The sequence below is a fragment of the Passer domesticus genome, chromosome Z, assembly GCF_036417665.1.
Source record: "Passer domesticus isolate bPasDom1 chromosome Z, bPasDom1.hap1, whole genome shotgun sequence".
Lineage (NCBI taxonomy): Eukaryota > Metazoa > Chordata > Aves > Passeriformes > Passeridae > Passer > Passer domesticus.
Window position 1 is genome coordinate 49,309,985 of NC_087512.1, and position 70,805 is coordinate 49,380,789.

At 46.0% G+C, this 70,805-nt stretch overlaps 1 protein-coding gene and 3 long non-coding RNA genes across 15 annotated transcripts in view; 3 read left to right on the forward strand and 1 right to left on the reverse strand.

Moving 5' to 3' along the window:
• The first annotated feature begins 9,043 nt into the window (after positions 1-9,043).
• Positions 9,044-14,627, forward strand: LOC135291223 (uncharacterized). Its single transcript, XM_064405253.1, has 4 exons — positions 9,044-9,797; positions 10,427-10,774; positions 11,613-11,779; positions 12,768-14,627. The coding sequence occupies exons 1-4, from the start codon at positions 9,044-9,046 to the stop codon at positions 13,077-13,079; spliced, it is 1,581 nt and encodes a 526-aa protein (XP_064261323.1). The 3' UTR covers positions 13,080-14,627.
• A 267-nt stretch (positions 14,628-14,894) lies between these two features.
• On the forward strand, positions 14,895-16,575 carry LOC135290702 (uncharacterized). The gene is made up of 2 exons (XR_010353486.1): positions 14,895-15,090; positions 15,443-16,575. It is a non-coding gene; the product is annotated as an uncharacterized LOC135290702 (long non-coding RNA).
• Positions 16,576-37,117: 20,542 nt separating this feature from the next.
• On the forward strand, positions 37,118-40,219 carry LOC135289966 (uncharacterized). Of its 3 annotated transcripts, none has more exons than XR_010352704.1 (5): positions 37,118-37,241; positions 37,496-37,680; positions 37,811-37,931; positions 38,510-39,552; positions 39,905-40,219. It is a non-coding gene; the product is annotated as an uncharacterized LOC135289966 (long non-coding RNA). The 3 variants fall into 3 exon arrangements; XR_010352703.1 differs by having other exon boundaries at positions 37,203-37,680; positions 38,510-39,090; positions 39,438-39,552; XR_010352702.1 differs by having other exon boundaries at positions 37,181-37,680.
• A 16,076-nt stretch (positions 40,220-56,295) lies between these two features.
• The window catches only part of LOC135290852 (uncharacterized), a 16,768-nt gene continuing 2,258 nt past the window's right edge, over positions 56,296-70,805 (reverse strand). The window contains exons 2-7 of one of the 10 annotated variants that reach the window (XR_010353663.1): positions 70,670-70,736; positions 69,119-69,366; positions 66,668-67,264; positions 64,132-64,183; positions 62,462-62,633; positions 56,296-56,341 (exon numbers count right to left, since the gene is read on the reverse strand). This is a non-coding gene — a long non-coding RNA (uncharacterized LOC135290852). Of the gene's footprint in view, positions 56,342-58,979; positions 59,283-60,424; positions 62,634-64,131; positions 66,297-66,667; positions 67,265-69,118; positions 69,367-70,669; positions 70,737-70,805 lie in introns of those variants that run through there. The other 9 variants (XR_010353662.1, XR_010353665.1, XR_010353661.1 and 6 more) reach the window with 9 other exon arrangements.

A 70,805-nucleotide genomic window follows, 5' to 3' on the forward strand; every position in this document is an offset into this window, starting at 1 on the left:
TCTGATAAAATGGGTTCTTCATCCTTCTGAGACCAGTGAATACCAGGGTTCATTTCCACAAATTCCCTGCTTTATCTGCGTTATACCTGCCAGCTACATGAGCCGTAATATCCTGCTGCTCAGCTTCCTCCAGAGACATGGTTGCTGCTTTGTGTGAGGAGCTGCGAATCTTGACTCCATGTTTCAGAAGGTTGATTTACTATGTTATGATACATATTACATTAAAATGATATACTAAAACTATACGAAAAGAATAGAGAGAAAAGGATTCATCAGAAGGCTAGAACGGACAGCAATGGAATGAATAACAAAAGCTCACGACTCTCAGAGAGTACGAGCCAGCTGCACCTGTGACTGGCCATTAATTAGAAACAACCAACATGCACCAATCACAGATGCACCTGTTGGTAAACAATGTCCAGACCACATTCCACAGACATCAGATAGTTAATTGTTTACATTTCTTTTCTGAGGCTTCTCAGCTAGAATAGGAGAAAAATCCTAGCAAAGGGTTTTTCATAAAATATCATGGCTACAGAGAGAAGCTCTCATTTCTTTGGAGAAGGGCTCTTCACTAACAGTTTGACTCACAAGTGGCTCACTGATGTCTCTCTAACTCCCAAGTCGTTTCACACCTACAGTTGCCTTTCGGGGATATACCCTGATGCTCCTTTGATTTCTGTGGGATCCTCTTTGCCTACCACTTTCAGGAATGACTTAGAAGAGGCACATAAAAGATTCAAGGTAAGGACTTCTGTTTTCTACTTCGTCCTGGGTCATTTCATTTGAAAAGTTTTCGACTTGGATTTTCAACAGTGAATTGCCATTGGCCCAGGCTTCAGGATCTCTCAGCACACTCCTGTTTTCAACATGAAAGTTTTTACACTCCAAAATAGTATCTTTCACTGAATTTTAATAAAAAATTGAATGGCCGAAGAACCCTCCACTTCATGGTTTGGCTTCATGAAAATTCCATATTGATCCAGAATAAAGTGGATTTATTTGGATACCCCTGAAAACTCCATGCCTTCCTTCTCCCCTTCCTTTGCTCAATGCAAGGAATATCACATTTCTTATGTCATGATTTTGCTGCCAAGGTGTTTGTTTGAAGATCATGCATTTAGTAATGTTATGTTAAAATCATCTGCTCTGGAATCCCTGCCCAACTTCAAAAACCACACACTCCATTTTTAACTCCAGCTGCACCAGACCTAGACAGCTCTTTCACCTGCTTTCTCGGTTCTAATTGACCGGTCCTTTCTCTCTTTGATCACCGATTTGGTCCAACAAGACTAAAATGCAATCATCCTTTGAAACATGGTGCCCTAGTCGGCATATTTCATGTTTTCCCATTTATTAGGTATCAAGACTTAATTCTGACATGGAATAAATACAGACCTTCAGCTTGAAGAGGCAGAGAACATGAATTCCATTCAAATTGGCTCATTAATATTTATTTCATCTTCAGAGTGACTCATTAACTGTTTGGAGTTTGGATAAGCAATTAATGTGTCAGTGACTCTGACAGACAAGGAAGAGATGGTTGTGAGCAAGCAAATAATGGCTTGCTTAGCCATGCAGCATTCTCTGCAGTTTTAAAGAGAATTTCATTACATTTTGTGAGCTTTAAAGAAGCAAACGGAGGACAAAAGTCTTTAGATGTTTGGAAGTATCATGTAATTTTGCAAGCATTAATGTGAGAATCTACAGAGGATCCAGCTTAATGATACATGTAGTTGTGGATTTTTTTTATTTGTTCACAGGTATGTTTGTGTAAATAACCACATGTAAAGGAATGTTTCTAAGGCTTTACAGGAATATTTAAATCTGATGTATATTCATGCTCTAAGTTCTACATGCTGTGGAAAGAACACAAATGCCTATACAGCATGATTTCCTTCTACACAACTCTTTTCCCCTACTCATTTCCAACTTGTTCCCTGCTCTTCTTGGGTCAGTCATGGTCTCGATACCTGTGCATTATTTGCTGCCATTCTACAGAACCCAGTGGAGATGCGTGGGCTGCGCAACCATGGGTGGATTTCTCTATTTCCACACCTACATATTGTCATGGATTTAATGCTGCTTCTGCTCCTCAAGTCTCTCTATGTCCATTTATCTACTGCTATTGCTCAGGGCGCAGCGTACCTGGATCTTTTCAGCTGCAACAGAATTGTCTTAGCAAACATCAGTGTGAATGCTGGTGCAGATACCCTGTAGTAGGGGTTTAAGAGAGCTGCATCACACAAAACAAGAACAGTGTGCATTTTTAGGAGAATCTGGAGAAGAGGGGATGTAGTTCTTGCACACTGGACAGCAGCTCAAAGCGCCTATTGTTACAGAGCACTCTGTAGATCGTCCTGTGCTCCTTTGTGCTCGGCCTGAGGTGCCACGTGCTGGTCTCTGGGCTTGTACGTAGCCGAGGAGATTCCCATGGAGGGCACTCTACAGCTTCATGAATGCACAAGAACTTTGGGACACAGTTCAGCCTCACACACTTGCAAAACCCCCAAACTAAAGTAAAACACCACAACAAACCAAAAAGCCCCACGCAAAACAAGAACCCATGGAAATGTGTTTACAAGTTATAATCAATTGTCTCGTGAAACCTCCGTTCTGTAAGCTAAACCACTGCCAACGTTCAGACAGAAGGACAAAGGGAGGTTTTAGCAGGCCTGACGAAGTTTTGGTATGGATGGAGCCTACTGTCCCCCCATGAGAGCCTGCTGGCCCTGCCTTTCTGTGTGGATGGACGGCACACCCCGGCCGTGCGGAGCAGCCTCCTGTGCACCTGCAGTGGGCTCAGCAGCAGCTCAAGCCACCCTCCCCCTGCACTGCCCAAGGGCTGCTCTGGCAGCGTCCTCAGCTCTCTCTCGGCCCCTTTCCCTCCGTGCTGCCCTGGCAGCTGAAAGCCCAGCTGGCCGAGGGGGTGCCTGAGCTGCCAGCCTCAGCTGGGTTCTGCTGCTTGAAGACTGGAGCTGCCACGCTGGGGAACCCACAGCTGAGAGCTTCACTGGAGTGCAACAAACAGAGGGCCTGACAGGAGGGAAGGGGCCCTGAGGTCAGGCAAGAGATGAAGGAAAAAGGGAATGGAAAAGAGAGAAGACAAAATTCACAGGGCTTGATACTTAAATCTACCCTGCAAACTTTGCACACAAGTATTGTCCTGGATTCCCAAAAGATCAATGGTGTCTGAGTTTATTATTAAACAAAAGAGATGAAAAAGAATATTGATTAGTTGTTCATTGGCTGTTCTGGGCACTGACCATGTTGGGATCTGAAGGAAAACGGAGTCTGTGACCATGATCCTAAAAAAAGATACATATGCATATAAAAATGTGGGAATCAGAAACACCACATAAAAAAGCAAAAGATCAAACAAATTCTGGCATTTCCTCATGTTGAAAGTAATGAATCTGTGCTACAAGTTTGCTAAAGTTCCTGTAGGTGCATGAGTATGCAATGCAAGCATGAAAAACGTCAGAATGGCATTTTCAAAAACACTACACCTTCACCGTGTGCTAACAGTTTTCCAAACAGTTGGAGACAACAAAAACATCAAAATATCCAAAAATTCTGGAAGCTCTCAGATCCTTTCATCTCAGTCTAATCCTGAAAGAAAATGAGACTTTTTTTTTTTTTTTTGCCTAACACTGGAAAGAAAGCAAGCTCTTTCTTGTGGCATAGAATGGTAGCAGAAAGAGGAATTTAGGGTATTAAGACTGTATTAAGAGCTTCATTTTTCTTACTTTTTGCTGGAATTGCCTAACTCGAAACAGCCAGAATTGCTCTAATACACTGAATGTCCTCAAAGAGAGTAAGAAGGACAGGAAAGTACAGGTCAGTCAGCCTTGCCTCCATCCCCTGGAAAGGTGAAGGAGTAACTAATCCTGGAAACTGTTCCATACAAATGGAGAAGTTGATTGGGAGTAATGGTTAACCTACCTGATGCCCATGCTAGGACAGGCAGATTGATGGAAATGGGTGGAGCAATGGATGATGCCCACCGCAGCTTTACCCAAGCCTTTGAGACACTCAAAGCCTACAGCATCCTTAAACACAAACTGCCAAAATGCCCAGACAGGAAGGCTGAAAAACGGATGAGGACTGTCATCAGTGGCACAAAGCAGAGCTGGAGGCAAGTCGCATGTGCTCTGACGCCCAGGGGCTGCTCCTGGGGCAGATACTCTTTGATGTCTTCATTCACGGCCGGCCTGGAGGAGCAGTTTACCCTCAGCAAGCCTGCAAACAAAACAGAGCCGGCAGGAGCAGAGGATAGCCCAAATGCTTGTGACATTCAGAGGGACCTCGGCAGGCTGAAGAATTGGCCTGAGGGGAATCTGATGGAGTTCATGGAAGAGAAACGAGAAGTCTTGGAGCTGAGCAGGGATAACCGCAGGCATCAAGAGCTGCAGGAGGCTGACTGCCTGGGAAGCAGCTTCCTTATCTTCCTTGCCTTGCTGGTTGGGGGCGTGCTGCAAAGCAAAGGCAGGAGGACGATGGCAGCCAGAGGCAGAGGGGGTTTGCAGCTGGCCGTGCCGTGCGGAGCCCGGCCAGCGCCGGGAGCCGCCCCGCCCGCGCTGTGCCCGCGGCCCCGGCTCTGCCGCGCTCGTCCCCGCCAAGTCCGGCCCGCGCCGGGGCAGCTGAGAGATTCAGCTTCGAGTTGTATTAGAGTGGAATCCATTCACTGAAGGTTTCTGGTGCAAAGATTGAGGAAAAAAGGAGAAAAGTTTAATTTCTGAAAGCCATTTAGAGTCCTGGAAGCCTTGTCTAGAGATCTATAAAGCTAAAGCCTCAGAAAACCTGAACCTACACCATCCCCAAATGGATTGATAAGGTATGGTGGGCACACCTCTGCTGTTTTCAGAGTCAATGAAACTGACAATGAATGTCTGGGAATTAGGAATGCCAACCCAGATTTTATCTCCATTACTCTAAGAACACCTTAATGAGGCACTTCAGGAACTGAGCACTAACATTTTCACTCTGCTCTATTTACTTTGCATTTGAATACAGGCTGGTAGGAGAAGAGATCTGACTTTAATTTCTCCCCAAGTTACCTGTTGCACTTTCAGGTTAGGAGTACATGTAAAATGCAGCTAATCACTCCATCTATCCATGAATGTTCCACTGCTGAACTGACACACAGAAACATCCTTTTTCCTCTTTGTACCTTCCCAAGTGGTGTCTTAACTAGCAGGAGATTTGTGTAAATCACACAGAAAATCACCAAAACTTTTGAAATTAACACTCAATTCCATGATAAAAGCTTCTGAGAAAACGCTTGACAGGATCACTGAACAAACTGAAACTCGGAAGAGAAACATGCATTTTAGCACTGATCAAAGGGAAAGAAAAAGAAATGCTGTAAAATTTCCAAGTGGAAGATAAGGAGAAAGACAGGAAGCACAGGAAGAACAAGGCCCTGTCAGATGAGCTGTGGAAGGTAACTTTGTGCCCCAGCTCTGTCAGAGGACGTTCCCTGTCATTGGTGCAAGCAGCTGGAGACAGAAATACTGCTTGATTTGGGGGCCACAGTCTTGGGAAGTGCAGAGGTGGTTCAATAACGTGACATGAGGGAGTTCCCCCAGAGCAACTGGGATGCCTGAAAGAAGTGAACAGCTCACCACAGCCCGGCCCCTCGGCTGCTTTTCCTTCTGACCCTCCTGGGGAGGCTCTGACATTTCTTCTTCCCTGATGGAAGTGCAGCTGCTGCCAAGGGAAACGTCCCCATACTGACTCAGTGTTCCCTTTGCTTCCCAATGTCCCATCTGCTGTCCCTGTCCAGGAGAGCTGCTCTGCACGGGAGGAAGAGACCGAGGGAGAGCCTGGGAACATGGGGGGCTGCAATCCCTCCCGATCTAGTTCTGTTTGTGGATGGGTACAATTAGACTTGGATAGTTACAAGTGTAGGGATATTTACATACATTGACTGATATTTGTATAGACATCTGTCTATGTATATTGTTATATTGATGCATGTAAGTTGATCTGTTTACATCTGTAGTTATATTTACATACTTGTACAGTTGTGTAGCTGTGTAGTTTTATTGCTGGGGTTGTATGGATTTTTTTATTGGTCCACTGATATTTGTATATTTATAGATAGGTTTGATATGTGTATATTATATATGTCATATATGTAATGAAATATGTAATACATATCTGCATCTATATATTCTTATGGATATATATGTATTTACTTCTACTTAAATATATATGGAGTTGCATAGTTCTAAAATTGTATTTATTTAGTTCTGGATCTGAAATTCTTTAGAGAGGGATATTGATGTTTCTGTATTTGTATATGGGTTGTACAATTGTAGTAATAGGTAAAAAATTTAATTGTTATACTTCAATTCATATTTGTGTACAGTGAGTTGTACAGAGTTGCAATAAAATATTTTTTTTTAACTGAAGTTGGTATTTGTATATATTTACAAAGCACAATTCTCGCAAAAAATTACATTTTAAACTTAAATTGATATTTGCATGTTTATACATTGGCAGCACAAGTGTAGCAATTTAAAACAAATTTCATTTTTAAACTTAAGGTTTTTTGCATATTTGTGCATTACTACTGCAGGTGTAACTATTTGCAAGAAATGCAGTGTTTCTATTGAAAGAAGTGTAGATTTGTGCTGCCCAAAGCCATGAGCAGATGGAAATGCTGCAGGATTGGGCCATGGCCAGCACATGCCCCACCTGCACTCAGGCTGGGCACGGGCAGCGCAGGTTTGGGATGGCAGCAGAGCCACACGTTGGCTCAGCACTGGCTGCCAAGGCCTGCTGAGAAAACTCCGGGACTCCACTGAGAGAAGAACTCCAAGCAGGAGCCACCTGGAGAGGACAAATCCAGCCCCCATCCCACGGGCAGCTCTTTAGGAAGAGCTCCAAGTGTCCCCCTGAAGCTCATCCCAGAGCCCAGAAGCCAACAGGGATCCTGAGCCAGCTCCGCTGCCTTTGGCAGCACTTGGGCAAATGAGCTGCAGCAAGGGGGAGGCAGCAGTGACTGTGACTGCTGCAGGCTGGGGATGAGGGAAGGGCCATGGACACAAGTGCTGAGATGCTCCAAAATCCAGAAGGAGGCTGGAGAACTGGGAAGGAACAAGTTCTGAAGGCACTGAAACGATGGAAACCCCTTGTGTGAAGTTCCCTGAAGGAACTCCCAAGGACACGGATGCTATAATAAGTAGTACCAGAAGACACAAATGCAGTAACACCAGGAGATGGTCTGTATGACCCACAGGCAATGGCTTAGAAAAAGACCAAGTCTATATTTTATATCTTCTGTTTATTATAGTATCTATATTAAAATATATAATATGTAGTATATAGATGATGAATTACATTTATCATAAATTCATATGTGTTGTGTGATACATTTTGATATGTTTTGATAAATATTTTTATTTCATATAGTTTTGATATATTCCTCCAGCCTGGAGAGTGAAGATGTACAGCAGTCCAAAACCTTCTGCCCACACAGCAGTCAGCCCCGGCTGTGTGCATGCACACCCACCCACTGTCCTTGCTCTCCTCAGCACTTCAGGGCTGCTGTTTGCACAGAACTGGGATGAATTTAACTCGACAGAGCCACAAGTGGGCTGTCCAGCTTGTCATGAACACTCATGTGGCAAGGAACAACACAGAGCTCTTAAATCACATTATCACATGTCCTTTCATTCCTGCTGGGCACTGAGGAACTCTCAAAAGCACCAAAGACACAGAGAAGAGGTGAAAAAACTGGTATCATGCTACTGCTGGTATCCTCATGGAGGAAAATCTGTTGGGTTTCTTAAGGTTGTAGTTTTCCAAAAACTAGGAAAAAATCCTACTGCTCAGCACCAGTAGCTCAATTGTGAATGATTTTCTTGACTTGGCAAAGCTAGGATGTCAACAGTGGACTCCGTCCTTGGTTCAAATCACCTGCCCTCACCTGCAGACAAAAGCACCACCACCAGCAGAAGCTACATCACTCAATTTTCTCAAAAAGCTGGGTAACATTTTTGAGAAGAAAGAAAAACATGTCAGACTCTGTGGATTCATGACAGGACTCTGTGAAACAGTTGCAAAGCAAAGGGCAGCAGCTTCTCTCTGGGACACTCCTTGTGCTCCAGGGCAGCCGGGCTGTCCCAGCTGCCCAGGACCCGGCGCTGAGTGAGCTCTGCAGAGCTGCACAGCGGGGAGGCAGCTTCGGGCACCTCAGCCCCTGGCCAGGAGTGGCTTCTTGCTCTGGAGGGCTCCCTGGGGGCAAATGCAGGCTGCTGGCCTTCTGCTCTTGGCCCTAGCCTGGCCTTGCAGGGCTAATCCTGTTCCCTGTGTCACAGAAGTTCCCAGACTGAAATTTGTGCTCCAACATGACAGCCCCAAAGTCTGTGGCGTGTCAGGAAGCTCAGGAATGAACCTGCAGGGCTTGGAAAAGCTGTGCGTCCCCCAGAGCACAAGCAGTTCTCCAACAAGACTTCAAGGCTGAGGGACAAAGCTTCCCCCTTCAGCTCTCCACAGCAGCTCTAGGGAGTCTCTCTCCATTGTGAAATCTCCTTTGTCAGTCTACAGTGACAAGAGCTGGCTGCAGGAGGCATTTGCATTGGAACTCTCCCCAGATGGGGGGAAGAAGAGGGGATTCCTGAGGAAAGAAAAAGGCAACACTGTTTGGGAAAACACCAGCATGAGTTCACTACAACTCCAGGCCAGAAATCCCTTGAATAAAGCAGCATCCATCCATGGGGCAGCACTTTAGCTTTGAAATCAATCTGACAAACCTGCTGCCCCTTCCTGCTGCTGTAGCTGACTCTAAAGCACGAGAAATGTGCCAACTCTGCCAAAGACAGGCAGACATGGTGAGATAAAAAGAGCCAGTCTGCTGAAAAGGAGACCAAATGAATGTTTTCTAATGCCCCCTTCTCATCCTTTCCCCAGCCAAGCCAGAGCAATGTCCTTCCTCTCTGTCACCGATGGTGACCCAGGCACGGGATGCACAGTGGGGACAGAGCCCGCAACTGCTCCCAGTGCCTTCGCCACGGGCTTCCATTGCCCTGAAATGCCGTGCCGGGCGCTGCCCTTCCGTGCCGTGCCGTGCCGTGCGGAGCCCGGCCAGCGCCGGGAGCCGCCCCGCCCGCGCTGTGCCCGCGGCCCCGGCTCTGCCGCGCTCGTCCCCGCCAAGTCCGGCCCGCGCCGGGGCCGCGCTGGGCGCGAGCGCAGCGCCCCCCTCCGGCCGCGCGCCGCCGGCGCAGCCGCGGCCGTTGCGCCGCGGGCGTTGCGGCCACAGGCGGCGATCGGAGCCATGGCGGAGCTGCCGCTGCCCGCCGGGCTCAGCGCCAGCGCCTTCCCCGCCAAGCTGTGGCGCCTGGTGACCAGCCCCCGCGTCCGCTCCGTGCGCTGGGACAGCCGCGCCCAGGGGCTGCTCGTCGACCGCTCCCTCTTCGAGCGGGAGCTGCTCAGCCCGGGCGACGCCCACGGGGGCGGCCAGGGGGTGGGGCCGACGCCGGACTCCTTCCAAGCCACGCACTTCGGTAGTTTCGTGCGGCAGCTCAACCTCTACGGCTTCCACAAGGTGCCGAGCCGGGTTGGCTCATCTGAGCCCGGCGATGCCGGGGGCTGGCTCCACTTCAGGAACCCCAACTTTCGCCGCGACCGCCCCGACCTCCTGCTCCATATCAAGCGCCTGACCAGGGCCAACAGGCAGCGGCTGGCAGCGGGGCTGGAGGTGCGCAGCCGCCAGCCCAGCCGCTTCCAGCAGCTCCGCACGGAGCGGCCGCTGGCGTCCTTCCCTGCCGGGCAGCCGCCCAGAGCCGGTGAGAAAGAGTGGGAGCTGTGGGCGCGGAGGCTGGCGTGGGCTGTGGCCGTGGGCCCTGCCCGTGCTGGGGCTGCTCAGCGCAGCTGCCCCGGCTGGCACAGGGGCTGTCCTTGGGCAAGGCAGCTGTGCCGGCAGGGCCCGGGCGCTGTGCCGGCTCTGCCGGGCTGCCGGGGCTGCGGGACGGTCCCGCCGCGGCTGCGCTCACCACAGCCCGGCCCGCTCGGCTGCAGCTGGCCCAGCCGTGCGCCGTGGCTGGCGCTGCTCCTTGCCTGGCCCAGAGCCCTGTCCCGGTCAAGCGCAGCTGGAGGGAGCCTCCTGTCCCTGTAGAGCAGAGGAGAAAGCACCGGGCAGTTGGGTTTCTGGCAGTTGCCTTCTGCCAAGGAGCAGCAGTGGGACAGTTTTCCCAGACAGTTGAACGAATAGGGCAGAGCTAATTAGACAAGGAATTGTTAGTTGAATAGCCCCAGAACATGTGGGGATTTTTTTCTTTCTCACCCTGTTTGGGAGGATGGGAGCTTTTGTCTTTCCTGATAGAAGTACAGTTGCTGCCAAAGGAAACACACCCAAAGACCAATAGTGACGCGGCCTTCTCTTTGCTTCCTTTCTTCTTCCCTCACTGCTACACAGTGCTCTCATACCAGGACCTCACTGCTGCCTCACCTGAGGGTTTACAGCTGCCTCCAGGCCCTTCCAGGCTAAGCGCAGGTGCTCAGGAGTCTGACCTTTTCCTGACATCTCCCAAGAAAGTCTTTGCCTCATCTGGATTTCTTGGGGTTTCATCAGAGGAACCAGGCACCAGCAAATTTCATCTCAAGCGTGAGCTCATCATTCCGCTGGTTCCCATAGACTGCAGATGCCGCCCTGAGCTCACGGTTTCTCTGCGTCCCATAGACCATCACAGCCCTTCCATGGCCTCTCCAGAGGGAAGCAGCTGCACATCTTCAGAGCAGTATTTGCCAGCCTGCAGTTCATCAGGTAGGGAAAGAGTTTCTACCCTTGCTTTCCAAGCAGGTCCTGGTTAGTGACCCTTTAAAGAGTTTTCCTGCAGTGCTCTATCATGGGTAGATCTCAAGCGAGAATCGGGTAGAAAGTGTCAAGTCGCCTAGGAAGAGGGATCTTGAAAACAGAAGGATTTTCTGCCAGCTTTTCCTGTCCTTGGTGCAGATTTGGAGGGTGTTCTGGGCATTTTCCAGACAGCCCTTCTGTAGGGGTACAAGGGCAAGGCAAAAGATATTGCCTAACAAGTCATCAGTGTTAGGTGCACTCCCCTCTTTCTTTGAATGAAGCCAGACTAGGATGGTGAGAGGATATTGCAGAGGTTTAAGACTGTCTGCCCTGAAAATCAAGCCAAACCACTGAAATGAGCTCTGCCTGCCCTAGAAGAGTTGGAGCTGCAGAATACAGCCTCACCCACAAGGCTGGTTTTAGAAAAAACTCACAGTTTAATTTCAGCATGTGTGTCTGAAGATCTGGGCCCTTCCTGGGTGAATCCACTTTCTGTGGTCTTTTGTGATGAGAAACCAAATGTAGCCAAATCCCAAAGCTGCTGGGAAGATGCAAAAGGCTGTGATTATAAAATGTGTGTGTGTCTATATCCCTTTTACAATCCATGCTTTAATCTGTGTACATGTGAATTAGGATAAATATTTTTTAAGAGGAGAACTCACTCCCCCACTCCCCTGGCAAGTCTGAATACATTTCTGGAACTGAGGTTGCTCTGTGCTTCCTGTGATGTTTGATCCAAGGCAGCACTAGAGCTCTGTGTCCCAAAGCCACATTGTGGAGCCTGACCAATGTGTTTGGATTCTTGCAGCCACCCCAGGCACTTCAGGCCCCAGCGCTCCAGCTGGCAGTGCTGGTTTTGCACCATGGACAGCCCCCAGCTGGCTGTGGAATACTCCTGGGGAAGAGGAATTGCCACCACCAGATCTGGACATGGTGCTTGAGACGCTGGAGGAGATGTTTTCTCCCTCTGCTCAGGTAACTGCATTGGACAGGGAAGAAAAGGGCTGGGAGCTGAGAGCTTGTGAATGTTGTTGCATGGCTGAGAAGCAAAGGCTTCTTGAGTTCAGCTCAGTGAATGGACAGGAAAAGATTTGCTTGGTGAAACAAGACTTCCTAAAGAAGAGGGAATGAAAAAGTCTCCCCCTGAATAAGGATGAAGAGGTGTGAGCCTGTGTTGGCCAGGTTTGGGTGCCTGTTTTCCTGGGAAGAATCCCTCGTGCAGGGGTGTTTGTGGTGAGGAAGTGGAAGCTTTGTAGGTTCTAAGAGGCTTTGTTTGGTGGGAAAGAAGAGAAGAGTGATTGGAGAATTGCCAAGTGTCCCGTGCAGGGAGGGACATGCCAGAGGTGCCTGTTCCAGCAGCAGATGTGGGCTGTGCCTCTTTTGGGTGGGAAGGCCAAGGCAAAGCAGGGCTGGGCTGCAGCTGCTGCTGCTGTGTGAGCCCTGCCGGGCGTGTGGGCGCTCCCAGAGCCGTGTGTGGGGCTGGGCTGGAGCTGCAGCTTTCTTGTCCTCTGGGTAACCTGGTGCCTGCAGCCCAGTCTCCATCTGGGAAATCCTCAGCTGGGCAAACTGGCCAGTCTTGCTGTCCATGTTGCAGAGCTCAGTCACCTTGCTCTTGGGCAGCTCTGTGGGAAGAGATGTGTGTTCCCACGCAGTCCCTGCCAAGCTGCAGCCTGTATGAGACTGCTTTGCTCAGGGTTGTGGAGGAGGAGCAAATCTCTGTGCCAGGACTCCTTCCTTAGCAGCCATTCCATGTGTTCAGTGTCACCCCCACGTTCAACACTGTCAGCTTTGACAGCTCTTGGACTGTGTTTGAGAAGTGAAATTGTTTTGACTCTTGAAGGGCTTTGGGGCCCAGAGTTCTTGTTAGGAACAAGGGATTAAGAGTGTGAGGCATGGAGTTGTTGGACCAGGTGTTTGGTGTAACTGGTGAGAAGGGTTTCTTCCTTTCTGTTTCTCTTTCAAGGGGAATATTAATGTTGCCCCAGAGTCTTCAGGAGGGCAGCCTGTGGACAGAGCTGAAGCAGAAGGAGCTTTGCCTGGCACCAGGAGGTGCGGGAACAATTCCCAGGAGCCCGAAGAGCTTGGTAAGGACAGAGTCCCCCTTGGTTTAGAGAGGTGTGAGATGGCTGCTGCGAGCCTGCCTCTGGCAGCAAGGGAGATGAGCAGAGTTGAGCTCCTGTCTGCAGGGCTGGTGCTTCCTGGTGCCTTTAGTTCAAATCCTGCACTGGCACAATCTCCCCGAGCCCTGCCCTCCACGCTTCTCCAGAGGCTCTGACACTGAGTCCTCTGCTGTGGCAAGGGAGGAGGGAATAAAGCTGACCTTGTGGAGTTGTGTCACCAACTCGGGTGTCCCAGTTTTGTGCTGATGTCCGTGGATAAATTTGCTGTAGGGTGTCAGTGCTCTGGAGGCAACACTGAGTGACTCTTGAAGTGAGAGAAAAAAACCACAAGAAAAGGTCAGTGTAGAAGTCTGAGCTGTTTGTCTCCAAGCATTAAATCAATGTTGTACCAGTCTGCTGGTAGGTGTAGTGAGATACATTAAAAATACAAGCAGCAGAAGCTCTGAGGCCAAGCAAATCATCAGTCACAAATCCAGTAGCTCAAGGAAAACCTGAAATTACCCCAAATTAGTGAGAACTAAAGGAGAGATAGAGCACTTTGGATCTGCATGCTTGAGCAAAGCTGGTGCAGCCTGCAGGCCTGCTAGGAAGTTCTTTCCCTCCCAGCTGTTCATCCCAGAGCTGGTGGTTGTTTTGGAGGAGCTGTTGCTCACTGCAGAGGGCAGGTTGCAGACGGCAGGGAACGGTGCTGATTCATAGCTCAGCTTCCAGCAGCCCTGAGCTTCAGCCATTTCAGTGGGGACTGAGGTCTCTCTGTCAGCACAGAGAAAGAACAAGGCTGGGCTTCTTTGTGGCAGCTGGGGCTGCCTGTGTTTCCAGCTCTCATGGGTGCCCTTTGCACTGCAAGGGTTTTGACTTAATTGGGATTCTTCAAAACTTCAGAAATTTTCAATGCTTGGATGGATTCTGACTCTTTAAAGAGCAGGCTTCAAATTGCCAAGTGAGACTCTGCCTTTCAGGCCATCTTTTACAGTCTTTGACACAAGGACAGTGACTTCCAAGAGGAAAGATGCACAGAGGCCAATATTGACCCAGTGTTCCCTTTGCTTCTCAGATTTCCACCCAGGAGGGCTGCCCTGCGTGAGAAAAAGGATCGGAGGGAGAGCCTGTGACCATCGGGCAGGTGGAATCCCTCCATTTATACATAGATTTATAGATTTCCATAGTTCTATTTATATATCCTTGTAGTTACATTTATTGATTTATACAATCCTATTTATATATCCACATAGTTATATTTGTAGGTTTATAGAGAACATATATATATATATATATACGTCTATACAGTTAAATCTATATATAGTTTTTGATGTGATAGAATTATATTTATGTGCATGTAGTTACATTTATAGATTTTAAAATTTACATTTATATACATAGAGAGTAATAATATATTTTTAATATTTTTATATTTATAAATCTGCATCGATATGTAGTTAGAGTTATATGGATTTTTAGATGGATAGATTGATGTTAGTGTAGGTCTAGGCAGTATTTTTACCTCTTTCCCCCTCGGCTGCCTTTTTCACCTCTGGCTTTTCCCCCTGTGCCCCCTGTGTCCCCTCTCCCTGGGCTGGGTCCGAGCTGGCGGCCGGGCCGGGCGCAGCAGCAGTTCCAGCCCCGGATGTCCCTGGAGCGCTGGGAGCTGCCGGTGGCCCCAGGCACTGTCCCCTGAGGAGCTGCTGAAGGACGGTGAGACTGAGGGGCCTGAGGGGGCTGAGGGGGCGGTGGCGCTGAAGGGACGGTGACCCTGAGCTGCTGCTGGGGCTGAGGGCTGTGGGGCAGCCCAGGGCCATGGTGGCACTGAGGTGACAGGCAAGTGGCACAGGCTGAGGGGGTGGCGGGTCTAAGGGGACGGGATGGGTCAGAAGGGACTGAGGGAGGTGAGAGGATTGTGAGGGGCTGGAGAAGCTGAAGGGGGCTGGGGGTTTGGCGAGAGCATGGCGGGGCTGAGGGGATGGAGGGGCCAGCAGGGAGCACAGAGGGCTCCGGGACTGCAGCTCTGCCAGGCCTTGGAACCAATTCCAGAACCTCCACTTTTGCCACAGCTGCAATGAAGACCACTAGGACTGCCGGAGACTGCCGGGAGCCAGCAGGGAGAAGCCGAGGGCCAGCAGCAGGAGCAGGGAGCGGGGCCCTGCTGCTGCCGGCCTGGAGAGAGCCCGGGTGAGGCCCCAGGGCCGGGGAGGCAGGGTGGGGCTGAGGCTGGCGTGGGCTGTGGCCGTGGGCCCTGCCCGTGCTGGGGCTGCTCAGCGCAGCTGCCCCGGCTGGCACAGGGGCTGTCCTTGGGCAAGGCAGCTGTGCCGGCAGGGCCCGGGCGCTGTGCCGGCTCTGCCGGGCTGCCGGGGCTGCGGGACGGTCCCGCCGCGGCTGCGCTCACCACAGCCCGGCCCGCTCGGCTGCTTTCTCTTTCTGACCCTCCTGGGGAGGCTCTGACATTTCCTCTTCCCTGATGGAAGTGCAGCTGCTGCCAAGGGAAACGTCCGCATACTGACTCAGTGTTCCCTTTGCTTCCCAGATGTCCCATCTGCTGTCCCTGTGCAGGAGAGCTGCTCTGCCCGGGGGGAAGAGGCCGCAGGAGAGGCTTTGAAGATGGGGCAGCTGGGGTCCCTTTTCTTCCTGTTATATATCTGTTCATATATATAGTGTATATTATGTAATATTTAATTTCTGTTTACATATGTAGATTGTTATATAGGTATTTATATATATAACAATATATATTTTTTATATATATAAATATTTCTGTGTGTGTGTGTTTAGTACTATTTAAACATGTATGGAGTCATATAGTTGTACAGTTGTATCGATAAGGTTCTAGGTACAAGGTTCCTTGGGGAGGGAATGCAGCGGCGACAGCTAGCCTCTAAGACTCTGACTCCCGGGCACGCTCCGGCCGCGCCGCCGGCAGCACTGAGGGGGGAAGGGCACTCTCCCCCTGGGAGACTTCCTAGGGAGAGTGCTTAAGGCTGAATGCCTTCAGAAGGGCGAGAACCCCCAGAGCCGTTGGAAGAGGAGCTGGGCTGCGACCCACAGGAGAAAGACCGGACCGCGCCGACAGGGAAAACGGGAGGGTTTATTGAAAGTGCGTCGGGCGCGGACAAAATGCTTGCCCGGCAGGGCCTTATAAACAGAATACAATGACCAATCTAAATTTTTGAGAGGAGGGAATAACGCGTAACAAACATCTCGGATCTCCAGTGGGAATAAACTGAGGGTTGAACCCTGACCTCTGGTCCAATCACTCAGTGTCCAAGACAGAAGGTTCTGGATGGAAGGGTATGGACACTGAATAACAGACAGGCAGCCAGGGAGGGATTAGGAGAGATAACTCTAACTGACGGGACAATCAAGGAGAGGGAGAGAGAGAGAGCCCGGGCAAAACCATAAACAGGAATGGGGGGTACAGGAATAAACCAACTTAAAACTAATGCACCCCTACAAGGGAATGCATATTTTTGTATTTCTATATGGGCTGTACACTTGTAGTAATATGTAATAAATTAGGTTGTTAAAGTCCTAATTGATCTTTGTATCTAGTGAGTTGTAGAGGCTGGCAATAAATTAGGTTTTGTTAACTGAAGTTGGTATTTTTATATTTTTACATAGACTGGTTGTAGTAATCTAATAAATTCTTGTTCTTAATCCAAATGGAGATTTGTGTAGTTCTGTATTGTCAGCACGGGTGCAGCAATTTGAAATAAATTATGTTTTTCAATGGAAATTGATTCACGTGAGTTGTAGCCGCAGCTCTCTTCACAGAGAGCAGCAGCTACATCGTGTGTTTGTCCATCAGCAGTGTGGCAATCTGCAAGAAATGCCATTTGTCAGCTGCGATGGGGGTTTTGTGATTTGTGCTACCCCAAGCCATGAGCAGATGGAAATGCTGCAGGATTTGGGCCATGGAAATCTCCGGCCATGGCCAGCACATGCCCCACCTGCACTCAGGCTGGGCACGGGAAGCGCAGATTTGGGATGGCAGCAGAGCCACACGTTGGCTCAGCACTGGCTGCCAAGGCCTGCTGAGAAAACTCCGGGACTCCACTGGGAGCAGAGCTCCTGCTCTGTGGATATGCAGATAATTCAGTCCATGTTTGGTTCTTTACAGACATACACACACAGAGAGCTGTAGGCAGCGCTCAGTAACCCGTGACATACTCGATTGTGGGAACTGAAATGGATATTTCTCTGTTTAGAGGTAGGGGCAGCAGAGTGGTGCCATTCTGCAGCCATCTTGTATCAGGCAGTGGTCGCTCTGTCTAAGCAGTGCAGTTGCAGCAGTCTGTAATGAATTTCCCTTTTCAACTGACATTGGCTTTGGGGCACTTCTCGTTTCCGTGATGAGCGACCACATCAATGTTTGTCCCTATTTCTTCACTGATCCTGAAGCTTTGACGAGTGTGTGACAGGCCGTGGCACCCAATTCCTCACAGGTGTGTCCAGCTGGGGGTAAGAGACCTGTCTTGTCTGTGAAACATCCGTCTGAGGGTATTTGTCTGAGAGTTGTGGTCCATCTCCAGAACCCCCTCAGGCAGCACCCTGGCTAGGGAGGGGAAAAATGTAAGGGGATTTATGGCATTTCTTCTCTTTTATCATGTATTTGCACGAAGCTGTAGCCTAAACTTAGTAAAGCAAAGGATAGACTTTGTTTGGTCATGCCGTGTGGAGCAAATGGTGCAGGAACAGCCACAAGCCAAACTGCAGGAGCAGCTTCTTCTTGGTCCTAACAGGACATTGTGTACAAGAAAGCACCACAATCTTATTGATTCAATGTTGGGAAGGATGAAAATTTGACAAGAAAGTCTCACAGATACGTATGCTTAGCAGAAAGATTTTTGAATGTAGAAGCTGAGGAAGGAATAGAGATGGAAGCAAGTTTTGATATAGAAGAAAAGAATTGCTGTGCCAGTCTTACTGGATAACCAAGGAGGCAAAGGATATGTTAGTTAGAAGGGGTTTTTATGACTTAGAACAAAGGATAAGCCCACCTCAAACAAGAAGATGTTTTTACTAAGCAGAAAGATAGCACAGGCAAACAAGTCAGCAAATGCTGCAAGTAGAAAAAAGGTGTCGGAATTTTCCACTGCAAGAAAACTGAAAAACAACTTCTGGCTTAAACTGTAAACACATTTAGTGATTGGAGAATACTAACATGAATATGGTAATTGTAGTAGTTATGATAGGCTATAGATAAAAGTTAAGGTATAGATTGGTTCTACTGTATTAAGATGCTCAGCAAAGAAAAGTATATAATGCGTTTGTAACCTGAAGGAAGGGTCTCCAGGCCTGCCTGCAGATGCAGCTGACAGCTCTAGGCACAGGCTCTGTCGCCCACGACCCTGGACTGCTCTAACGTCTTGCATGTGATAAACTGCGTTTTGGAAGAGCCGCCTGGAGTCCCGCATCTCTCATTTAGGCTCTTACAATTCACCTCTTAGGTAAAACCACAGTGATTCACCGTGTCAAACTAGCTGGGGATGGAAATAACAAACATCCCTGGGCTGGGGCAGAAGCCTGGGAGTCACACGCTTGGAAAAAGAGAGCTGGCAAAGCCAGCCCAAGGCGCAGGCACGCATTTGGCTCCAGGCAAGAGGGATCTTGTAGTGCACAGCTCGGAGGGACTCCAGGCAGAGGAGCCGGCCGGCGGCAGGGAGCAGCTCCCGCTGTCACTGCCAGGGAAGGACTCGCAGGACGCAGGAGGAGCGGGCACATCGCGGATGGACAGCGGAGCCCCTCCTGAGCCCCGAGGTGACCCCTCCTGCTCCTGCAGTCACAGCACAGCCACCTGCCCTGCAGGCTCTCTTTGCCTTCCTAAGCCTCAAGCTGTGTCGGTGTTTTTCCTTTTCATGAACGGGCCGGGGCTGCTCGGGTACAAGACTTGAGCCTTATTGGCGGGATCAGCCTCATTACATGGTTGAGACAATAGGCAGAGGGCAAAGCTCACGTACAGCCAGCAGCAGCCAAAGATTTCTTTCTTACAGAGCATCTTAAAAACTTTTTAGCCAATAGCATGTTGCTAAAGCTTACAGACAGTTGTTTTAACCGATTACTAAAAGTACACGTACACCTGCTTCACACAGTGCTTGCGTGTCTTCTTTTTATTAACAATACACAATGTTCCATTAGTAAGCGTAAAACTTTCTACTATTTTGCTAAGCATATTTTCCTGCCATCTAAAAGTCTATCTTAGCCAAGCCTAAGACTCAAGCTCTTGTTTAATATCCTCACTTGCTCTACTATTGTAACATTTGCTACTTTCAGACTTTGCAGCTGCAGATAGCTCTAAGTGTCTTGGCTCTTTCTGTTTCTAAGGCCTGCTTTCCCAGCTTTCTAGAGATCTTCTTAGCTTTACTAATTCCTACACAACCCACTGCAGGAAGCAAATCTGATTACAAATGATAGCAATTATACCAGATCAAAACTTGTTGGCCCACTGCTAATACTGGATGTTTAATTTTTTAGACTGCATTAAGTACCATCTGTGTTTCCAAAGGTGGTGCTCCAAATTTAGAACCGTGCATTCTCTCCTTCAGCTGATACACACAAACACACACACACACACATATATATATTTATACACACATATATGTTTGTAATTTTCTATGTTTGTAACATCTGTGTGAAGAAAGGGTAAACTTAAGAAAGTGTACTTTTTTCACAGCAGCACAGTTCCATAGAAATTTATTTGAATTTTTTTCCTGAGGTACCCATATTATAAAGACACTTTGCTAAAACTAGTAAGGATGAGAGTTGCAGGGCTGGTTTAAAATCGAATCCAAATTTGATTTCATTCTGTGCAATATTTCCATTAAATCTGAATAATGCCCAAGACTAAAATACTAGAGTTCTATTTTTTTTTCCCATAGGAAACAAGGCATAGGTATACTTTTGATTTTTCATTTAAATAGAGGAATCCACTGGACTAACGGATACCTTGGAACTTCTTTATCATTTACAACTACCGACAGCTCTCAGGAACAGAAAGATGAAAGGAAGGGAGGAGAGCAAATATTTTAAAGCTATGACCTGAGAGTTATTGTACATCCATCTGGAGTTACTTTACATCACTTGGTTAAATACACCATTACCTAAAAATCATGTATATATGTATTTGGTAAGAAGTATCAACTGAATAAACGCTCTACATAAACAAGTTCTCATCTAATTATTTTTTGCTAGCCTCATGTTCTCTTCTTATTTAGTAAAATCAGGAAGAGAAACACTGCTGTTCTTTGAAAAATTAATCTGTTAAAATATTGACAACCCTGATGTTTGATGTAGGAGTCTACAAGCAATAATTTTAATTGTCACCAAAGAAGAACAAAAGGGACACATCATCTGTGGTAAACACCAGACATTGTTGCCAGTAGGGTTGAACAAACTATCTGTATGATGTTGTACAGCAGTTAACGTGAAGATCTCATCAATGATGGAGATAAGAGACACTGACCCTTGAGGATTCAAAGAAGCATTTGATAACAATAAGAAGAGCTTATCTTGCCCATCTTAGTTATACTTAAAATGTATTTTATAGGAATTTGATTTATACTGATTGAAAACTCATCACTTCTTGTATGTTGCTGAATAATTAATGCTGATTATTTTAGTCTCAGCCCACAGACTTCAAAGATAAACACATTGCTCCAGCTTGCAGTATGGAACCGGTATCACTTGATTTTGTCACTGAAGTATCAGGAAGTGTTGTAAATGACACAGACTGCCATGGCGAGGTATTCCCAGGATCCGGTCAGCACTGCAAGTAAACATAGGTCTGATTTGCAGTCTGGCAGCAAATTTGCTGAGAGCAAACCAAGTCTCTGAAATTGCCATGGCTATAAAGGAGAAAATGTGCCAGTAGAAAAAAGCTGGATAACAGATTCGGTAAGAAATCATAAAATGACAATTAAGCAACGCTATTGCAGAACTGTAAACACAAGTGGCCAGTATCATCATATCCTGTTTAGAAAGGCAGCAAAAGTCATAGTTAATCATTGCATAGTTAATTATTCTCCTCATTCATATGGGGGTTGCTGAGGCAGCAGCAGCAATGCTGTTCCATATCAAAGATTTGTTATTGTTCAGACCACATTCTAAAATCTCTTGATTATCCACGTGCAGCATGACTTATTCTTTCAGCTAATATTTGTGCTCTTGGTAATAGGATAGTGCAGCCATGGATCGGAAGAGGCATTTTAGATCACTGATTTTATGGTTTCCATCTAGGAAAAGTAATACTAAAAAAGCTTTAACATTCTTCACATTTCATTCTTTCAAGCCATCTAAACCAAGAATCACTTTTGCCTAAGTTTTTGTCTTTGCTCTTCTGGGTAGCCCCAAGATTTGCACATGAAGGCTTGCCAAGCCTCTGATAACCAGGTATCTAGAATTTACTCTTGTGGTCTCAGCACAGCCATCTAATACTGCTTTAAATGCAACATGTCCATAAAGAGCCTACAGATACCACCCAAGACCTGCAGAGCACACATGTCCTTTTGGACAGACAAATAAAAAATGGCATCTCCCCTTAAAATTGCTCTCTAACACTCTTAGGCAGCTCCATAAAGTTTCTGTAGTGGGACTGCATGTTCTTTGCGGTCCTTATTTCCCCCACTAAAAAGGAGGTGTATTATTGTTGGTATTTAATAATTTTGGGCTGTACTTTAGTTTCCATGTGCCTGTTCCTCCATAGGAGCTGGGTGTCCAAACTGCCTGTAGAGCTGGTGGAGATCTCATCCTCGGTTCAGGATGCCTTCAAGTGGGCATCTTGTTCAATTTAATCTACCCTGTGGAATATGTTGTGCCTCATTTGCTGCTCCAGAAGGAAAAAGGTCTCCCACACACACACACACACCCCCATGCACACCTCTACAGACATGGGGTTCAGGGCAGGGGTCTCACGTACAGGAGATGAGCTGCTGAGGCTGAAGGTACACTCATCTTCTTTAAACAGATAAATATTGATTAGATATAAATATAGATATAGATAGATAGATAGATAGATAGATAGATAGATAGATAGATAGATAGATAGATATAGATAGATAGATATAAATATAGATATATCGAAATTGATAGATAGATAGATAGATAGATAGATAGATAGATAGATAGATAGATAGATGACATAGATATATAAAGATATAGATAGATATATGAAAATTCAGCTCAGCTCGGAGGCATGAGGGGCTGCAGGAGATGTTGGCAGCTGCAGATCTGCTCAGCTGGCACTTCTGCTCTTGACTCCCAGGATAAACCCAAGAGGCTTTGTTGAGGAGGTCTCCATTGGTGGGAACACAGCTTCATGAGGGGCACTGACTTTGGGAGTCTGACTTCTGAAACAAATGAATCCCTTTCCTGAATCACTGTGATATTTGGCAGGTATGAATGGTTATAGTGACACTCACTTAAGGAGAGGGTCACACATGGATGTGATGTAGCAATAAAAACAAAACAACCACACAAGTGGAATGCACTTTCTGACTCTTTCCGGTGAACTGTCAGCACTTTTGTCCCTACTCATGTGACTGCTAGAAGAATAGAAAGGAGAACAGCAAATTCAATCTGAAGAGTGGTGTGAAATACCAAAATAAGATTTCCAGAGAGCAGAGGAATGATTGTGATTTATAAGCATGTATCTCATTTTTATTGGAGGAAACAGAGACTGATTACAAAGGATATCCAGATCACTTTAATGTTCTCTCTGTCATCTTTTCACAAAGCATGCAATTTCCAACCCACTGCAATCAGTGAGAATCCTTTCACGGACCTGAACAGGACAAACGTTTTTATCATAATAGAAGGCACTTATGCATGGATATTTAGAGATGATAGCCAGATGTGATAGCCAGTCTTGTCTTTCTTACATTTGTTCTGGTTTTCCTACCATTCCTTTTGGTCAGCAACTTACTAGCAAACTTCAGAGATTGCTTGACATAGTTTGACACTATTTGATTCTGCCTGTATTTAACAGCACTCTGTGGACAATATTAACTGTACTTCGTGCTTTTCCCTACTTTATTTGTACAGCCTTATTTAAAAATAAATGTGAAAAAAAATACATGAAAATTTGTACAACTTGGAATAAAAGTTACAGAGTCGTAGCCATTCAGTGTATCAAAAGGGTTAATGTTTGCAGTATGGGTTTCTGTGTTTTTATTCTCAACTCTACACTAAGTTTCCTTTTGATCCCTAGATTGCTTCCTTGTCTTCTCTGAAGTGCAACCTTCTCAGGCAGGTCTAGGGAATTCCTCAATGTAAACACTCTTTTTCTCTTTAGAAAACGGACATTTTTCCTTACCTGCAAATCACAGATCAAGTCAGGAGAGGATGTTTTTCCAGTATCCTCTAACTGCTTTATTAAACACCGCTCAGAGTATTTAAGGATTGCCATCTAACACGTGAAATGCAAGTTGGTCCGTCCAGGCTTTACTCATTATGCAGCTCTTGAGGCTTAGAGGGATTATCCACCAGTTCCTGAGGAAAGCAGCTCTTGACCACGCCAATTTCCAGACCAAACAGCACCGTGGAAAATTATGTTCTCCCATGTGTTTGGTATGTCTGCTTCCCCTGGAAGACACAAAATAAAAACGGATCTTTCAAGAGTTAAGTTTTAATAGAAGTGAAGAGCTGTTCATGTTGGTTATTGCTAATTTTGTCCATCCGTTCAGGATGGTAAGAGGAAGGACTTGGAGCTACTGAGAGCATTCAGCTGTTTATTGCAATTTGCAGAATGAGCCGTCAGATGGGAGAGCAAATGTTTACGTACGCAGACAGGTACAACAGGCCGTTGCTGCATTTTGTAACTTCATAACTCAGCTTACAACTATTTTCTGTTATATATATTTTTAGGCTGTGTTTAGTGGAACCTGCAAAAAGCCCACGGATTATTAAATGTGGTAATATTACTTGTAAAGTGTTTCCCTATAGAGAAAAGACTTTTGTACTAGATTGGGAGAGGTTTGTCTCCTCAAAAATTATAATGCAAGAATTCAATTGGGATATAGGCAGGTTGTTGTAACGCAATTGTTTTGACTTCGTACTCTAATTTCTTATTTTTGTAATCCTTGAAAAATATTGATTGATCGATCAATCTATTGACTGGTTGCAGAAACCTTTGAAACACTTATCAGGCTGGCTTTCACAAGCACACCGCTCTGCAATGTGTGCACAACCACGGCTGCTGAGGCTGCTGTGAATGTGCAGGAGTTTTTCCCAGGTGTTGGGCTCCTCCTGTCCGGCACAGCCCTGAGCACAGAGGAATTTGGGAAGGGATGTTGTGATGCCTGTTTGCAGCAGTCTCCAGCCCGGATTAACCCTGCTCTGACGGACAGGTCCCTGCAACGTGCTGGTGCCCGCAGGCGGCAGGAGAGACCCGGGCCCCTTTGGCATCGTTCCCAAAAAGGCCGCAGGACAACGGGAAGGTCGCTGTGCCCCGGGCGGCCTTTGCCGCGGGCTCTGAATTTGGGCATTGCAGGATCTCTCCAGCAGGTCCCCCGCCCTTCTCCGCAGCCGGCACGGAGCTTTGCTGAGAAGGCGGCGCTGCCCGGGGCTGAGCCGAGCCCTGCCCGGCCGCTGCCCCTGCAGCCCCGAGGCCGCCCGGCTGCCGCAGCAGGAGCCGCTCCCCGCGGGCCGGGCCTGCTCCGGCCCTGCAGCAGCTCTCAGGAGCGCCGAGCGCAGCACACGGCATCGAGCCCGAGCTGCTGAGCTTCCATCCCTGCTCCTGACGCTCCGGGGCAGGCTGGGATCCGCGCGCCGGAATGAGCGCAGCAGCTGGGACGCCGCTTTTATCCGCGCTTGGGGCAAACGGGACCGTAGGAAAAGTGTCACTGGCAGCTGTCATTTGTTTGGCCGTTTGGACCGTGAGGAACGCATTTGTTTCTAAGCGCAACCTCATTTGGCTGCGCCATTTCTGGGAGATACAAAAAGTATTTTACATGAACCTAAGAAAATGGTTTGGGTGTTATCTGATGTGGACATGATGCTACATGTACACAGTCCTTATTTTACATACCAGGGGCCTGCCTCAAAGAACCTATGACTTTGCCTATATTGTTTCCATAATTTTGTATCTTTCAGATACAAAAGAGGAAGAAGCACAGTTCATCTGAACTAAGTCCTTCCTTACACTTAAGAGAAAAAACAGGTTGAGTGAGAGCTCTGCTAGCTGGGAATGTGTGAAGGGAAGCATTTTAGGACACTGCTATGGAAAGTGCAGGCTGTTTAAGCACACGTTATGGAAAAGAGCTAGTATATATGCTCATTTATGAAGATAAGTACCAAAATCTGAATTTTTCCTGTATTATACTCAGCCCCCAATACGTTTTGGAATTGTACTTTTCTCTGTATCCTTTCATGCAGGCGTCACTGGCAGTGACATGTTCTGTGCTCAGTGCTGCTTTGGCTGGTTGGTTCGGGGAGATGCCTTTAGTTTTATGGCACACAGGGGTCTAAGGAGGGTGTGCGGGTGTCCCTGTGCTCTGGCACCAGCTGAGGTGCAGGAGCACTTCCAGGGCTGCCTCCAGGTGTGATGAGCTGGAGTTAAAGCTGTGCCTTCTGCTGAGCAGCTGATACGACCTCTGACCATGAACAGTTGGGCCTGATATAATAAATAGAGGTCTCTTCCTTTCTTACTAAGACCCAGAGTCTGATAAAATGGGTTCTTCATCCTTCTGAGACCAGTGAATACCAGGGTTCATTTCCACAAATTCCCTGCTTTATCTGCTTTATACCTGCCAGCTACATGAGCCGTAATATCCTGCTGCTCAGCTTCCTCCAGAGACATGGTTGCTGCTTTGTGTGAGGAGCTGCGAATCTTGACTCCATGTTTCAGAAGGTTGATTTACTATGTTATGATACATATTATATTAAAATGATATATATAAAAAAGATATAAAAATGATATATATATAAAAGAATAGAGAGAAAAGGATTCATCAGAAGGCTAGAACGGACAGCAATGGAATGAATAACAAAAGCTCACGACTCTCAGAGAGCACGAGCCAGCTGCACCTGTGACTGGCCATTAATTAGAAACAACCAACATGCACCAATCACAGATGCACCTGTTGGTAAACAATGTCCAGACCACATTCCACAGACATCAGATAGTTAATTGTTTACATTTCTTTTCTGAGGCTTCTCAGCTAGAATAGGAGAAAAATCCTAGCAAAGGGTTTTTCATAAAATATCATGGCTACAGAGAGAAGCTCTCATTTCTTTGGAGAAGGGCTCTTCACTAACAGTTTGACTCACAAGTGGCTCACTGATGTCTCTCTAACTCCCAAGTCGTTTCACACCTACAGTTGCCTTTCGGGGATATACCCTGATGCTCCTTTGATTTCTGTGGGATCCTCTTTGCCTACCACTTTCAGGAATGACTTAGAAGAGGCACATAAAAGATTCAAGGTAAGGACTTCTGTTTTCTACTTCATCCTGGGTCATTTCATTTGAAAAGTTTTCGACTTGGATTTTCAACAGTGAATTGCCATTGGCTCAGACTTCAGGATCTCTCAGCACACTCCTGTTTTCAACATGAAAGTTTTTACACTCCAAAATAGTATCTTTCACTGAATTTTACTAAAAAATTGAATGGCTGAAGAACCCTCCACTTCATGGTTTTGCTTCATGAAAATTCCATATTGATCCAGAATAAAGTGGATTTATTTGGATACCCCTGAAAACTCCATGCCTTCCTTCTCCCCTTCCTTTGCTCAATGCAAGGAATATCACATTTCTTATGTCATGATATTTGCTGCCAATGTGTTTGTTTGAAGATCACGCATTTAGTAATGTTATGTTAAAATCGTCTGCTCTGGAATCCCTGCCCAACTTCAAAACCCACACACTCCATTTTTAACTCCAGCTGCACCAGACCTAGACAGCTCTTTCACCTGCTTTCTCGGTTCTAATTGACCAGTCCTTTCTCTCTTTGATCACCGATTTGGTCCAACAAGACTAAAATGCAATCATCCTTTGAAACATGGTGCCCTAGTCGGCATATTTCATGTTTTCCCATTTATTAGGTATCAAGACTTAATTCTGACATGGAATAAATACAGACCTTCAGCTTGAAGAGGCAGAGAACATGAATTCCATTCAAATTGGCTCATTAATATTTATTTCATCTTCAGAGTGACTCATTAACTGTTTGGAGTTTGGATAAGCAATTAATGTGTCAGTGACTCTGACAGACAAGGAAGAGATGGTTGTGAGCACGCAAATAATGGCTTGCTTAGCCATGCAGCATTCTCTGCAGTTTTAAAGAGAATTTCATTACATTTTGTGAGCTTTAAAGAAGCAAACGGAGGACAAAAGTCTTTAGATGTTTGGAAGTATCATGTAATTTTGCAAGCATTAATGTGAGAATCTACAGAGGATCCAGCTTAATGATACATGTAGTTGTGGATTTTTTTTATTTGTTCACAGGTATGTTTGTGTAAATAACCACATGTAAAGGAATGTTTCTAAGGCTTTACAGGAATATTTAAATCTGATGTATATTCATGCTCTAAGTTCTACATGCTGTGGAAAGAACACAAATGCCTATACAGCATGATTTCCTTCTACAAAACTCTTTTCCCCTACTCATTTCCAACTTGTTCCCTGCTCTTCTTGGGTCAGTCATGGTCTCGATACCTGTGCATTATTTGCTGCCATTCTACAGAACCCAGTGGAGATGCGTGGGCTGCACAACGATGGGTGGATTTCTCTATTTCCACACCTACATATTGTCATGGATTTAATGCTGCTTCTGCTCCTCAAGTCTCTCTATGTCCATTTATCTACTGCTATTGCTCAGGGCGCAGTGTACCTGGATCTTTTCAGCTGCAACAGAATTGTCTTAGCAAACATCTGTGTGAATGCTGTGCGGATACACTGTAGTAGGGGTTTAAGAGAGCTGCATCATACAAAACAAGAACAGTGTGCATTTTTAGGAGAATCTGGAGAAGAGGGGATGTAGTTCTTGCACACTGGACAGCAGCTCAAAGCGCCTATTGTTACAGAGCACTCTGTAGATCGTCCTGTGCTCCTTTGTGCTCGGCCTGAGGTGCCACGTGCTGGTCTCTGGGCTTGTACGTAGCCGAGGAGATTCCCATGGAGGGCACTCTACAGCTTCATGAATGCACAAGAACTTTGGGACACAGTTCAGCCTCACACACTTGCAAAACCCCCAAACCAAAGTAAAACACCACAACAAACCAAAAAGCCCCACGCAAAACAAAAACCCATGGAAATGTGTTTACAAGTTATAATCAATTGTCTCGTGAAACCTCCGTTCTGTAAGCTAAACCACTGCCAACGTTCAGACAGAAGGACAAAGGGAGGTTTTAGCAGGCCTGACGAAGTTTTGGTATGGATGGAGCCTACTGTCCCCCCATGAGAGCCTGCTGGCCCTGCCTTTCTGTGTGGATGGACGGCACACCCCGGCCGTGCGGAGCAGCCTCCTGTGCACCTGCAGTGGGCTCAGCAGCAGCTCAAGCCACCCTCCCCCTGCACTGCCCAAGGGCTGCTCTGGCAGCGTCCTCAGCTCTCTCTCGGCCCCTTTCCCTCCGTGCTGCCCTGGCAGCTGAAAGCCCAGCTGGCCGAGGGGGTGCCTGAGCTGCCAGCCTCAGCTGGGTTCTGCTGCTTGAAGACTGGAGCTGCCACGCTGGGGAACCCACAGCTGAGAGCTTCACTGGAGTGCAACAAACAGAGGGCCTGACAGGAGGGAAGGGGCCCTGAGGTCAGGCAAGAGATGAAGGAAAAAGGGAACGGAAAAGAGAGAAGACAAAATTCACAGGGCTTGATACTTAAATCTTCCCTGCAAACTTTGCACACAAGTATTGTCCTGGATTCCCAAAAGATCAATGGTGTCTGAGTTTATTATTAAACAAAAGAGATGAAAAAGAATATTGATTAGTTGTTCATTGGCAGTTCTGGGCACTGACCATGTTGGGATCTGAAGGAAAACGGAGTCTGTGACCATGATCCTAAAAAAAGATACATATGCATATAAAAATGTGGGAATCAGAAACACCACATAAAAAAGCAAAAGATCAAACAAATTCTGGCATTTCCTCATGTTGAAAGTAATGAATCTGTGCTACAAGTTTGCTAAAGTTCCTGGAATCCAGTGCCTTTGTGCTCCTCTCCAGCAGGAGGAAGGAACCTCAGGAAGGAACTGGAGTTGCTGTCCCTGCAGAGTGGGGTACAAGGGCCAGAGGAACCCTGTCATGACTCTGGACAGCCCAGGACCCATCACCACGTGGACCATGCTGTGCCATCATCCCCTCTTGCCTCTGGCTGTTGACATCCCTGAGAGTCATCAGCCCAAGCAGTTCTTTCTTCACTTGGAACTAATTTCTCCTGGTTTGAGGCTTGGCTGGTGTGAGGCAAGGATGCTGTATGCAACCACCACGTGGCTCTGCCTCAGGGTGCAGAGATCTCTCTTCAAACCTGTGCACAGGGAGGATGTCCATTGACATACTTTGGTGCTTCACAGTCCATGTGGAAGAAGATGAATGTTTGTTCATCAGGACTTCTTTGTGTTGTTATGGGGAGGGGTGTTTTCTCCTTGCTTGAGTAAGTACCTCTTAAAAAATGCAGTTATATTCCATTTCATTTGGAATTGGGCTTGTAACGGTGTAAATATGCAGGCAACAGCTGGAATTCCAGAGTACCAAGATATTCCCTCCTTCCTGGGGAAACTAAGCCCACAGATACTCCAGGAGATGCATTTCATGCTTTAAGAGGACTCTTGCCCAAGGTATGATTTCATCTGGAGTTCCTTGCACATCTGTGGCCCAGAATATCCCCCCATTAACTCGCTGCCATGATCACATTTCATTTCTTTTTCTCTCCTGTCCCATGTGCCCTGAAATGATGAAATGACAGAAGGGGTGAGGATGGAAGGGACCTTTAGAGATCATCTAGTCCAAGCCCCCTGCCATGGTCAGGGACACTTTCCACTAGACCAGGTTCCTCAGACCTTTATCCAACCTGACCCTGAACACTGCCAATGATGTAACATCCTCAACATTCACAGGCATCCTGTTCCTGGCTCTCACTCGAGCTGAGGGGCAGAATTCCCTCCCCTGACTTGTTGGACATCCCTGTTTAGGCACAGGTACAGAGGGGTGTCAGGGCTGCAAGCACACAGTGCCAGCTCATATCCAGTGTTTCCTTCTCAAGGATGGCCCAGTCCTTCTCCACAGGGCTGCTCTCAATCCATCCATCACCTCTGTTGTTTTGCCAAGTTCTGGAATATGCCTTTCTAAAGAGGAGGAATTTCACACACTGGGAAAAAAAGTTACAGGTCTAAGGAAAGGAGGCTGAGCCAAGTGGTGGCATTGAAATACAGGTGGGCTAGACATTCCTCCTTGATGAAAGGAATGGTTTGCAGGTTTGGGGTGCAGAATGTAACATTTGGGAAGGAGAAAAGGGCACAGAAATTGAGGCTTTCAGCAGCTGCGAGGTGGCAGTGTTAGAACACGCAGCAGCTGGGGGAAGCCATCTCTCTCTCATTCAGGTTCTTGCTGTGTGGGAAGGTGCTGCGAGCTGTGGTGGCTGCACTCAGCCTTGGCTGGGAGGATGATCTGCACCAGGGGAGAGCAGAAAGCTGCCATGGTGAGCAAAACATGCTCAGAGCATTGCAGTGCAGAGAATGATACTGCCCCTGAAGTGCAAAAAGCTTGAAAGCATATAATTCCATGCAAGTGCACTGTGGTACAAATTTTCTCTTCTAGAACATGCCCCTTTTTGTATTCTGCAGATTAATTGTCTGGTTTTTTATAGAATACATGGGGATTTTTCTTGAGGTTTGTGGGAGAACTCTCAAGTTTATTTTTATTTGCATTTATACAGATTTTTTTATTACTCTTTTTTGAAATAGTTAGGGAACAAATATCCAATAATTTTTTTACTCCTTTGGAATATTGTGATTAATATTCTTAGGAAAAAAAAACTTGTTGAACAAGTGTGAAAACACAGAGAGGGGTAAAATAGCATAGAAGTCTTTTAAAACAGGGCATATAACAAGGACTGCAGAAATGAGTAATTCCTCCGAGGGTGAGTTCTTCAAGAACTGTCAAGATACTTCCTTAAATCAAGTGAAATGTGACCTGCAGCCATGCAAAGTACAGCCAAAGCAAATGAAAACCCTTCGGAAAAGAGGGAATTTTGCCAGTGATATCAATTGCCGGTATAATTAAGGGATACCCATCCTCCTTGCACTGCATTCCTCAGTATCTACAGTGTGCTTTCTTCCAATTTCTGTGATGTGAACAAGCAGCTGCAGTTGCTTTACCATCAACTTAAGCTCTTAGAGAAACACCAAACACCATAAATGTTTTTTGTAGCTAAGCATGTCTTGAGTTTCCCCAATCTTCTACCAAGCAGAAAGGAACCACACAGTTACTTAATGTTAATGAAGGGTTTCATGAAAGCAGGTGTATGAGAGCATTGCATCCTAAAACTTCCACATTCAAGAAAACACAAGTGCACTTAGAATAAAACATGAAAATAGCAAAGCATCAGAACAGGATAAAAAGAAATTACTAGATAGGAAGTGATGTAGGAAAAAAAAAAAAAGACATTTTTGATACATCTGCATGTATTTGTAAGCTAAAACAGAAAAAAAAAAAGGGAATGAAGATTTTTAAATTGCACTGTGCAGAAGAGACACACGGACACCACTGTAAACACAGCTGAGAGATTCAACTTCGAGTTGTATTAGAGTGGAATCCATTCACTGAAGGTTTCTGGTGCAAAGATTGAGGAAAAAGGGAGAAAAGTTTAATTTCTGAAACCCATTTAGAGTCCTGGAAGCCTTGTCTAGAGATCTATAAAGCTAAAGCCTCAGAAAACCTGAACCTACACCATCCCCAAATGGATTGATAAGGTATGGTGGGCACACCTCTGCTGTTTTCAGAGTCAATGAAACTGACAATGAATGTCTGGGAATTAGGAATGCCAGCCCAGATTTTATCTCCATTACTCTAAGAACACCTTAATGAGGCACTTCAGGAACTGAGCACTAACATTTTCACTCTGCTCTATTTACTTTGCATTTGAATACAGGCTGGTAGGAGAAGAGATCTGACTTTAATTTCTCCCCAAGTTACCTGTTGCACTTTCAGGTTAGGAGTACATGTAAAATGCAGCTAATCACTCCATCTATCCATGAATGTTCCACTGCTGAACTGACACACAGAAACATCCTTTTTCCTCTTTGTACCTTCCCAAGTGGTGTCTTAACTAGCAGGAGATTTGTGTAAATCACACAGAAAATCACCAAAACTTTTGAAATTAACACTCAATTCCATGATAAAAGCTTCTGAGAAAACGCTTGACAGGATCACTGAACAAACTGAAACTCGGAAGAGAAACATGCATTTTAGCACTGATCAAAGGGAAAGAAAAAGAAATGCTGTAAAATTTCCAAGTGGAAGATAAGGAGAAAGACAGGAAGCACAGGAAGAACAAGGCCCTGTCAGATGAGCTGTGGAAGGTAACTTTGTGCCCCAGCTCTGTCAGAGGACGTTCCCTGTCATTGGTGCAAGCAGCTGGAGACAGAATTACTGCTTGATTTGGGGGCCACAGTCTTGGGAAGTGCAGAAGTGGTTCAATAACGTGACATGAGGGAGTTCCCCCAGAGCAACTGGGATGCCTGAAAGAAGTGAACAGCTCACCACAGCCCGGCCCCTCGGCTGCTTTTCCTTCTGACCCTCCTGGGGAGGCTCTGACATTTCCTCTTCCCTGATGGAAGTGCAGCTGCTGCCAAGGGAAACGTCCCCATACTGACTCAGTGTTCCCTTTGCTTCCCAATGTCCCATCTGCTGTCCCTGTCCAGGAGAGCTGCTCTGCACGGGAGGAAGAGACCGAGGGAGAGCCTGGGAACATGGGGTGCTGCAATCCCTCCTGATCTAGTTCTGTTTGTGGATGGGTACAATTAGACTTGGATAGTTACAAGTGTAGGGATATTTACATACATTGACAGATATTTGTGTAGACATCTGTCTATGTGTATTGTTATATTGATGCATGTAAGTTGATCTGTTTACATCTGTAGTTATATTTACATACTTGTACAGTTGTGTAGCTGTGTAGTTTTATTGCTGGGGTTGTATGGATTTTTTTATTGGTCCACTGATATTTGTATATTTATAGATAGGTTTGATATGTGTATATTATATATGTCATATATGTAATGAAATATGTAATACATATCTACATCTATATATTCTTATGGATAGATATGTATTTACTTCTACTTAAATATATATGGAGTTGCATAGTTCTAAAATTGTATTTATTTAGTTCTGGATCTGAAATTGTTTAGAGAGGGATATTGATGTTTCTGTATTTGTATATGGGTTGTACAATTGTAGTAATAGGTAAAAAATGTAATTGTTATACTTCAATTCATATTTGTGTACAGTGAGTTGTACAGAGTTGCAATAAAATATTTTTTTTAACTGAAGTTGGTATTTGTATATATTTACAAAGCACAATTCTCGCAAAAAATTACATTTTAAACTGAAATTGATATTTGCATGTTTATACATTGGCAGCACAAGTGTAGCAATTTAAAACAAATTTCATTTTTAAACTTAAGGTTTTTTGCATATTTGTGCATTACTACTGCAGGTGTAACTATTTGCAAGAAATGCAGTGTTTCTATTGAAAGAAGTGTAGATTTGTGCTGCCCAAAGCCATGAGCAGATGGAAATGCTGCAGGATTGGGCCATGGCCAGCACATGCCCCACCTGCACTCAGGCTGGGCACGGGCAGCGCAGGTTTGGGATGGCAGCAGAGCCACACGTTGGCTCAGCACTGGCTGCCAAGGCCTGCTGAGAAAACTCCGGGACTCCACTGAGAGAAGAACTCCAAGCAGGAGCCACCTGGAGAGGACAAATCCAGCCCCCATCCCACGGGCAGCTCTTTAGGAAGAGCTCCAAGTGTCCCCCTGAAGCTCATCCCAGAGCCCAGAAGCCAACAGGGATCCTGAGCCAGCTCCGCTGCCTTTGGCAGCACTTGGGCAAATGAGCTGCAGCAAGGGGGAGGCAGCAGTGACTGGGACTGCTGCAGGCTGGGGATGAAGGAAGGGCCATGGACACAAGTGCTGAGATGCTCCAAAATCCAGAAGGAGGCTGGAGAACTGGGAAGGAACAAGTTCTGAAGGCACTGAAACGATGGAAACCCCTTGTGTGAAGTTCCCTGAAGGAACTCCCAAGGACATGGATGCTATAATAAGTAGTACCAGAAGACACAAATGCAGTAACACCAGGAGATGGTCTGTATGACCCACAGGCAATGGCTTAGAAAAAGACCAAGTCTATATTTTATATCTTCTGTTTATTATAGTATCTATATTAAAATATATAATATGTAGTATATAGATGATGAATTACATTTATCATAAATTCGTATGTGTTGTGTGATACATTTTGATATGTTTTGATAAATATTTTTATTTCATATAGTTTTGATATATTCCTCCATCCTGGAGAGTGAAGATGTACAGCAGTCCAAAACCTTCTGCCCACACAGCAGTCAGCCCCGGCTGTGTGCATGCACACCCACCCACTGTCCTTGCTCTCCTCAGCACTTCAGGGCTGCTGTTTGCACAGAACTGGGATGAATTTAACTCGACAGAGCCACAAGTGGGCTGTCCAGCTTGTCATGAACACTCATGTGGCAAGGAACAACACAGAGCTCTTAAATCACATTATCACATGTCCTTTCATTCCTGCTGGGCACTGAGGAACTCTCAAAAGCACCGAAGACACAGAGAAGAGGTGAAAAAACTGGTATCATGCTACTGCTGGTATCCTCATGGAGGAAAATCTGTTGGGTTTCTTAAGGTTGTAGTTTTCCAAAAACTAGGAAAAAATCCTACTGCTCAGCACCAGTAGCTCAATTGTGAATGATTTTCTTGACTTGGCAAAGCTAGGATGTCAACAGTGGACTCCGTCCTTGGTTCAAATCACCTGCCCTCACCTGCAGACAAAAGCACCACCACCAGCAGAAGCTACATCACTCAATTTTCTCAAAAAGCTGGGTAACATTTTTGAGAAGAAAGAAAAACATGTCAGACTCTGTGGATTCATGACAGGACTCTGTGAAACAGTTGCAAAGCAAAGGGCAGCAGCTTCTCTCTGGGACACTCCTTGTGCTCCAGGGCAGCCGGGCTGTCCCAGCTGCCCAGGACCCGGCGCTGAGTGGGCTCTGCAGAGCTGCACAGCGGGGAGGCAGCTTCGGGCACCTCAGCCCCTGGGCAGGAGTGGCTTCTTGCTCTGGAGGGCTCCCTGGGGGCAAATGCAGACTGCTGGCCTTCTGCTCTTGGCCCTAGCCTGGCCTTGCAGGGCTAATCCTGTTCCCTGTGTCACAGAAGTTCCCAGACTGAAATTTGTGCTCCAACATGACAGCCCCAAAGTCTGTGGCGTGTCAGGAAGCTCAGGAATGAACCTGCAGGGCTTGGAAAAGCTGTGCGTCCCCCAGAGCACAAGCAGTTCTCCAACAAGACTTCAAGGCTGAGGGACAAAGCTTCCCCCTTCAGCTCTCCACAGCAGCTCTAGGGAGTCTCTCTCCATTGTGAAATCTCCTTTGTCAGTCTACAGTGACAAGAGCTGGCTGCAGGAGGCATTTGCATTGGAACTCTCCCCAGATGGGGGGAAGAAGAGGTGATTCCTGAGGAAAGAAAAAGGCAACACTGTTTGGGAAAACACCAGCATGAGTTCACTACAACTCCAGGCCAGAAATCCCTTGAATAAAGCAGCATCCATTCATGGGGCAGCACTTTAGCTTTGAAATCAATCTGACAAACCTGCTGCCCCTTCCTGCTGCTGTAGCTGACTCTAAATCACGAGAAATGTGCCAACTCTGCCAAAGACAGGCAGACATGGTGAGATAAAAAGAGCCAGTCTGCTGAAAAGGAGACCAAATGAATGTTTTCTAATGCCCCCTTCTCATCCTTTCCCCAGCCAAGCCAGAGCAATGCCCTTCCTCTCTGTCACCGATGGCGACCCAGGCACGGGATGCGCAGTGGGGACAGAGCCCGCAACTGCTCCCAGTGCCTTCGCCACGGGCTTCCATTGCCCTGAAATGCCGTGCCGGGCGCTGCCCTTCCGTGCCGTGCCGTGCGGAGCCCGGCCAGCGCCGGGAGCCGCCCCGCCCGCGCTGTGCCCGCGGCCCCGGCTCTGCCGCGCTCGTCCCCGCCAAGTCCGGCCCGCGCCGGGGCCGCGCTGGGCGCGAGCGCAGCGCCCCCCTCCGGCCGCGCGCCGCCGGCGCAGCCGCGGCCGTTGCGCCGCGGGCGTTGCGGCCACAGGCGGCGATCGGAGCCATGGCGGAGCTGCCGCTGCCCGCCGGGCTCAGCGCCAGCGCCTTCCCCGCCAAGCTGTGGCGCCTGGTGAACAGCCCCCGCGTCCGCTCCGTGCGCTGGGACAGCCGCGCCCGGGGACTGCTCGTCGACCGCTCGCTCTTCGAGCGGGAGCTGCTCGGCCCGGGCCCCGCCCCCGGGGGCGGTGGCGCTGGGGCGGGGCCGGTGCCGCGCCCCTTCAGGGCCACGCAGTTCAGCAGCTTTGTCCGGCAGCTCTACCGCTACGGCTTCCGCAGGGTGCCGGGCTGGCTCGGCGCGGCTGCGCCGGGCGATGCCGGGGGCTGGCTGCACTTCAGCAGCCCCTGCTTCCGCCGCGACCGCCCCGACCTTCTGCTCCGCCTCCGGCGCCGGAGCGCGGCCGACAGGCGGCGGCCGGCGGCGGGCCGGGAGGGCCGCAGGCGCCCGCCCTGCGGCTCCCGGCAGCTCCCCGGGGCGCGGCCGCCGCCGGACGGGCGGCACGGGCGCGGCCGCTTCCAGCCGCTGCCCCGGGAGCGGCCGCCGCTGCCGCCCGGGTGCCCGCCCAGCGGCTTCCTGCTGCTGCAGCGGGAGCGGACGCTGCCGGACGGGCGGGAGCTGCGCAGCCCCCGGCCCGGCCGCCTCCAGCAGCGCCCCGGGGAGCGGCCGCTGCTCGCCCGGCGCCCGCCCTGCAGCTTCCACCTGCTGCACCGCGACCGGCCGGTGCCGGCCCGGCGGGAGGGGCCGAGCCGCTTCCAGGAGCTGTACGGGGAGCGGCCGGCGCCCGCCCAGCGGGAGGTGCTGGGGATCCCGCCCTGCGACTTGCTCGGGCTCCACGGGGAGCCGCTGCTGCCGCTCGGGCGGGAGGGACCCCCCAGCCGCTTCCAGGAGCTGTACGGGGGGCAGCTGCCTCCTCTCGACCGGGAGGTGCTCCGGCTCCAGCCCTGCAGCTTCCAGCAGCTGCACAGGGAGCAGCAGCCCCAGCCCCCGGCTTTTGACCCACGAGGTAGGAAAAGAGTTGTAGCCTTGCTTTTCCCAAACATAATTAAAAGTGACCGTTTGAAGTATTTTTCCACAAGGCTCTGTCATTCTCGGCCAGCAATTGTCAAGCCTATTAGGAAGGGGAACCTAGAAGGCCAAAGAATTCTCTGCCTTTTTTTTCCTGCTTGCTGCCTGTGATGTTTGTGCGAAGGCAGCAATAGAGCTCTGTATCCCAGAGCCACATTATGGAGCCTGACCAATGGGTTTGGATTCTTGCAGCCACCCCAGGCACTTCAGCATCCAGTGCTCCACCTGGCACTGCTGGTGCAGCATTAACAGCCTCCAGCTCAGCCCGTAACACAACTGAGGAAGAGCAGTCACCAGCGGTGGATCTTGCCTTTGCTGTGGAGCAAATGATCCGGGAGATCAGGAGATCCCTATCTGAAAGGTCTCCCTCTGCCCAGGTAACTCCATTGGAGGGGAAAGGAAGAGGCTGGGCTTACATGGAGAAGAAGAGAAACTTGCATCCCTGATGTGATTCCAAGAAAATACCAAATGATCTTGAGTTTTCTTTCTTTCCATTGGTCTTTCAAGGGCAATATTAATGCTGTGCCTGAGTCTTCAGGAGGTGAGCCTGTGGACAGAGCTGCAGCAGAGGAAGCCTCATCTGGCACGGAGAGCTGCAGGAACAGTTCCCCAGAGCCCGAGGAGCCTGGTAAGTACAGAGCCCCCCTTGGTTTAGAGAGGTGTGAGATGGCTGCTCGGAGCCTGCCTCTGGCAGCAAGGGAGATGAGCAGAGTTGAGCTCCTGTCTGCAGGGCTGGTGCTTCCTGGTGCCTTTAGTTCAAATCCTGCACGGGCACAACCTCCCCGAGCCCTGCCCTCCACACTTCTCCAGAGGCTCTGACACTGAGTCCTCTGCTGTGGCAAGGGAGCAGGGAATAAAGCTGACCTTGTGGGAGTTGTGTCACCAAGCTGGATGTCCCAGTTTGGTTCATAACTCAGCCCCACCAGCCTTCAGCCATTTCAGTGGGGACTGAGGTCTCTCTGTCACTGAGACTGTGTTTCAAGCTCAAGACTTTGCTGAGGCTTTATCAGGATACTTAAACACTTTACACAGTTCAGTTTTGAACACTTGGAAGGATCCCTGTTCTTTAAAGAGCAGGCTTCAAATTGCCAAGTGAGAGTTTGCCTTTCAGGCCATCTTTGACAGTCCCTTGTAGAAGGACAATTGGTGCTCAAGGAACATTTGCACAAGGGCCAATATTGACTCAGTGTTCCCTTTGCTTCCCAGCTCCCATGTGACCGACCTCTCCAGGAGGGCTAGCCTGTGTGGCAGGAAGAGACAGAGGGAGAGCCTGGAACATCGGGCAAGTTGACTTCCTCTGTCTCTAGTTATATTTATAGATGTATATAGTTATGTTTATTTATCTAGGTAGTTGTATTTATAGATTTATGTGATTATATTTATCTATATAGATAGAGATCTGTACAGTTAATTTTTTTTGGTTTTACTGGTATATCGTTATAGCTTTAGATATGTTGTTGTAGTTATAGATGTGCACAGTTGCACTTATACCTGTGTATAGTTACATTTACATATATACATTTGTAAATGCCTATTTATATTTGTATATGGGGGTTTAGCTACGTAGATTGATATTTATATACACCTTTTTTTAACCTCTTGCCCTGTTCTGCTTCCTCGCTCACCTCTTGCTTTCCCCCTGTGCCCCCTGTGTCCCCTCTCCCTGGGCTGGGTCCGAGCTGGCGGCCGGGCCGGGCGCAGCAGCAGTTCCAGCCCCGGGTGTCCCTGGAGCGGTGGGAGCTGCCGGTGGCCCCAGGCACTGTCCCCTGAGGAGCTGCTGAAGGACGGTGAGACTGAGGGGGCTGAGGGGGCGGTGGTGCTGAAGGGACGGTGACCCTGAGCTGCTGCTGGGGCTGAGGGCTGTGGGGCAGCCCAGGGCCATGGTGGCACTGAGGTGACAGGCAAGTGGCACAGGCTGAGGGGGTGGCGGGTCTAAGGGGACGGGATGGGTCAGAAGGGACTGAGAGGGGTGAGAGGACTGTGAGGGGCTGGAGAAGCTGAAGGGGGCTGGGGGTTTGGTGAGAGCATGGCGGGGCTGAGGGGATGGAGGGGCCAGCAGGGAGCACAGAGGGCTCCGGGACTGCAGCTCTGCCAGGCCTTGGAACCAATTCCAGAGCCTCCACTTTTGCCACAGCTGTAATGACCACAAGGACAGCTGGAGACTGCCAGGAGCCAGCAGGGAGAAGCCGAGGGCCAGCAGCAGGAGCAGTGAGCGAGGCCCTGCTGCTGCCAGCCTGGAGAGAGCCCGGGTGAGGCCCCAGGGCCAGGGAGGCAGGGTGGGGCTGAGGCTGGCGTGGGCTGTGGCCGTGGGCCCTGCCCGTGCTGGGGCTGCTCAGCGCAGCTGCCCCGGCTGGCACAGGGGCTGTCCTTGGGCAAGGCAGCTGTGCCGGCAGGGCCCGGGATCTGTGCCAGCTCTGCCGGGCTGCCGGGGCTGCAGGACGGTCCCGCCGCGGCTGCGCTCACCACAGCCCGGCCCGCTCGGCTTCTTTCTCTTTCTAACCCTCCTGGGGAGGCTCTGACATTTCCTCTTCCCTGATGGAAGTGCAGCTGCTGCCAAGGGAAATGTCCCCATACTGACTCAGTGTTTCCTTTCCTTCCCAGATGTGCCATCTGCTGTCCCTGTCCAGGAGATCTGCCAAACTTCATCTGCAGGCTCAGAAGAACCGGTGTCCTTTGGCCACCCTCAGTTCCCTCTGAAGATGGGATCACCTGCAGAGCAGAGGGGACCAGCTGCAGCTCCAGGCCCAGCTCTTGCCAGTCACAGCTGAGCCTGTGGCAAGCTCCAGGAGCTGCTGCCATCTCCCTCCCTGTTGGTAGCTCACTCCCTCCAGTCCCCAGGCCCTGCCCATCCACCTTTTTCCCTCCCAGCTCACCCCTTCGCTTTGCCTTCCCTTATTAAACAGTTTGGCTTTTTCATTTGACTCATGGATCTGTCCATGGAGCTGAAGCAGCACAAATTCTGAGCCTGGGGACACGCAGGGCCCTACTGCCGTTCTCTTCTACGCCGTCATCTGTGCACGGGCAGGAAGGAACAAGGGTAGCTCAGGCTACAAAGGTCCCTGTCCTGCTGCTCCAGTTGCACAGCACTGTGGAGTTAAAGGTGGTGCTGAGCACGCTGAGGGGAACAAGGACCCTGGGTTTTAGAAAAGCCAGCTTGAGTATGCTCTTCCATGGCAAGCATCCACCAAGGGCAGAGGAGCTTGCGATGCTGGAAGTTCTCACCAAGAGCTTCCTGAAAGTACAGCAATGCTCCATGCATACACAGGGACAGGAAGAGGGTAGAACCAGAGACCATGGTGGGCTAACAGTGAGCTCTGGGTGTGACTCAAAGCAAATGAAGCAGCAGCAGAGGCGCGAGCGTCCCAGTGGCCGCAGCGCTGTCAGGCAGTGCCTGCAGGCTGGGTGCGCTTCCGGCAGCTCTGCTCTCCCCACAAGTGAGGAATTGCAGCCCCTGCCTCAGGCCCAGTCAGAAAGCCAACCAAGTGAGACCAGAGGCAGGGGACCTTCCCAGCTCTCTTGGGCATGGCTGCAAAACAGCCACTGCGTCTTCCTGTGCCCATGTTTGGGGTGTGCTGAGCCCAGAGCCGGCCAGCTTGTGCTCTGCTGTGCCAGGAGCGCTCTGGGCGGGCAGAAGTGCTGTGTGCACAGCGGAGCGTCCTGCAAGGGGCTGACCAGAGCCTCCTGCGGGAACAGGGCTCCGCTCCCTGGCTGGGAACAGCCTGCTTTTGCTGCCCTGAGCGCAGGCAGGAGTTCAGGCACGTGCAGAGGCAGCGGGCAGCTCGTGTTTGTAGGGGCCCGGGGCTGCGCGCCCAAAGCGACACGTGGGCGTGGGGAAGGAAGTGACACAGAGCTGGGGGAGGGAAGATGAGCTCGAGCTGGAGTGCCTGTGCTGCAAGGAGCAGAAGGAATTCAGCCTTGCCAGGGTTTCTGACATTTGTGTTGGTGTTCCCTGGGAAATGCTGACATTTGGGGAAGTGCCTTTGGAGGAGAGGAGCTTGATTCTCAAGGCAACTGCTTCCCCAGGAGCCCCCAGTGAGGTAGGTGCAATTACAATCTGCACCCCAGCTCATGCTCAGTATTTACTACAATCTTAAATAACAATAAAGTCAAACACAACAGATGACTGATGTTCCTACCTTCTGCTTCCCAAACACAGCCAAGGGTGGCAGCAGCTACAGCTCCATTCTCCTGAGCTCACAGCGCAGCGCAGCTGCTCCAGCCACACCAGCACGGGACTGGCCGCAGGTTGTACAGCCCGTGCCTGAGCCAGGATCAAAGCGCGTTTCCTCTCAGGTAATGGGAGCCCCGCGCTCTTCCACAGGAGAATGAATGTCAAGAATGCCAGAGCAAATTGAAGTCTCTTGAGCCTGGTGAAGGTGAAATCTGCTTCTGTCCTTGTATAGAGCTATGGGTTTGTTTACATGGCTTCTCCTTCCCTTTTCTGCCTGGCTTTCTCACCTGCAGTTTTCCATAGAAAAGTGAAGCCATAGGTGGAATAAATAGACTCCACAACCTGATGTAGTTATGAAGCGGGTCTGTATTGTCAGCACCGGGCACAAGTGAGATAGCTCTCCTGAAAACTTGTGCCCTGAGCCCTGGTTTGAGCCCCATCTTTTATTCACAAAGGTGCTCCATATACATGACATTCAACCCCTGGCCCTGCCTGTCCTCGCCTGGCATGATAATTAGATCCATGCCCTTCTGAGCATGCCTTGTTCATGGTGGGGGTGACATAGGAGTCTTTGGTGGTCTCTGAGGCTGAAGATTGTGGTCATCCGTATGGCTGAACTTTTCAACTTTTCTCCTTTGTGCGTGTGCTTTGGTCCCTCGGTGCTTATCTGAGTACGTCTCTCAGTCTTGATGAGCTTGGAGAGAGAGAGGAGCCCTTTATCTGGGTTTCTGCATCCTTGGTCTTCTCCCAGTATTGTTCTTTATGCAAGAAGCTTCTAAAATTGGCATTTTTCTATTCTATAGAAAACCTCTATAGACAGAGGTTTCTTAAGTAAATGGTTAAAATTCAACACATAATTCTGCAAGCTAAAATTTAAATGCTTAATTCATATTGCTAACTCAAGGGAGTTCCAAAAATCTCTCTTTCAAAAGCAACAAACCTTTGAAAGGTTCAACCTCAACATAACTGTGAGCCTCAATCAATACCTCCATCTTCCACTTGCTTAAACTCTCTTTGTCCTGGGCACTCTGTATGGCCTTTTTCCTGGAAGCTCTCTGGCTGTCTTGAATGCTTATGGAGTAAAACGTAATCCCTGATCTATTTTCAACTCTCTGCACAGACAGAGACTGCTGGAAGGGAGGGTAGGACTGGTATTGGGGACCTGGCAGCTTGTCCAGGAAACAAAATGATTGAAATTATGGCAATGTGGACAAGGCATGCAAGTCCAGGTGGTAAGCTCAAACATGCAAGTACTTGCAGTTTCCCCTCAGTACTTGACAGTTTAGGGGTATGGTCTCTTCTTATTTCTGTCTCTTAATCCTCAATCATTGCCACACTCCTTCAACATCTTTTGCATTGTGATCTTCCATGTTTTCTCCCTCCCTTCTTCTTTCTGTGACTTTCTGTACACGACAGACAATCTGTCATACACTGTCAGCTTGCTCAGTCACCCGAGCAGTGATAATGATGGTGTAGAAATTGTAGTGGCACAGTAGGCAAACGTGTCATGCTTCTGTGTGCCCTCTGCAGGCAAAGCTGCTTCCCAAAGCTTCAGTCAAACTTGGAACAAAGGCTTGTCACCACTGCTTTGTTGTGGTTTATGCATTGATGGAGCAACACTTCTGTCTCAGCCCGCTTAAGCCACTGCAAAGCTGGAATTGTTGCTTTAGCAGCAGATGTGATGGCAGGGTTCTTACTGCTCCATAGTAAGAACTCTGCAGTTCTTCTAGAAGAGGTTTGTGATCTTTGTGCAATAAGAACGATGCCTTAAACTGCTGCAGTGCAAGTCATGCACTCATGAGATGTGTTTTCAGACACAGGTATTTCTAGATATGCCTAGTGAGTGGCCTCCTGGGGAGCAGGGACAAACGAGGAAGGAAAGTGGGCTGATAAAACATGCTTCTGCTTCAAAAAAAAGCCATGACTTCCCTTCACAGAGAAGGATATAAAATTTTTCTTGATTGGCCTGAAGGGAATAAACAAGTCTCTCTATGTCCTGATCTTTTACTAGTCTGAAATTGTTCAGAAAGGGTGTAATTTTTTTTTTTTTTTTTTTTTTTTTTTTTTTTTTTTTTTTTTTTTTTTTTTGGGGTGGGGGGTTGGGGTCTGCATTTCAAGCCTGTTCTCCCAGCAGTCAGGGCCCTGCACAGCTGCTGTGGGTGGGGCAGGTGCTCAGGTAATTACCAACAGGTGCTTGGTAATTACTAACAGCCAGGTGAGAAGTTGGCTTGTGCCTGGTTGAGGGCTTGAGGACTGTGGTGAGAGAAGGGCCAGGGAGTGGAGTGGAAAATACTATTTACACAAGCAGGTATAGGTGGATGTCTGGGGTGTAGGTGGCATTTAACTGGTTTTGGTACTGCATTTATGAAGAATTGAACATTTAACTCTGAGATAGGACTATTTAGTTGCTACTCTAAATGCTGGGTTTACTGACATGGAATGTAGTTTCTTTGTATTTTGCTCTGAGAGTGTCTCAACAACATTGAAGTCCAATTACAGTCGTCATAAACACAAGTTAATATCTTACTTTTTGTTGCAAACAGAAGCTGAAAGGCCCAATGGATCTTGCATTCAGTAATGTACACATTTCTAAAAGAAGTGGCTCTCTCCTGTTCCTGTGGCTGGCTGGTCTCTTCAGGCTAGAAAAACATTTCTGGGAGCATTTTCTTGCTGCTCCAATATCTCTATGCCCTTGGAACCTGATGCAAATACTACATGTTTCTAAAATTATCTCTAGGCCCTTCCATTTTCTACTTTGCACCTGTCACCTAGGGGAGAAACCAGTCTGATAAGGTTTTATTTTTTGTAGGCCTCTCCAATTGCAGCCCATTGTATTTAGCTGCAAAATCCTAAATCATGCTATCAGGATACCTGAAATGGACACTGGTAGAGAGTAAAAAAACAATGCCTGATACAGATGCTATCAACTATTTTTAGTTCCTGACAGTCCAGTATTGCCCTTACCCAAGGACTGTTCTTGTTTTTTTCTCTTTTTCTCAGTTCTCAGTTCTGTGATGGCTGAGAAACAAAAATCCCAAGTAAGGGTATCCAGAGTAGATGGACATGATGAGAATTCGGGGCAAATTTGACCATACACTGATCTGTAGGATTGCCCTCCTCCATGGAAGATTGTAGTGGTGTGATTGCAATCATTTCTGCTGGTCAGTGGTTTTAGTGTTAACACAGCTCCCCAGGGAGCCAGCCAGATTTTATGACTCTCTTTGGAACTGAAGGAAAAAGAGAAGAAAATGTGTCTGTGGTGTTTTCCTGCAGCGGTTCCACATGCTATTTGTGGCATGTAACAATTAGCTTCCACACCTAGGAACTGCTTGTGCTGCAGTCTTAAGTGTGCTAGCTGTGAGAGCTGCTTCTGGAGAAAGGTGATTTCTATTACTGCTGTGTAAATTCTTCCTCCAGAATGAGAACAACCCAACAACTTCCTAGTTGCTTCCAGATGGTTGCATAAGGGTTTGTATTTGTACCCCTGTTGTTGGATGTTTGAATTCTGTAGTCAAGCTACCCAAAAGGTCCAAGAGCTGTATCCAAGCAAGGGTGTGTTTGGATGGTGGTCTGGGACAGAGAGTATTCTCCTCTGTAGTTAAAACTGGCCAAGTTTAAGCTTTTTAATTGACAGGCATTTTTAACTGGAAAAATAACAGTTTTTGAAAGAGAGAGTTTTGAAATCCCCATAGTACATAATGTAAACCTAGAGCATATTTTACAAGCTCACTTTGGGAACTGCTTGCAATTCAATGTTGCCTCCTGAGGTCTCTCAAGTTGTGGGTGTCTTAAAGAAGAAGAGAAATAGGAATTTACGAGAGTGGAAACAGAACTCCAGAACTTTTCACTACACCCGTCCTGTACCGAAGTGGCTGTTGTGAAAAATACAGCCAGCCCCATGAAACTTAGCAGTGTGAAGAGACTGCTGCACAGCATCAGCTGAACTTCAGTGTGTCTGAGCCAGTACTGCTGGCACAAATGCTGCCAGCATTATCTCTGCACCCTGGGACACTTCCCAGTTCCTGTGCCTTGACACTGCTTTCCCATGGGGCTGGGGAAGGAGTTTGGCTCTATGAACTGGCTGGTGCTGTGAAACAGGTCCATTTTTGCAGATGAGGTGATGGTGTGCACGTGTCCACATGTCTCCCTGCCTTAGTGCCCTTTGTGAGCTTCTTACTTGAGCTGGAATTTGTGGAGTGGTTAAAGCTTGCTGCCTTTTATTTCTTTGCTCCTATTCAGAGAAATGAGTTGTTGAAGTCCCTGAAATGTTCTGTTTTCATCCTTATGCAAGACAGTGAGGAATGCGTTCTTTTCATCCCTTAGGTAATTCTTTGCTTTATTATTGCATGCAGTGAGATAGGATTAGTGTGGGTTACAAGCAGTAAGAGAATATGGAATCAGACAACAATAAGCACAAGTGCAAAAGGTAAAAATAGTCTCAGGAATTAACCTAGTAGTTTGAGATTTCTGTGAATATATAAAACACTTGCAACAATGCTTAAATCTCTTTTTCTTTCTGATAAAAAATGTATTTTCAAGTATTTTGCATACGGGATTCCCCTGGGATGTAAGAACTTGAAGCATTTCAAGTCTGCAGCTTCAGGAATGAAATAAACTTTTGACTCAAGTTGTCAACCTGAATAAACTCTGAACTACCCCACAGCAATTGCAAGTTATAGCTAATAATGATGGAATAAAACCACAATTGCTCTTTTTCCTCTTAGCATTTTCTCCCTGGTCCTATAAAGATTGGGTTTGTGCCTTGTTCCTTAGTTTGGTTTCCAAACCATTCCATGTCCTCAATAGATCTGGAGAACTGCCTCATGCGTAGGTCTGAAGAATCAGTTTTGAATCTAGGAAATTAAAGGAAGAATTGCACTTCATAAGCTTGGGCTTCTGGATTGAAAGCTTCAGATCATTCAAGTAGACATTGCTGAGTGTTCAACCTGGTCTGGCAGGCTCCTCTCTCTGAAAGGTGGGCAACTGAAACCTCTGTGTTTGCACAGAAAGGCAAGTTATAGGATAGCTGGGAATTGGCTCTGGCCAGCTGGTGTCCCAGGTATTAACAAGAGGATTAGAATGACTCGATGTAGAAACTTTTCAACCTAAACTCGTAAAGCAGATTGTATTTGTTTAATCTTATAATTTAAGTGCAATGGAAATTTGGAAGAGCTGAAATTGCCACTCATTTATATCAATAGCTTACTTTGGGAGAGAATGCATTATCAGAGAGGCTTAATATTGAAACTACTTCTGAAAGTCTGAATTTCTTACATAGCATGGTCTACAAAGTATGATTTCTAATCTCTAACTTCTTTGCAAAACACTCTGGATTGTTCTGTTCAATTAGATGCATCACTGAATTCTTATCTGCATTTATATGTGCTTCCTCACTGGCAGAAGTTTGGGGTGTGGGGGAAGGGAAGGCCTGCAATGACTTCTCCCTGCATAGGGGTTGCTTTCTGTGTTGGGATATTTCTCCTGATGATTCACTGACCCTTACAAACAAGCACGACTAGTTAGAAGAATCTGAGAACCAGCAAGTGTCACAGTTTGGGGCTATGTCTGTCAATAGCACTGTTTCAAAGCGATCACTTCAGTCAAAACATTGATATTTTTAGTAAAACATGGAGCTCTGTTGCTATTCTGTTTGTTTTGTAAATCAATGACATTTTCATTGCTGTCATGCTCAGTTGTTTGATGGCTGTTACTCCTTTCCCTGTTAATTTCAGTTCCTGTGTCTCCATTAGAACTGACTGCTGCACCCAGAACTTCTCCTTGGTTGATTGGAAGAGTGCTTTGCAACATCAGTCTAGGGTACGAGGAGTGCCACTGACTTGAGTACGTGGCCACTTTGGGAAAGAGGGTCACTGTGAAATCACAACAGATTTGTGAGAGGAGCAAAGTGGAGCTTGGGTGAAGCTGCCTATGGAGGTCAGGTTAGGTGTCTCTGAAATACTTCACTGGGTGGGGTTTGCAGCTGTGGCAGCTGTAGTGATGGAGTGCTCAGAGCCACAAATGAAGCACATGGGAAACACTCCTTCTTAGTTTTGCCATCCTGTCTGTTATGGGGCACATTGACATCTTGTTTTAAACTGTGTTCTCATCCTGTGTTTCGTTCTATCAGTCCTAGCATTTTGGGTTTAGGTCTACCCATTATTTAAATCAAGAGACACTGTGAAAGCGTGAGGCAGTTTGATTCCTACTGCCTGTTTCTTTGTCTTGTTCTTGTTTCCTTCCTCAACCATGTCTTTATGAAATCTAGTAAAAATAATTATTTTATTTAAATGGAGCAAAACCCCAATAGTTTATGCTGTACACACTCCTTCATGCTCAAGGACCTGTGAGGTAGTATTTGTAGTGAGCTAACTTCAATTTTTCTGCCTTTCTAAGAGTAAAGAGAGAGTGGAATGTTTCCTGGGGAAGGGGCACAACTTGCTTCATACAGGTAAGAATAAATGGAGGTTCATGTTCACTTAGACATCCTCATACACTTCCATCCTTGAGCAAGTCACAGCTGCTGTATTGGTGCTTAGTATTCCAGTAGCTTGATGAATCTAAGAATGCTTTAGGATTCTTCCCTTGAAATTGCCTTGCTGTTATTAGTAGCAAAGAAAACCCCAAACCCAACACAAACATCAAAAAACACAAATCCCCTTAGCATAAGAACTCCCCAAGTTTTTGTTGCAGAGTTGTGCTCACCCTTCTCTTGGGATAAGCAGGAATTCTTGTACTGTAGGCACAGAATCTACCCTGTGCCTCTGGTGGATGCTCTTGTGCCAATATTCCCTCCTGAGCTTTAACTCCCATGTACCATTCAAGCCCAGAAGTGAGTGGGGGCTGAAGATAAAAAAAAAAAACCAAAAAGGCAACTGGATAGGAGCAGAGAGAGAAGAGTTTAAAACTTTTTTATGTTTTAAGATATGATAGAGTCATTGTCTTGTCTGTCTGCCCTTCTTAGATCTCTGGAGGCAGTCAGTAAAGGAGGGAAAATTATGGACTGCTGGGAGAAGGAAATGGAGGAGCACCAGACTCTGCAAGAGCTTTGCCACACTTGTCTAGTGTAACTTCTAGCATGTGGCCATCAGCTAGTAGGGGTTTTAATATTTAGTTTGAAAGGGGGCATAACAAGCAACCTCCTCAGCAGAACAGTGCTTCTTTGAAACCTTCATCTTAGGAGTCTTTGAAGTAAATTCTGTGTAAACACACAAGCAAAGCCAACTTGTAAAAATCCCTTTCCTGTGTTTTTTTTTTTTTTTTTTTTTTTTTTTTTTTTTTTTTTTTTTCTTTCCTCCCTCTTGCTGTTAAAGACTGGAATCTCAAGTGAGCTGAGATGACTATAAAGGAGCAATGTTTCCAGAGGTCCCTCTCTAGACTGAAGGGGTCTCTGAGTAGTGGCAGATTGAGGTCCATTTTCTGTGGCTGGCCATGCCAAGGGTGTGAGCTGCTGCTTTCATCTTCAACAAGCCCTGTGAAGAGTTACATCTGTTGGGGGAGTTGTTTGTTGAATGTGTTAGCTTGATGATGAAGACTGAAACTGAGCTGTAGGGTTTGGATTGTCAAGTCTTGCTATACTTTTCTGATTCATTTTGTGGGGTTTTTTTCTCTTTTGTTTCATGGTCTTTATTTGAGCCTTTTATCATTAAATTATGGACTTTCAATTTGTTGAAAATCTAGCTCTGGACCATGAATGTAGCAGTAATCTCAACAGCAGTGGCTGAAGGTGTAAAATGACTTGTTTAAAATTTGCAAAATGTGACTTTTGATCTCTTCCACAGTTTCCTCTAAAATACAAATTCCATTGATTTTCAAAAAGCCTGTTTTCACTAAGAATGGAAATAAGCATATCCCTGAACAATGACAGATGATAAAAAGTTGTAATTAATTTTTTAGTTTGAAACAGTTAAAAATATTCCAAGGCCAGGTATCCCACTTGTCATTTGAGGCAATGGTTAATTACTTGTAGCTTTTATCCAATTAGCACTTGTTTGTTCCTTGGTGCCTTGAATGAGTGGCACTGCCAGGAGATGGTTTTGACCTGCTGACAAATAACAGTAGCTTAATAATATCTCAGAACAAAATAGCTTCTTATTCTTGTTGCAGAGCTCACGTTTCCTTGGCTTACAGGAAACAAAAGCAGCTTGGGGTAAGAGAAATCTCTTTGTGATTGCATGTTTTACAGAGAGCTCAGGAGCTGGTCCTGTACAAGTAAGGGTGCACAGAACATTGATTCTGAGGTGTTACACCATCCTTCTGAAAGTTGTTTTGTTGGTTTTTTAATAACAGCTGTCTCAAGTGAAATTTTTAGTGAATTGTTAATTTTAGAAGCTAGTACATCCTGACCTCTTCCTTTCTATCTCCTTCAGTGTTGCCCTCACAGGAAGAGATCTGAGTGCAAAGCTGTTGGCTGTTTATTAGTAATGACTGTTCTTGCTCAGTGTTGTAAAGTCTGGAAAAACCCTCAGTTGCTCATGTGCCACTTGAGTTTGTTTTCCTTGGAAGCCTTGCTTCCATTGGGGTAACCTTTGATTTTACCAGGGGCAGATCAAGACTGGGTCGGAGTGTGAGTCTTTTCATTTTTCCATGTTTACTGTATGGTTCATGCTAATTGCCATCTAAGTTAAAATAGTTTGTTTGAAGTGCTTTCTTTCATCCTGACAGCTCATTAGTATCTTGTGGTGGCTTGTTTTGTGAGCTGAGAAAAATATTTCCCGTAATATTCTGTCTCTGCTTGAGAGACCACACTTGTTTCAAATTTATCCAGCAATACCTTCATCTGTTTCTGTCTGAAATGTCATCTCATCTGGGCCTGGAATATGACTGTAAGATTTAAATTGATGTAGAAATTAAATCATCCCATTCTTAGGTAATGAGATAAGGAATAATTCACCCAAATGGGAACAACAGTGATTTCTATCCTGATTCCACTTTGCAGGCCTAAATACCTTGATGGGACATGTTCCTGTGCCACCTTATTGGAGTCCCAGACATGATCACCTGGCAGAGGGCCACAAAGCCTCTGTGGAATGTCTGTGACTGGAAAGGTACATGGAATGGACGTTTTGTAAGCAGATAGATCAAAGGGTAAATCACATTTTGGAAGGCTTTCTTTTCTGTCAAATTGGCCACTTCTGTTTTTCCCCAAATTCTCAGGAAGCAGTTCTGCATCTCCAGCGTGACATTTTTGTGCTTCAATGTGAAATTTGTCTCTTTTCTCTCAGGAAGTGAAAATGTATTCACATGTCAAGTCTTTCATGTCAGGGAGAATCCAGACTGTGGACTCAAAAGCTTTTCTTGTCATGTTTCTAATTAGGTCTGTCATGTTTCTAGTTAGGCCTGTGACTCATTCTCATGAATAATATATCAAGCTGCATATTAACATCTAATCCAGCGACATCATCAATTTACAGCAAACCTTGGCTGCAGTAACTCCATTAAAAAAGTCAGAGGCTGCTACATTTTTCCATCAGCTGTTAAAACTTCTGTAGTGTCTCTGGGTACTAAACTTGCAGAGCAAGTGATAAGAATCATGTTGCACTACGGGGGGGGGGGGTGGTGAATGAATTTGATTAAAATAATAAAAGTAGATTTCTAAAGAAGACTTTGAGGTTAATGCCAAAAACCCCCTTTATCCTAGATAGAAATGTTTTTCCTTTAGGAGCGTATTTGTCTAAGTTCAGACTGAAGTGCAGTGTATGGTTAAATTAGATTGATTTTCTTCATAAGAAAATGATTTGTTTTCTAAAGGAGTGCTACAAAAAAGTACCAGCTAATGAATTATTACAGAGGTGTTTAGCCTGAAATGAAATCACTTGTCACTTGAGCTCAGTCTTGCAGGATGCTTTGAAGGATTGTCCCAGCTCCCTCATTAATATGTTGAATGGGACTGGTGGGAATGTAGCTGGTGGTTTTTGTTTGTGCTCGTGCTGACGGTTGTTGTCAAACAGCTTCACTCCATCATGTGGTGCTCATCACCAGTCATCTGACTGGTCTAATTTCTCAGTGTGGATCACTATTGTAACTGGAAAGCTTCTAAATTGATGTATTCTTGTCATAAATATTAAAAATTAGAATATGCAGGTTGCTTATGGGTCCACCAGTCTGCATTGATGTCTGACCTCCAGCACACCGTGCTTCTCCCTGTTCTGCCAATATTATTTAGAAGGCTGGCTTAATGATGGTTCACCTGAGAATCAGAGTGCTTTACATACCTGACAATGACCTCAGCATCATGGAAAGTTGAAGAGCAAGGGCAACCATTTTAAGTTAAGGATCAAATGTGGGTAACAACAAAATGTGCTGAAAAAATTACTTCTTATGTGTGGGGGAAAACAGCACAACTTTATGGCTTGTTTGCACAGACTTGAGACACCTTTAAAATTTGCCTATAACAAGGGCCAGGTGTTATGCCTTAGACAGTATGAGTTGAACTAATTAGCAAGCTGAAAGGTTTAGATTGTTCTAGCCATTGAAGACTTTGACATGGATTTATGCTCCCTTCTACTTGTAGAGCTGGAGGCAGTAGCTCTTTAGCAGGTAGCATTCTTTGCAGTAGTTTTGCAAGAGCAGGGACTGTTTCTTGAGTATCTGTAGGTACTTATAACAAAAACATTCACATTGTTAGCTTGTTGTACCTTTAAACAAAGGGTGAACCAAGTTTGTGAAGCTTGGGAAGAGAAATAACACTCCCAAGGTTGCCAGCAGTGCTGGCGATTTTAATTGATCAACAGCAAAGAAAAAAGTGCATCTCTGTGTTTGACTCCCAGGAAAAGAACAGGATACACTACCACACTGACAATTTAAACTAAAAACTGTGTGGCAGCTGAGTTTTCTATTTCAATGACATCTTAAACTGCACCATGCGTTAGACACTACACAGAAATTAGCAAATAAATTAGATTAATGTGGTGCTGAACATGAAGGCTAAGATCAGTTTATTTTGATACAGTGGTGATAACAAAGTACAAATACATACTTTCCTTTTATTTAAGTAAAACCGCCTTGAATGTACAGATTGAGAACCACATCTTTCTCTGCCTTGTTGTCATTTGGGTTCTGAAATACATTTTGCTTACATCTTGCTGATTTCTGCCTGACTCTATAGGCTGAGTTGATGCTCTATTTTTTTTAACATAACAATCTATTTTCTTTGAACTATTGTTATGTGTGCTGGGCTCTTTTCTTCCCTAATCTGTATCTGTAAGCATTTTAGTCTCTTGACTTTGAGTGGCTGATTTAAGGAAATGGAGAGATTAGGATAGCAGACAACTGAGGTGAGTTGAAGTAGCTCATCTTTGTCAGAAAAATCTTGTCCTTCTCAGATGTCCCTCTCCCAGGAAAGAGGAGAAACTGGGCAGAAATCTAAACTTCAGAGGCAAATGATAATTAGGAAGAAGCAAAGTGAGAAAGTGTCTTGAACCAAGCTGGAATAAAAGGGCACCCTTTGATCTGAATGAGGTACACAAAAGCTCCCAGTTCCATAGGGAACTGCAGCAGACTATCAGTTTACTCTGAATCCGCTCTCCTCCACAGCACCTCATACAACTCATTAATTTAAAAGCCTTATCCATCTTGGAAAGAGAAGGGAGACAAACTTCCTGGTTTAGAGACCAGAATGAAGTCAGCCATCGCACTGTGTGACCAGAGAAGAGACACAGCTGGGAGACAGCCTGGGAGGGCAGCTTGTGCAGCTTCCCTTGAGGAGCAGCAGTGACAGGAGGACATCTCAAATGCATGCAATGCAAGGAGCAAACCAAGGGAACTGGGAACCTGTGCAGAGCTGCAGAGCTCTGATTACAGAAATGTGGAGCTCTGGCTTGCCTGCAGTGCTGCCATGAAGGGACACAGGCTCTTTGGGCAATGCAGCTGTGCCTGCTGCCCAGAGGAGAGCCAAGAGGGTTTACCAAGAGATGCAGGGTTAGCAAGGCTGAGTTACAGCCACCTGAGAGTGCTGAGGGCTGGATTGTGTTCTTGGAAGGTCTTTGGAATCCTCTGGAGGTTGGAGCAGTTTCCTGAGACTAAGAAAGGCAAACATGGGATGATAGAAAAAGAGCTGAGCCAGGATCTTACAGGCAACTTCCATTCATCAATAAAATGGGAAATCCCACCAGCATATACTGAAAGTTCTTTTCACCTCAAGGGTGATCAACACTGGAAGAAGCTCCCCAGAGAGGTGGTGAATATCCATCCTTGCAGATTATCCACTGGGCAGAATCCCTGGTAGTCTGCTCTAGCTGGACCTTGCTACAGGAACCACTGGGCATCTCTCTTAACCTGAACCATTCTGTGCTTCTGTGCTGTGCAGGGGCCCAGGCAGATAAAGCTTCACCATTTCACTTTGAGTTTTGACTTCTAAATAATTACCCTGATGGTCTTGATTTGGTCTGTCATACTTGGACTCCATGCACAGCTTTTTGCAGCAGAGTATTTATGTTTCATTCTAAAGCCCTTGTTGAACAAAGAGGATTAATGTTTGGGGATTGAATATTCTCCAGTTTAGCTGAACTCAGTGAATCTGTCTCTGAGCTGACAAAGCATTTGAGTGCCAAGTATTCTGGGACAGACAGAGTAATGACAGCATGGAATCTTCTTTCTTTAATATTGCGGAAGTATTAAAGAATATAAATAGACAATGCAAAATTTTAACTGAATTATTAAAATAATTTGCTGTTGATGTGCACAACAAATATTACTCTCATGAAGTTTGGAAGCAATTTTAATGGAAGAAAAATTAATGAAGGCCATCAAGCTTTTTGACATGAGAGTAATTTTATGAACAAGATGACATAAACTTCATTAGAGAAAACAAGCACAGAAATGTTTTTATGCAGGAAAAATTTCCCCATATAGCATTTATAGTCATAAGACAAAAATGCAAAAAGTAGTAAGTTCTATCACCTTATAAATTGATTCTTCAAACTCTGCACACTAGATCCTTCAGCCACCATTGAGCTGGGGATTAACAGAGACATTCAAACGGCAGTGAGGGATCAAATACAGAATGGAGAACAAGCACAGCTGAATCTATGGCCAGCTGTGTTGTGACCGTTATTTAGAAATTATTTTGGACAGGATTTTTTATAAACTCATTACTGTAAATTTGGGGTTAACCAAGAGGTAATTCCTCTGTGGTCATTGTTATACAATTAACAGTTCCTTTGTTGACTACAGTGGGTTTAGAATGGAGTATTGTTATTGCATGTATTTCAGGGCCAAAACAAATACATGAAGGTGCAGACCATTTTACACAAGGTGGTGTTTGAAAAGCAGTTGTTTTACTTTTGTGATTAAGTTTTCTGTCAGTTTATGTGACTTGTTATGTATTTGCTTTGGTTGTGTAATGCATAATTGTAGGGTGCAGATGAATATGTTCCCATTGGGAGACCCAAACTCACACCCATGTAAGGCTTTCATTGGTTTAAAATTAGAGGAAAAGCTATTTTAAGTGTTTCTGTGACACAGCTATTTGGTTTATTTCTGCAGAGTTTGAATTGCTGGTCTTGGAGACATCAGTGGTTGCTGGTGACTGACATTAAATGCTACCCTCAGGAAATGTCTTTTATTTTTTCTTCAAAGTGTAAGGAAGATGTGTAAGAAATAATAATTACAGAGGTTCAAAAGTGCATATTTTTTCCCAATATTAAGCCATGGGGGAACAATGGCTTCATACTCTGCACAAAAAATCAGCACTCAAATGGGTAGGAAACTTTGCTATTATCTCATCTGGTGCCAATCTTGCCTAGTTTTAAAGGCTTGCTCAACAAACAATACAACTAAGTTCTTGTATTGTCTCATTAGCTCTATCTTAAAATAATCCAGGGCTGTATGAGCTTGCCGGATTTAATTGTGCAGCAGCCACACATCCTCTTACAGAAACTTAGAAATTTCTGAGGCAGGGTTTCAGACCATCACACTGACTTTTAAAAAAGGACTTGGATTCTGGTAGACTTGTAGGAATTTTGAGATCAGGAAATACAAAGTCCTGGGCCTCCCTGAACTAGATTTCCTTGTTCATTGAAATTGATAGTAAGAGCTACAAGCTGCAGACTAAATATATTGTGGTGTTATAAACCTAATGGCCATCCAATTTTGCTAAGTAAAAAATTGTACAAATAAAAGGATAATTCACACAACTGCCAAGAGCCTCATAAAATGAGTAGCAGGGAAGCTGCAAGGAAGCCAGACCAATATTAGCCAGCACAAAAAACCAGGTTGGATGCTGAATCTTTTGAGGCTTGAGGAAAGCAGTTCCCACACTCTTCCATAATCCTTCTTCACTCCCCGTGACTTTTCTGAAATTCTGCAAAAGAAAGAAAATATTATGGTAGTAAGCATGGATTTCCTTACATAGGAGATGCAGTTTTACCTGGTCTTTCAGTAAATAAATTATTTTTAATAAAACTAATTATTTTTAAATAAATTATTTTAAAATAATTAAATTATTTTTAATAGTTTAACTTCAAGACACTGTAATTGTGGTGGTTGGTCTCATCAACAGTGATAGAATTGAATTGGAAGCTCTATAATATTTCTCTGTACATTGAATTGAAGGTTCAATAGCATTAATGCAATATATCTGCAGAGATTAAATGCAACCTTTTATTATCCACAGGTGCTACAATATAATCTTTCAGAAGCGTGTGAGTGTTTACAAAGCCCCTTCTTTCTTCAGCCATTTCACTAATTATGACCATGCTGAATAAGCTTATGGCTTTTCTAGAGTTCATGTGGGAGTTAATTTTTGTGACTTGCTCTGTTTTGGCTACCTGTATTTTTATTTCCCAGCTGTTTAGTTCAGGAAATTGACTTACAGTGACAGGCAGATAAGGGAAATAAAATTCTTTTCCTCATCATGGATGAATCTGAAACTAAACAGAAATGAGGCATTTCAAATGATGTAACTTTAGGAGTTTAGGTGTCGGAACCCAGGACATCTCTCTGGATGCCCTGGATGTCTCAAAGCCCCGGCAGGGGTTCGGAGACCCTGGCAGGAAGCCAAAGACACCTGGAAATTCGACCTTAATTCATGGAGCAAATTGCCAACCTTATATGAAGAATTACAGGTCAAAAAAGTTTAAGTTGCATAGTAGTAGGAATCACAGGGTGAAGGGAAAAATTTTGGAGCACTGTACAGGGGGGTTTTGTATGTTGTACAGGGGGGTTTGAAATTCTGTACATGGGGGTCAGGGGTTCTAAGATGGAGGAATTTGGGCGTGACCTGTCCTTCTTCTTTCTTCTCCTTGGCATCCATGTTCAGGATGATGTTGGCATGTGTGAATTGGTTCATAGTGAAAGTGCACTTGCTAACAAGGGCAAAAAGTATTGGAAATTGAAGGTAAATATCTTATACATAGTTTTTATAGTAAAAGAGACAACCACCCTGTGGGCGGGAGAGAGTGCCCTTGGCTGTCTTGCTGATCAGACCTCGGCTGGACAGACAGAAAAACTTTGTAGATAAGGAACAATAAACTCAACTGAAGACCGAAAAGCAAGAGTCCAGACTCCTTCTTCGAGAGTGCGGCCTGCCCAGAACCACCTTTTCCCGTGCTGGGGCAGAGACCACTGGCAGCCGACCCCGGCATTTAGGTACTGGATAACTTTGGTTGTCTGAATGTGCCAGTGGTTGACAAGAAACAGGCAATTTTGGAGCAAGTATGATTTTAAATGTCTACTTTGCACTGGTTTCTTGTTTTCCTTTTGTTCCCTTGAGTTCCTCTTGTTTTCCTTTGCCAGTTCTGCAGTTTTCCTGGGTTTTTGCTGCCTCCAGAAGCGTCCGTGGCCGAGGGACCTAGCAGTGACATGTGCCCAGGCTGGCCTCTGTCCCCGTGCTGTCCCTGCACTCTGCCCCAGTGCCGGTGCAGCCGTGGGGCTTCACCCCACACCAAACACCTCCTGGCAGTGTGAGCTGAAGAGAAGCTGCAGCAAGCTGGGCTGTGCTCTCCTGCTGCTGAGAGAGCTGCCCCAGGCTGGAGTGGCCTGGGCTGGACAGAGCCCAGGACAGCCTGGAGACGCTGCAGGGTCTGGCCAAAGCAGAAACCCCCGTGTCCCTGAGCACCAAAGTGTCACATTTCCTGGGCTCAGCGCACAGAAGGTGCAGGACAGGGGCAGCTCGAGGCTGAAGGCACGTGGGACTCAGCAGCCTGCTGCTGTGGCAGAACCTGCTGTCCCCTGCACTCGGAACAGGCGTGGAGGGTCCCCAAGGCATCCTCAGAATGGGCTTTGCCCTCACCTTGGCTTGTGCTGCTGCAGATTTTGGAGACAATTGTGCATAAGAACGGGCACTAGAACCAGACTTGGGGCTGGCATGCTCTGCATTTCCAGGATGGCTTATGGACAGGGTAAGGTGCTATCGGTGCACTCTGGATCAAGCTGTGATTCTATGGACACTTCAGTAAGAGAGGGTTTTTTCAGGGTGATTAAACCTTCATCCTTCCTGTGCTTCCTGTGACATTTGCATCTTTATTTTGTAAAACTTCAGAAATCTGAATCATCTTTGGCCCTGTGAAATGTTACAAACATCAGCAAAAGTCATCATAGTTTGCATGTGAAAATACATAACTTTTGACATTTGGGAATTGGAAATTCTAAGAATTTAAAACTAATTTCTATTGCTGATGATACAGAAAGAGGGCAGGTTGGTGCCTTGGGGCCTATGTCTGTTAATATTGACTGAAAAATATGTCTTGCAGTAGCACAAAGATGGCCCTGGATGGCCAGAACCTCCTGGAGGTCCTGCAGGCTTGACAGGTGTTTACTACTGAGTCTTTGACCTTTTAAGCCAAATAAAAGTTACAAAATTCTTAGAACTATGTACTTATAAAAGAAAAGTATAAAGGAGAGTTATTGTACACTCTGTGTGTGTGTGTGTGTGTGTGTGTGTGTGTGTGTGTGTGTGTGTTTGTGTGTCCCACCCTTAACATACCACAGTATAATAACACACTCCTCAAACATCCATTCTTTTGTATGACCATTATCCATTAGGAAATGCCATGTAAAACTGATTTCTTTGTTCAGAAGTATCTCGCCTACTGACAACAATTAGAATTGCTTACAGGGCCTCAGTTGCAAATGCAAAACATTCAAAACTCAGACTAACTGGTTACATTAGAAAGCACATTTTGCTTTTCTTAAAGGGCTGATTGTGAGCTATTTGATGAGCTATTCATGAAAATATCCTGGGGTTGTTGACATCAAACACTGGGATTTTGTTAGCAGTAAAAGAGGGAAAGTGCACCATGTGTGGGAAAGTAATTCCTTCACAAAATATGTGCTTGGAGGCTACATAGGTCAAAAGAATTTATTTTTAATTCCATGGGCTGAAGAACACCCCACCATCTGCTTTTCCAGAAAAAGAGGGTTGGGTCTTTGGCCCCTTTCAGAGCCTTAAATGAGCAAAGCTGAAGGGATTTGCCTCAAAAAGCAAGGAGTGCTTGAGGCTCATGGCCATAGCTGTCTGCAGAAGTGAGCATGGGCCAAGGGAAGGTCCTGCTACCCAGAGCCAGCCCGAGGTGTCCCTGAGGATGTGCCACATCCTCTGCCTCATCTGGCAGTGCTGCCACAGAGCACAGCAGGAGGGATTCCAGGGATTTGTCAGCACGGGGAGGCAGAGAATGAGCTCCTGCTGATATTTCCATCCAGGGCTGGCACTTTCAGGCCAGCAGTGACAAATTCTGCAGCTCTGGCTGCACAGTTGCTGTTGGCAGAGCTGTGACAGCTTCTGCCACCAAGCCAGAGCCTCTGCAGGCGTTCCCACGATGTGCTTGGCATTTGGTTTCATCTTGGCACAATGCTCCTTCTTCCTTGATGTATCTGTTCGAGGACAGCACATGGTCTGTCTTGTTCCGGGGACAGTACATGGTCTTCAGAGTAAGTCTGTAAACTGCAGGCCACGTTGTCCAATTCCCACAGGAGGATGTCATGGCATTGTTCAGCCAGGAATCCTTCTACAGTTTAGTGGACCCATTTTCTGCATGCCCAGAGGCCTTTCCTTGTCACAAAAACAAACCCACAAAAAAACCCCAAAACAACAACAACAAAAAACACCTAAAGAATTAGCTCAAGTAATAATAAAAGAAAAACTAAGATTAGGGTTCCTTGATTCCTTTTGGAATGTCATCAGATAGAGATTCTCATTTCATAGCTGAAACTGTACAAAAGTTATGTAAAACATTCCCAGTAAAATGGGACCTACTCAGCCCATGGAGGTCATTCCCAGCAGCAAGGCTGACAGAGCAAATCAGAGTCTAAAAGCAGAAATGAGTAAAAGTTGCCAGGAAAACTCACTGAAGTGGCCACCAGTGCTTCCCCTTGCACTTTTGAGGTTCAGAATTCCAGTGGCTTCTAAAAAAAATGAGCCCATAGGAAATGCTCTATGGAAGGCACTACAAAGTTCCAATCTTTCTAGAGAAAGTCATATGATAGGAAATGATAATTTCAGTCCCTTTTTATTATGATTGTGGAAAGTGCTCTCATCTTTCCACAAGTTTCTGCTCTGACCATCCCTGGTGATGCAGGCACATCCTCATCAACCTGGGGACTGTGTCTTATGTCAGAAAGCAGAGCAACAAGCCACCTAAAGAAAAGTGGAAAGGACCATTTCAAGTGTTCCTAAGCACTCCTGCAGCAATAAAAGGGGATGGGATCAGTACATTGATACACCTGCCCCCAAGGGAAGACAGCCCCAACACATAGGAGACTTGAGGGAGAAAATATAGATGAGAATTTGAAGTCTCAATTTGTTAAAGCATGGAAATAAAACTTTCTAATGCAGTGTAGAGTGAGTTAGAAGAAATCCCATCAAGGGAAAGATATGTCATGATAGGGGTAACTATGAAAAGTCCTCAGTCTCAGCCCACCCTGGCCATCAGCACTCTGGCACGCTCTGTCAAGCAGCAGCAGACAGCAGGCCCAAGGGAGGCACCCCAGCACAATTCACCCCATGGCCCCCATGGCAGCGTCCCTGGGGCTGCTGCACTGCAGAGCTGGAGGAGCACCCCCTGAGCCAGCCAGAAATGGACACAAGTCTCAGGGTTTAGGAGGTGACATTTTCTTCAACTTGGCTTGAAGGAGAACAGAAGGGAAACAACGGCTCAGGTGTTCAATCACAAAACACCCCAAGGCCTCTCAGGTACAGGGACTCAACATCGTTGGCATGGAGACAATGGAGGAATTTGTAGAATGATCTGCAAGGAAGAAAGGGGCATTCCCAGCCACCTTTGAGTATTCCCAAATATTATCCTCCCTCAGTCAATTTCATATCTCTCCAAAAACAAGGTTATGGCATTGCTGGTAACATCTTCACCTTGTCTGCTGAATAAATAAATAAATGGCAGGAAACTTAGGAAAAGGACTAGTCTTCAATGCCCCCATAGGTCTGTGCAGGAATCAACATCTGTGTCTCTCTAGAAAGACTGGTTGTTACAGACTAGTTTTGAAAGTGCTAAAAAAGGGACAGTGTTTTCATAAGGACACTTGAACCCAACTTCTCTTTAATACCCATTGAAGGACCTTGCCTCCAACACTTGTAAATGTGTTTAACATATCACTTGCAAAAGAACCGGATATTCCTCTGCTCACTGACCAGGTGAGGCCATGATCTCCAAGCAGTCCTGAGAGCTGCTTTAGCTGACAGCTTAGAGCAGCCCATGTGCACTCCTCTGTAACCCTCCACAACAAAGTCATTTGGGGACAGGTTTGTACAAACTTCCAAGCCTTCCACCACTTTAGGTAAAGAGTTTAAATTAACAAGAATAATAAAGAATTTTATATTATCATAAAGAATTTCCATTTGCCACAATCTTTTCTTAAAATGAGCACAACTTCATAGTAGAGGTAGTGCCCTCTATTGATAAATTTATTTCAGTGGACAAACTTAGGACTTGAAGAAAACAAGTGACCAGAAGAAACCCAATCCAAATATGATACAAGCAACAATGAGAGAAGGAATTATCAATAGTGACATTTCTTTATTGTTAATATTCAATACTATCACCTTTCAACTTCTTAAACTGACTAAATTTCTTTGAACTAATCCTACATTTTTAAGAAATAATCTACTCCAAAGTGCTGACATAGCCTACGGTTCTGTACTAATTTAAATAATCCTAAAAACCTAATTTCTAGTTCAAATAAAAAATCCAGATGTCACAGATTTCACCAGGCTGAAGCAGATTTCTGGTGCCAGTACTCCACTCACTGCTGGTCAAATTCAGAAATGCAGCTCTGAATATGGGCCAGCTTCTTGTGGAGGTACTGGCACCTGCTCCTCATTTCAGAGTAGCTGGGGCTACCCTGTGAAGGAGAAAGCAAAAGAAAATCGGGGCATGCAAACACTTCTGCCTAGTTTAGAAGGTGATGTCCTTTGCTTTAAAAAAGCCTTGAGGCAGACTCAGCAGTTGCCATGGCCCTGCAGGTCTGGTGTCACACGTACCTGTTGTAACTGCTGATAATCTGCTAGGATTCAATGACGCAGCATCTTCAAGGGAGGAAAAAAAACCAACAAAACAAAAAAAAAAAGAAAAAAAAAACCAAAAAAACCCAAAAAACTCCCCCAAAAAAACCCCAAAACAAACCATGAAAAATGTTTCACTGGCACCATAAGATGCACACTTTGGTAAAACACTAAAAGCACACTCAGTCTGATTCTAGAGATTCTCTTCTCTGTGAGCCACCACTCTTCTGGGAGGTTTGCCAAACAAATCTCCATCTCCCAGCATCACCCAAGATCTGCAATTAAGCCTCTCAATAGGCAACAGCAGCACCCCATGCTCTAAGACTCTGCTTGGGACATCTCTCATAGACAACTGTTTCTTCATAGACAGCTCAAACAGAGGCTTTTGGGCAGGGTCTTGCCAAAATCAGACCCAGCCCAAACAGTGTCTGAGCACATATGCCAGTTCCACAGTTTGCCTCTGTTCACTGAGCAGCTCCAGGGAATCCAAAACACTGTTGTGATGAAGCACAGTCTTCCTGGTTTTATCCTTCTTTACCTGATAGGCTTTGGAGCCTGGAGTCACAGACTTCCATTGCTCCTGAAATTGTCTGAATTTCTTGATGGTCTTGTCAATCTTAAAATATAAATTCTGATATCCCTCATACTCTGCATTGAAGTAATCCTTGTAGCGCTGGCGTTGCTCCAAGGAGACAATGGCTCTGTATTTTCTAAAGGGAAAAATGAGACCATTTTTCTCTGAGTGAATTCTAAGAGAACATTTGAGTGTGTTTCCATTCCATAAAACACACATATAATTTGACACCATGCACAGGGTAATGTCAAACACAGATACCCAAGCTTTGAGTCAGTGGCTCTGGGACTGACAGTTTCTACTTTCAAGCTTATGTGCATTAAGAGAATGTCGTCAGGTAACTCTGGGAATCTGACACATTTCTATGTGGCCCATTTCTAGTTACTGATCGCTGACAATGTAGAGGTTTCCTTCATGAGCAGGTGGAGCACATTTAGAAATTATGTGTCCTCATTTCAAATGTCAAAGGAAAAAGAAACACAGCAGCTTCAGGAAGAGAAGAAACATAACTAAATTATAATCTCTTCCTATGCTGGAAAAACTTAACTAAATTACATATGACTGTGAAAATTCATCTGCAAAATATTTTTGTAAAGGAATGTATTAATGGAGTTGAGTGCACAAAGTTGGACTTTTGAGCTACATTCTTGCCTAAGGGCAAAGCGGAGTTAATGATAATATTTGATAGTGGACAGCAGTTACATCAGTGACCTGGGAACGGAGGCATTTCTAACACAAAAAAGGAAACAAAGCCACAAAAACAAACTCTAGACAAGTCAGAACTTACAAGAAGAAATACCCAAAGCACATCAGGTCCTAAGGAGGGCAAAACTCATTAATGCTTCAAGCCACTGATGGGAGTCAAACCTTCTTCATTCCCTTCTCCCTCAAATCAGCAGGTGTGAGGTTTATCAAGCTCATGATACAAATCCAAGATGAAGTGGCAATGAGAATAATAGATGTCAGTTGCCAACACTCTCACACCAATGCTTCTGCACCTCTGGGCCTGAAGGTCTGGTTCTTATTGGATGACAAAAACTCCCTCCACATCAGAATCAATTCCTTCAAACCACCCTGAGATTAATACTGACAAGCAGTAAATTGTTAACAAGTTGAAATTCAGCAGCAGGACAGACAACAACCTGTGCCAAGGATGCATGCCAGGCCAGATACACCTCAGTAGTGTGCAGGATAATTTTGAAAAGTAAACTGCAGATGCCTTTCCACATTTTGGGAGGTCCCGGAGCAATGTGACCTGGGGCCCTGCCGCGCCTGCTCCAAAGGCCGCAGCTGCCCCAGAGCCTCAGAGCTGCAGGAGGCCTGGCTGCCCCTGCCAACATCACTGCCCTGACACAAGCTGCGAGCAATTTCCAGGGCTTTATACCACACACACACTTCTCCCTCCTCTCCTGCAAATGCCAAGAGGGGATGCAGCAGCACTGCTGCAGCTGAGCCTGTGCAGCTGCACTGCAGGAAGGGAGGGCCCGTCTGGGCCTCACCCACCTCGGTGTTCATCTCTGCTCTGAGCCTTGGAGGCCCAACAAAACCTGCTCAAACTCATCCTTTCAGCACAGCAAAGAGACGGACACTGCACCCCACTGAGAGTGGCAAGAGTGAATTGCTATTTGACTCACCTCAAGTTGCTTGTTGCAGAGCATGTGGAGGCAATGGAAGGATCTTTTGTTCCTGCAGAAAAGCAGAATTTTGACATTCTTCATCAGGAAATCATTAAAAGGTCAAAAGATCCCCATTGGACAGTCTTGAAAAAGTCCTTCAGTACTTTCTTTTCACAATAAATTGTTCAGAAGAAGCAACAACATTTATTAATATGGCACACACAACGTTTTCCACAGTATCCTGTCCTGGGGTTGAGAAAGAGGGAATGGCCACTTTATCCTACAGGTTGTTCATTCCCACAGTGTTAGCTCCAGCTCAGCTTTTCTCAAATATAAAGCATGAGGTATCATCTGCAGAGCCATTCAATTCTTGCAACAACAGATGCAGCTTCACAAAAGACAACAGCTTGAGAGAGACCAACATCGAAGTTCTAACAAAAAATGAAGAAGAAAGCTGAGTTCTTCTCATGCCATATTTTTATCCCCACTTCCCTGCCAATTCCAGGGGCCCAAACAAATCTTGTTCAAACTCAGCCATTCTTACCAATCTTTGGGCCACCTGAGCTTTAAATCTTGAGGAAAGAGCTGTTTGTGTCACATTCCACTTGCTTTTGTTGATTTTAGTGTTCAAACTATTACATGGTATAGGAGAAGTATAAAAAGAAGTGTAAATATAGTAGTAAAACTGGACAGAAATACCAATAGTCAGAGCATGTTCAATACAACTTGCCTTTGCTGTGAGCATTTAATTTCCAAAAGTACATTTGCTCTCATGGCTCAGTCCACACAAAAGCTTCAGCCTAAACCCTACTTGAATCACAGAACAGATTTTCCTTCATCAGCTGGGCAGAATTTTGGTACTGGCTCCTGATAAAAGCTGCTCATGTGTTTATGGATTCAAGCAGAAATCCTTCAAAGGCATCCCAAGGTTTGCAGGTACCGTGTGCATGTCCAGAAGAAATGTGGGAAGACCATCTCAAAGCACCTGTCTCTACAGGCACACCAGCACTTGCAAGAGGCATCTGCACACTCTAAACCTTCCTCCACGCCAAACCCAACTTGGAATTTGCAAGGTCAACCTCCAAAAGAGATAAGCCACAGATTTAACAAAGCAACTGAACTCTACCCTACTGCCTGTGTCCCTGTCATCAGAAATCAAGTGTTCTTTATGCATTTCTGTTTAGCTTTTCAGTGTTGTTTTCAGTCTGTACCACTTCCACCACTTTTGAAGAAAGAAATTCTGCAGCTGGCATAAAGAAAAATTCACACCGTAGTTTAAAGTAGAGCTCCAGGAAATGACAGCCCAGGTTTTATAGGTTTTTGTAGCTTTTGCACTTTTGGAGTTTTCATGAAAGTGTTGAGTTCAATGAACAACCCTGGAATCACTGAGATTTGACCGACATGTTCCCATAAACTGCCAAGACTGTGGAAAATCACTGCTTCCATGGCTTCTAGCCCAAGATGTGGGGACAGTTGTGACCACCCTGTGGATACCCCAGTCTTGGACAGTAGAAAGGTGGTACCTCCAGAGAGACTTGGGAACCCCCACCACCGAGAAGACCAAGGGTGAGGAAGGACTGGCTGGATGACAGAGGGCCCATGTGGGGATGATATCTTCCTGCTGAATGTCTCTCTCTTCCCCTCACCCTGCCTCTCTTCTGTTATTTCTTTCTATCTCCCTAGTTTTGCATTTCCTGTTCAATAATATTTTTACTGTTGACTTTGGGAAAGGGTGGCACTTGCACCCTAATTTGGGTTATTAATCTTCACTTAATAACCTAATTTTACACCACAGTTATGCACACAGGAGTCAGGAAAACCAGCACATTAATACCTTCATCGAAGGTATTAATATTAATTAATATTATTGCATCCAAGGGATGCAACTGCTTCAGCCTCCCCAATTCATTTGTTTTCCGATTTGAATTGGGGATCTCCTTTTCCACCCTGGCAGGTCCTGGGATGGTAGAAAGATGAAATTTCTCTGTTTGTTGTACAATATGGGTGCAGGGGGAAACTGAGCCAACACTTGGAGACATGTCCAAAGAATAAAGAGATGTGGAAGGCAGATGGAAGGAAGAAAAGAGGCCACCAGCTGCTGCCTGGACATGACTGGGCTGGTGACCAATTCTCCTCTTCTTGCTCATCACAGGACTGGTAAAGTTGGAAGCCAGAGGCCCTTTCTGCAACAATAACAACATAATTTGTTCATGAACCTATGAGCAGGGTCAGCTTTTGCTCCCATTCTGAAAAGGCAGCATTTCTGAACTGGCCAAGGTTGAAAACACATCTTTCTTAACTAAAAAGAGCATTCCAACCAGCAAGTACTGCAGGTAAATACAGGCTCTATCTCATTCCTCCTTTCTCATCTTAGCAAGTCCTACTTCAAGTCTGGAGCTAAAATGCTTTGGGAGAAAGACACTCCCATTCAGGAGCTCCATCAAAGCTTCCCCAAAAGGGAAGGTCCTGCACATTCACATCACAGCTTTTACACCACCAGCAAGTCTGACAAAATTTACCATACAGTCCAGAAGGTTAAAAATGCACAAAATACCTTAGCAGATTTGCTGGAGTGTCTCTCTCAGAAGGTCCCAGAGATGTCGCTTGGCTGGTGTTGGTGGTGTTCTGAGATGGAGCTGATTTTCTGTATGGATGATTCAATAGTTCAAGTTAAAAAGCCTAAATATCAACTGTCAGTTCTTTCCATGCAAGGAAAACATACCTTCAGTTCAGGACTCAAGGAAACAGCATGAAGCTGAGTTGAGGGAGCTTTAGGCAGGATATCAGGAAAACATTCATGGCCCAGAGGGTGCTTGAGCACTGCAACAGGCCCGCCCAGGCCAGTGGTCACTGCAGAAAGGCTTCCAGAAATGTTTGGACAACACCCTTGGGCACAGGGTGTGATTCTTGTGGTGTCCTGTGCAGCACCAGGATCCTGGCAGGTCCCTGCTACCTCAGCATATTCTAAGAATCTTGGCTTCATTTCCAGAGCCTTTTTTTCCTTTTCTCCCAAAGACTGAACTTACCCAGAAAGTATTAACTTCAAATTCTGTCTGTCTATGTCAGTGTAGTCAGGCCAATCAGTCTGAAGGGTGTGAAATAGATGTTCCTTCCGACTGAAGGAATTCTCCTTTGGATTCCACTTGGCTACCTATGGCCAGACATTTCGGAAAAGAAATCTTCATTATGCATGCACACTACAGAAATATGATTGTTGCGCAACAGCTGTTTTTGAGCACCGAATTTGAACTCAACAATGTCTTTTTGCACAGAGCTGAATTATTCCTCTATCACATGAGTTTTAAGCCATATTAATGTTTCACTAATTGGAAACAACCAAGTATCTCCATTCATATCTAGTAAGTGTTCCTTTGAAAACAACATTTAGTGCCACAATGTGTAAGGAGAGTGGGTCAGGCCCGGAGTCACTCTTCATGTGGCAGGGCCAGGGCTCAGTCCAGCGAAATCCTGCCATGAGAAGGCCGTGCACATGCCTTGATGATTCCTTTGACAATAAATGTGGTTCATACCTTCCTCAAGAAAAATACAAAGTCTACTTATAAAGGTAAAATGATGGAGTAAAACCTCAAGAGCACTGATATCAAAAGTGCTGGTTCAGACTTCATCACCTGACACCTGCTCAGAGTTCAATAGAAAAGCCCATTGGAGAGTCTCCATCAATCTGATCCCTGCAACACGCTGAATAACTCATCTAATACACCGCCACCATCTGTGACAACTTTGACTTTTCTCCTTGAAAACATGGTAGACATTTATAATACGGGTCTGTGTTGATGTACGTTTGTTTACAGATGTAAAAACATGTAAAAGTAACAAAGATACCCAGAATCAGGGATTCACTTCCTAGAAGCAGAACTCAGGTTGTGTTGGAAGGGAGGCAAGTGTGTGTGTACCAGATCTCAGCAAGCTCACACTGCCCATTTGAGATTTTTACAACATAAACCCCCACTTGCTCTGATGTCCATAAAAGCCTGAGCACGGCATTTCAGGGTGCAGGGCTGCTCACACAGCCCTTTCAGAATGCAAACCAGGACCCGGAGGCAGTTCACACCTCATCCAACACATTGCCTCCAAGGCACTCTCCTCAAACATTGCAATGGAATAGGAGAAAATGTTTTCATCCTTTACCTTCTAAGGGGCTGGGCCTTGAAAATTTATAATCAACTTGAAATCTAAGTGGGCTACTTCAGCTGAGACGGCAGAACATGGCTCTCATAATATTGTGAATGTCTTCAGGGTGAAAAAACCCTGCCACTGCCCTGAGCAACCCAGCAACAAACTTCACAGGTTCAGGAAATGAGTTCTTAAAAGTCACTGTGGGATCAACTGAAAGTGTAGCCAATGTTGAGTTTTCCTCCCTTGATTAGGCTCCAAAACACTTTTAAATCTCCAAAAGATGGAGATTTAATCCACGTGACAGCAAAGAAACCCTTTGCTCAAAGTTTGGCTACCACCTCTATCATGGAAGATTTGTCTGGAACAATATTTCCTGGAAGGCAGTCCCCACAGATCCCAGCAGAAGCCAAGTGCCATTGATAGGCCACCAACTCTATTCAAATGAAATACTGGCCTCTGCAGTTCCTGAATTTCTCTGCTCTGGAGTTTATCCCAGGAGCTTTTAAGTGCCATGACAAACCATTTCACCCAGTCAAGGAACCCCTGTGAAGTTACTCCATGAAGCAGTTAAACAATGCATGGAAAAGACAGGGGATAAGGCATGAGGAGCAGCAGCATTACAAAGTGTTACTCATTACCAGCTATCCTAGCAAAACAACAATGCCCAAAAGGTTTGAAGTTTGCTTTCTTTTTGTCACATGGACTTGCAGCTTGAGACCTCTGGATGAACTTGATGGAAAAACTTAACAGGGAGCATTTCCTAACTTGCTTATTACTATCTAATTGAAACAGTGGAGGAACAAGTGACAATTAGGAACAAAATATTAGTGTGGTGGGAAAATTGCTGACATCAACTTCACAATCTCACCTGCTGAAGGATCTTCCCAAGGGTGCCCTTGTCCTTTTGCATGACTCCATCTCTCTGCAAGCCAGCAAGTAACTCTGGCTTCTTCTAAGTCCTCAGAGCAAGCAAATGAATCACCCTGTCCCCGAAGGGCCGGCGATAAACAGCACTGCAAGGATTCTGTTCACTCTCTGCAGGCTTCATGGGCTTTGTTCTCTTTTTCCCAGGGGCAGGACATGAAACATTTGCTTTGGCTCTTCTCACATCTTCTTCTTTTCCCAAAGGAAAGGAAAAAAGAAAAAGAAGTGTCAAGTGGGAAGCTGGGAGAAGGCAAAAAAGTTGATTTTAAATGATGATGGATATTCCGGGGGACAGAGCTGATCTTGAATATCCTTCAGTGATTCTGTTTCAACTCAGCATATTCCCTGATTCTGTGACAAAGGCCAGTCCCAAACTGGTGCTGAATGGATCATATTGCAAAGGCACCCTGTATCCTACCAGCAATCAGACATGTCCCACCTGAGATTCTCTGTGCCAGCCCAAAGCAGAAGTGGCCCCAAGTTCCACAATTGACTCACTACTGCCAGCCCTCAGACCCCAGTTACTGAATGTTAAATATTCCCTTAGGATTTACGTAGACTACCACCAAGAATCACACAAATCTTCATTCACATGTGAAACAGAATGCCTCAAATGAGAAATTTAGAAGTTTAGTTTTGTTACTCCAAAACGCCACCATGGTGCTTCCTTAAAATGCTCTGCACTAGGCTAAGGCAGAGCAAGAGCTGCACTTGCAGGGGCAGGGATGTCCCTGCAGGCAGGTGACCACAGCCACTGCCAGGTGACAGCCTGTTCTTCTCAGGGCAGCTGCCTGTACCTGGCTCAGCTCACTGCTCTAGGCAGCACCACTGAGTGCCTGCAAGGGGAATGTGCACCTGGTGTCTGCCTGGAGCCATTCTCCTTTGGGAAACAGCACTCAGAACAGATTAACAACAAATGGCAGCCCCTAAGCACATTGTGCTTTGTGGGAAGTGATGGAATCTGCTGGGAAGATGACATCAATGCCTTTCTTCCAATTTCCTTGAAAAGAACCGAACGCAGTATTGTGGCAACACTGACTTATTAATGACCAAGACAAAAAATTAAATCAAGCAGAGTTTCCCATATTGACCTTATGAAATTCTCTGTGTGACTTCCTCAAGGTCATTTTCTTTCAATTTCCAATTAAATTTAATGGATAATGGCAGTGCCTAGGTACTGCAAAATCAAAACATTAGCTACCAAGGCAGTGAAATTAGGTACATGGAGTGGGGTCCAAACCATGACATCCATGCTTCAAATTCCAGCCCATCAAGCAGTATGGGAACAAGGAAGGACTGGCAGGCTTTCTCAGGGGAAAACAAACCAGTGCCTGAATGCACTGACAAGAGACTGCAAGGCTGACCTGTAGCCAAACCACCTGCAGCTGAGAGCTCTGAACACAAGAGATCCCCTCTCCCAAGAATATGCTGCAAAAATGAATTGCAAAGTTGAAAATCTTACAGACGTTGAGCAAAATATGAAAGGCAACCATACCTCCAAGTGAGTTATACAATTTGACATCCTGTGCATTTCCATTGTGCGACGCCTCGCTGGCATTTGGCTAAAAGGAAGAAGAAATTTTCTGTAAAATCTTCAGCCTACTCTCCATTACTGTTGATTAACTAGGCCC

Coding starts and splice junctions, on each gene's coding strand:
- LOC135291223 (XM_064405253.1), top strand. CDS start 9,044: ATGCCGTGCCGGGCGCTGCCCTTCCGTGCCGTGCCGTGCCGTGCGGAG. Junction 9,798..10,426: donor CGGGCAGCCGCCCAGAGCCG/GTGAGAAAGAGT, acceptor ACTGCTACACAG/TGCTCTCATACCAGGACCTC. Junction 10,775..11,612: donor GCCAGCCTGCAGTTCATCAG/GTAGGGAAAGAG, acceptor GGATTCTTGCAG/CCACCCCAGGCACTTCAGGC.